This window comes from Sparus aurata, chromosome 21 (assembly GCF_900880675.1).
Source record: "Sparus aurata chromosome 21, fSpaAur1.1, whole genome shotgun sequence".
In the NCBI taxonomy this organism is placed as follows: domain Eukaryota; kingdom Metazoa; phylum Chordata; class Actinopteri; order Spariformes; family Sparidae; genus Sparus; species Sparus aurata.
This window is the reverse complement of record NC_044207.1, coordinates 34,331,262-34,403,350: the sequence shown is the minus strand read 5'-3', so window position 1 is coordinate 34,403,350 and position 72,089 is coordinate 34,331,262. Positions and strand designations below refer to the sequence as shown.

Sequence of the window (72,089 nt, the reverse complement as noted above, 5' to 3'; positions counted from 1 at the left end):
GGTTTCTGCTCGCCTTTTCTCACCATCAAATCTCATCAGTTCGTCTCATTGATCACTTTGATCAGCAGTCACAAATGTCAATGTTCATGTTTTGTGGTTTGTTGTAAAATGTATCTTTTGATGCACAGGTTAGATTCAGTCATCCTACATATATAAATACATATATACACATATATATCTGCAGTGACTGAGTATAAATTCTGTGCTATAGTGTTATTTTCATCCTCTAGTTTATTTCCACTTTGAATTGTGACTTGTATAATAATAGAACATGAAGCTGAATCATTAGCTGTCTGCTAGATATTTGATTGTTTTGGTATTTTTCTCTTCTTGTCTTTCTTTTTCATACATTATGCAGAGTGTGGAAGCTTTGTTCAATTCTTTCAGTGTAACATTCTCAATAAAGTGTAAAATCATAGTATGTGTTTTAGAAACAGTCTTGTTTTTATGGATTTCAGTTTGTCTTCAGAGCAAATCATCAGAAACAGAATCAACTTCATGGACCATGTATGTTGACGCCTACAAGTCATTTGACTCTGGTTGTAATTAGCTGTCAATATACTTTCACACAGCAGCAAGAACAAATGTAGAGGAAGATGTGAATATTAGCATACAGCTAAACAAGGACAACAAAGCTAAAGAAAGAGACGCAAACAGAAACATATAGCTATTATATACAAGTCAGTAGGTGTGGCTGTGCCACCAGGTTCAGTGCTGAGCCCCTTTTATAATTGTGTCAGTGTGGATGTCAAACTCTACGCTGATGACACTGTTGTTTACACACATGAACAAACAGCAGAGCGAGCTGCTTTCAAGCTACAACTGCTATAAAATGATCACACAGCAGCTTCATCAGTCGCCTTCCAACTTGGTGTCAGGCTGCAGAAACTGTCAGTAAACTGTCACCTTTACAGAATCAATCAAACAGTATCAACACATCTTTTATTTCAGCTTCTCAGCTCCCAGGTTTGTCTCCCAGGTGAATAAGACAGATGGAAGCTGAGACAGTGAGTACTGAGCGCTGTAACTGTTGTAACTGTCATTGTGTTGTTCATGTGAAAAAGTGCAGCTAACGTTGAGGAGGCTGCAGAGCAGAAACCCACACAGCCCGTCTGCTGCAGGAAAGGAAGTGCTGGTTGGCTCTCAACAGTTTTTTATGAGTCCTAATAACCACTGAGAACAGATTCATATCTGCTGCTGTACACACTCATCAACTCCTCTCCCTCTCTGGACTGCTTTGTCTTTTCTCTTGTTGTCTGGAAGCCTTTTTTCCACTGAGCCCTCCACCCACACAAAGTTGAACTGAGCCCAGAGACCAACAGTGACCCCCCACCTGGAGCTCACATCCATGAATATAATGAAGTACTACCTGTATTAGTATTTATTTTCCTTTAGCTCTATTCATTCAGAATATCAGACAAACAGCTGCGTCTTTATCTAATGTTTTCTGTAAATGTTTTTTCAGATGAAGCTCCAGTGAAAGTTCAGTGAAGCTCATCGTAGATCAACAAAAAAAAGTTCATAGTTCAGTGTTATTTTTATCAGTTAAACTCATTTTTTTTCCATGTCAGACTTTATGTTTCATCTCCTCACAGATTACACCATCTTTGTTTAATTGTGTCCATTTCATTCCTGCTCAGTCAGTCAGCATTCTTTGGGGGAAACTTTGGGCTGTTTTTAATTTATTTGGTGGATTTTTCTTGCTGCTGTTCAGACGCCCCTCCATCACAAAATCTCCCTGTAGAGTCAAAGTGACAAAGACTTTGTGAGCAGACTCACTGATCACATATCATCTGCTGTCATAAACATGATCTTTACTTCATTCACTCGTCTCTCCTGATTGAAATCTGCTTTAAATGGAATAACAGCCTCAAACCAAAGCAGACAAATGTCAGTGTGTTCCTTTAAGAAGCTGAAGGAACAGTTATGATACATTTCATATTATCTGAAGGGATGTTTGTTCTGTTCTGTGTGTTCTAACTCTGAACACTTGGATCATTTTCACCATGAAACACTGTTGGAAGAATGACAACATGTTGCAGCTGTCTCAGCAGACAACACATGTGTGACATTACATGTGTCTTTACGCTGTTAGATCGCTGTCACACCAATAAATCAGCTCTTCCACCACGGCTGTGTGACACATTTCAAACTAAAGCTGATCACATGCAGGATTTCTGTGTTTGCTGCTGGTGCTGACATTAAACATCACAGAGAAACACCACCACCCTGTGGTCAGTCACGGGAAGTGCAGGGACATCCACGTGATGCTGATGACGGTCGCCATGACGACACCATGACGCTCCGCCCTCTTATTTTACTGGCGACAAACCCACAGTGACATCTAGTGGATAAAAAACACACAGCAGTAAATGAGGAGTATTACTGGCAGTATTGTTGGTACTACTTCTAAAAATACTTCAAACACTTTTTCCACTGCAACTATATTATGAACTATATTATTACTATATTATTCTGCTGCTGCCTGTTACAGTAGATGGTGTCATATTACTCTGACATGTACTATACTAACTATAACTATAGAAGTCTAACTAATCACAGCACTGTGTCACTTCACTTGAGACAGTACTGCAGTATTAGTTGAAGTACATCTCTGCTGGTGGGTACTGTGTGTATTTGTACTGCTTGCCTTGTAAGTTGGAGTTGAATTGCTCTTCTATAGTTTCTATTTTGATTTGTCTTCTTATTGGACACTTTTGACAGACAGAGACAAATGATGTGGTCCTGCTGATAGTTTCATCACATCAGAAAACACTTCTATGTGTCGTTTTAAAGCTCACTTACAAACCACACATTGTCTCTTTTCATTGGGACCACTTTTTGGACCCGACCTCTGCCTGAATACCACCTGTTTCACATCCCAGGAGGGTTTTTACAGGCAGAAGCACAGCTGTGGTGGCTTCACCAGTGTCTCCCATTGTGGCTGACCTCTACATGGAGGAAGTAGAGAGCAGAGCCCTGAGCTCCTTCCAGGGAACAGAACCAGAACCACTGCTTCACATATGAGGAGCACAGCTGGATTTCAACTCTTCTGAAGCCTCCGCTGGCTTCGTCTTTACAAACTGACCCTCTGAACTTTATCTGACGTTCTGCTGGAGATCCCAAAGTTTACAACAATACCAAATGTGTCAGGCTGGATTTTGGGGAAATGTGTGTAAAATGATGCAGCAGACATGTTGAAATGTTCCATTTGATGGAGTCTTGGCTTTGAATCTTTCCCTCAGTGAAACATCCTGTAGCTTTAATGAAGAGACTGAACAACAGGAGACACAATAAAGATGTGACACTGTGTGTGGAAAAGGTTTGATGTGTCATAGAAATGAAATGATTCAGTGAAATGACAGAAATGTAAGGGGACGTTTAAGGCTTCAAATCACAGTGGAGGAGTTTTGTGGATTTGTCCTTTTGTCTTTTCATCACAGCTGTTCAACTACAGATAACAGTCTGTGCTACTAAATTCACCACCAACCTGAATGTGTTGCTGCTCACATGAATGTGGGTTTCTATTTCTATCACACGGCAGCTTCAGCCGAGCCGTCGATCGGCAGCGGCGGCCTTATCTGTGAGCCGCAGGGGCTGATGGGAGCTCTGAGGACCTGTTAGAAACCACGTGGCCCTCGTCTGATCTGGCAGCTCGTCCTGGTTTGGCCTCAGCTGCGTCAGAGCGCCACTTCTCCCCAGGTTCACCAGAGGAAACACCACTGCACAAAATGCTTTTCCTCCCAGCTGCTGCTCTGTGCTGTCTGTGTTCAGGTGAGTGTTTCCAGCCAATCAGGAGCCAACAAAGTCCACCTGGAACAAACACTGTCACACTGACCTTCATCTATCTGTCTGCTTCTCTACAGCGCTGGTTGCCATGGCAGCAGAGCTGATTCAGGAGGATTTAACATTGACCAGGAAAGTTGATGGAGACGTCTCCTTCAGCTGTCGAGGAACTGAACAGTGTGACAGCAGCAGTGTATTCTGGTACCAGAAGAAAGACACAGAAACATTCAGAGTGATTTTAGATATTAACAGGCGTAATGGTAAAATAGATAAGTCGTACAGTACTCATCCTCAGAAAAATGATTTCTCAGCTGTGATTAATCAAAACAGCTGGGAGTTGAAGATCCAGAGAGTTAAACTCCTTCATTCAGCCACCTACTACTGCTCCTGTTGGAAGAGAGATCCCCACAGTGAGAAATGATGCGAGCAGCCTGAACAAAAACCAACAGATGAACAGACGTCAAACAGTGTTTGTGACAGGAAGAGAGCAGTAAACCACAGCCCAGGTTCACATGTTTCACCTCCATCTCAGCCACAGTCACAAACACACTGAACTGAGGGATTTATTTCATATTCTATTTATTATTAGTTATAATATATAATAATAATTGGTGATATACCCTCAGCACTGACTGACCACTTTGGTACGGAGACCATAAAGACACATGGGGAACAAACTTAACTTAAACTTTTCTCATGCGCACAAGAAACTTTCTGGTGTGTTCGATCACACTGACTGTTTCATGTGCCCAAATTATGCATAACAGTCAGTTGAATCCCTCAACCTGGGATATCATTAGAAAATGGAAGTTTGACAGGTGAACACTATTTATTAATTGAAGTGTAGTTACAGTGAACTCGGCCTGCATCATGATCAGGACTCACAATGAGGATATGTGGTGAAACGATTCTGTGAGAGCTGTCACTGACTTTATTTACAGGCTTTCATAAATCATACAATCCATATTCACAGGTGGTGATGATGATCCAGATGAGCTGACTGGAGAAGACAGAGTGTGTGTGCAGAGACTGAACTGTCTCCAGTGCTCGGTGTGTGTCTGACAGCACAGTCGTGTCCACTGCAAAGCTCCTACAATCAGTCAACGAGTCATTTCCTGTTTTTAGGTTTCTGATTTAGAAGCGACATATGGGAAACAAGTCGTTTTCCACTTTTCGACATCAAAATGGAAATCGAATGTCCACAAAATACATAAACCAGGCTGTTAACAAAAGATCTGATACTAAAATGTGTTTTGTGTTTAGATTTGATCAGCATCACATGTTCCACTAGCTCGCTAACAGCTTTAGCAAAACATCATCTGCCCTGTGGAAGACTCCGGTCCAGGGGCGCATCTAGGATTATGGGAGATCCGAGGCTTAGCTCAGAGGGTGGAAAGATGTATGCGCAAAGTTCTGGCTTTTTTTATTGCTGATGCAGAAAATACATACCAACTTTATCTAGACAAAGGTGTTGTCCTGAAGGATCCACAAACAGGTGTATTGCATCTGCTAAAAAAAGAAAATATAAAACAAAAAAGGTGTTAAAACTGATCATACAAATTTTATTCAAATAAAAGTTATCTTGCAGTGCATGTAATCCTGATTGACATCTCATACAATTCAGAACTGAAAAACAAACAAACAAGAAGCTCATTGTATTCTCTTCCATTTGATGCTGGCTGCCACCTCTGCTGTCTTTACTGCTCTGTTCTTCACTCCTCTCTTCTAAACTCCTTTTCATCTCTTGTGTTCAGAAGTCATTTTTGCTTCAGTGTCCACTCCTTTCCTTTCCAGCATTAGTTTGATATCTTCAGTACAAGGCTCTGCTCTAAACTCAGTTTCATCTCTTGAAGAGAAACTGAGAACACATAACACAAGAGATGAAACTGAGTTTAGATCAGAGCCTTGTACTGAAGATTCAAACTAATGCTGGAAAGGAAAGGAGTGGACACTGAAGCAAAAATGACTTCTGAAACTTGTGTTCAGAAGTCATTTTGCTTCACTGTCCACTCCTTTCCTTTCCAGCATTAGTTTGATTTGATTCACACATGTCACACTACAGTGAAAGGGATTAAATTCAGCTAACATCTAACTCACCAACTCACCACTAATTTCTTGAAATGGTTTTTACTTTTCATAGAGAGCAGGACTAGTCTAGAACCATTCACTTTAAAAATAATTAAATAAATAGAAGTACATTATTCATTATACAAACCTGAAACAGCATCTGGAGGACTGGCTGATGCAGTCAGTGACTCATGTGGTTATATTTTATCAATTTTACCTTCACTTTAGATTTTTATCATGTAGCGTCAATGTTGTTGTTATTCACTTTCGTTGCGTATTCTAACTGTTATTACAACTGACGCTAATGAAAACCATCTAGCAAAAACTATAACTTTATCAGTCAGTAACTTGTCACACACCGATTGTTAATCTAAAAATTCACAGACCTGAAACGTCTGTTTCAGCGTTGGCGTTGCTGGTGGGTCGTGGTGCTTATGTCCATCATCGTCTATGTGTCGCCACGTCCATCTGACAGATCTCGATTTGAACTCGCGGAATCAACACAGGAAACAGAATCAGAGAGGAGGACACACTTCTTCTCGGCAGGGCAGGGTATGAACGCAGGTTACTTTCCCGCTGCTGCTGCCTCTCTTTTGGACTCCGGTACTGCAGGAAGGCTACACTTCAGACTCTGGTGCGGTCGGGTGAGGAAGACTGACATAGACCGCGTTAAGCTTTTTTCCCCCTTCTGTAAACATTCAGGGCTTGAGCCCAAGTAGCCATCCCCTAACCCCGCCGCTGCTCCGGTCATAGGCAGTGATGCAGAGTGCAAAGGTCAGAGTGTGAGCAGACAGACAGGTACGTATGTAGACAGACAGGTAGCCTGTCCAGTCATTTCATACGGGTCAAATAAAACCATTGGACGGCTTATTAGAGGCCTGCAGCAGCCACAGATACTGGATTTATTTTCTGTTATTTGTCAGAGTGTTTGATTTATTGATTGCTGTCGGGATGTTCACAGATTTTCTATATATAAAACAAAACATGCTTCTAGAATAACTGACCGACCCGAGTTTGAACAGAAAGCATTCAGAATCCTGTCAGACTGACAGAATGGCAGGATTCAGAGGAACAATGGTCCAGAGAGAGTCAGAGAAAACTTCTTTATCAAAGCTCCAGAAGATCATTTGTAACCTGCGTTATAGCAACAATATTTACACATTTGTATTTTGTGTGATTTGCCAACACAACTGTGTAAATACAAATTCCAGGTTACTGTAACAATTTGTCAGATGTAATGAAACGTTACATTTTAACTACAAATTAAACTCTCAGGCATGTTTTTGTCATGTGTCTCTGTGCTCCTATAAATATAGAGTCAGATTGCAGCGCTAAGTCAGTTTCTATCGGTTTCTATTTCTACCACACGGCAGCTTCAGCCGAGCCGTCGATCGGCAGCGGCGGCCTTATCTGTGAGCGGCAGGGGCTGATGGGAGCTCTGAGGACCTGTTAGAAACCACGTGGCCCTCGTCTGATCTGGCAGCTCGTCCTGGTTTGGCCTCAGCTGCGTCAGAGCGCCACTTCTCCCCAGGTTCACCAGAGGAAACACCACTGCACAAAATGCTTTTCCTCCCAGCTGCTGCTCTGTGCTGTCTGTGTTCAGGTGAGTGTTTCCAGCCAATCAGGAGCCAACAAAGTCCACCTGGAACAAACACTGTCACACTGACCTTCATCTATCTGTCTGCTTCTCTACAGCGCTGGTTGCCATGGCAGCACAGCTGATTCAGGACGATTTAACATTGACCAGGAGAGTTGGTGGAGACGTCTCCTTCAGCTGTCGAGGAACTGACCAGTGTGACAATGATAATGTATGGTGGATCCAGAAGAAAGACACAGAAACATTCAGAGCTATTCTGGTTATGGACAAGACCAGTTGTAACATAGTTCACAGGTACAATCATACTCAGATAAATGATTTCTCAGTTGTGAATAATCAGAACGGCTGTGAGTTGAAGATCCAGAACGTTACACTCCTTCATTCAGCCACCTACTACTGCTGCTGTGCGAAGGTTGATCCCCACAGTGAGAAATGATGCGAGCAGCCTGAACAAAAACCAACAGATGAACAGACGTCAAACAGTGTTTGTGACAGGAAGAGAGCAGTAAACCACAGCCCAGGTTCACATGTTTCACCTCCATCTCAGCCACAGTCACAAACACACTGAACTGAGGGATTTATTTCATATTCTATTTATTTATATTTTTGTGGCGACATGAGGGTTATTACTACGTTATACACCAGATACCAACAACGCCACCCTGGGTTAGGGCCCGTACTAAAGGTCAGTTATTACCTTCAGAACGCAAAGGACACTCAGGTTCGTTTACTCAGGGAGGGAGAGAGACGGAGTTCGATGATCATACACAATACTTTATTATTAAAAGCAAATACAAGGTTGGCACAACAGAAGAGAAGGAAGCCCAACTAAAAAGGGGGAAACTAGTCTGAGGCTTACTGGCTGGAAGAGGGGTTTGGTAGATGAATTGACATCCAAAAGAAAGAGAACACCCCACACACACAGCAAAAAGTGATGTGCAAACAAAGAATATCTTGAAAAAGGGATCACACAGCACACAGCGGACCACCACCACCACTGTCGGCCTTCAGCACTAAGGGGAGAGGAAAAACGCGATTAAAAGAAGCTCAAAATTAAGGAACAAGCAATCTTTTATAATGTGTACAAATAAATGTAAATGATCAATTAATAAACTCAAGTGTTAAATTAGGTTGATAAATCAAACAAAAGAAACAAATGAGTCTCTGGCCAGAGATATCAACTCAACAATTTACCAGTTTTAACAGTTTTAACTCAAATTGATCAAATTAACAACAGAAATTCAACCAGTAAACAGAGTAAATAGGTAAACAATTAAACCAAACCTTGCCAGATTGCACTTAAAAACAGTCACACACAAACACACGTATGGAATTAGCAGTTTATGTGAGTGGCTGAGAATTCTGGTAAACTCGTTGCATCCAGTACGAGTGACAGCCACACACATACACACACGAAGCAGCAGGAAACAGGCTGACGACATGCGGCCCAGCGGACCAGAACCAGGCCGTCGGAGCAGCAGCAGCAAAGCAGCAGCAAAGCAGCAGCAGAGCAGCAGCAGAGCAGCGGCGAAGCAGCGGTAGCCAGGTAGCAGCAGCCAAGTAACGTTAGCCATGATTGATCAGCTGTGCTCGCACTTAGTGTCAGCGTTAGCCTTAGCTTTAGCTTTAGCTTTAGCGTTAGCGTTACAGTTCCGGTTATAAGTCAGAGTACATTGGCATCCCTTCCAAAGAGGGAGAGGGGTGAAGAAACCAAACGTAGCAGGGAAGACAGCCACCATGCAGCACACAACCAGCAGACAACGCTCTGGTTGCAGCAATAAACAGCCCCTGACCGATTGGCTCTACCGCGGTGGAGACGCCAAATCTGTGCTCGGACGCTAGCGGCACATACGACCCGGAACTGGGCGAGCCGAAAAGGCAGGAAGCGAGAGGTCAGGAGGAGGGACACGGCCTACTTTATCCCCTTGGGAAGAGCAGTGATTGGCTAATAAGCCAGAGGAGCCGTGGTGCAGCCAAACTAAGTCTAATAAGGCAGTGGTGCCTCATACCACTACATTTTAATTAGATATTCCAGCAGGTTTATTGTTGTTTCACACAGAGAGGAAAAAGGAGACAAACACAAACACAATGAGAAAATAAAGAGGAAAATAATTCAATGACACACTCAAACATAATCCAGATGAATCAGTAAAACAACAAACATACTTCAGAATATTTCAATAAAATGATATCAAACATCATCAAATATTTACAGCCCAACGTCCTGCTGCTGAATAAAGTCCATCCGTCCCTCACAACACTAATGTGCTCTGAATGAAAACACTTCCAGCAGCACTTGTTGTTTAACACCTTTCAGCACATTTCACCACATCGTTTCACTTTAGGACATTTTAAAAGACAAATATTGGACACATGTTGGTCTGTGTACTTTGTGGCCATTTAATTTCTATTTCGAAGTCGAAAACAAAAAATGAAAAGATACTGGATTTATTTTCTGTTATTTGTCAGAGTGATTTATTGATTGCTGTCAGGATGTTCACAGATTTTCAATAAATATAACAAAATCTGCTTCTAGAATAACTGACTGACCCGAGTTTAAACAGAAAGCATTCAGAATCCTGTCAGACTGACAGAATGGCAGGATTCAGAGGAACAATGGTCCAGAGAGAGTCAGAGAAAACTTCTTCATCAAAGCTCCAGAAGATCATTTGTAACCTGCGTTATAGCAACAATATTTACACATTTGTATTTTGTGTGATTTGCCAACACAACTGTGTAAATACAAATTCCAGGTTTCTGTAACAATTTGTCAGATGTAATGAAATGTTACATTTTAACTACAAATTAAACTCTCAGGCATGTTTCGTCGTGTGGCTCTGTGCTTCTATAAATACAGAGTCAGATTGCAGCGCTAAGTCAGTTTCTATCAGTCGGTCGGTCGGTTTCTATTTCTATCACACAGCAGCTTCAGCCGAGCCGTCGATCGGCAGCGGCGGCCTTATCTGTGAGCCGCAGGGGCTGATGGGAGCTCTGAGGACCTGTTAGAAACCACGTGGCCCTCGTCTGATCTGGCAGCTCGTCCTGGTTTGGCCTCAGCTGCGTCAGAGCGCCACTTCTCCCCAGGTTCACCAGAGGAAACACCACTGCACAAAATGCTTTTCCTCCCAGCTGCTGCTCTGTGCTGTCTGTGTTCAGGTGAGTGTTTCCAGCCAATCAGGAGCCAACAAAGTCCACCTGGAACAAACACTGTCACACTGACCTTCATCTATCTGTCTGCTTCTCTACAGCGCTGGTTGCCATGGCAGCACAGCTGATTCAGGACGATTTAACATTGACCAGGAGAGTTGATGGAGACGCCTCCTTCAGCTGTCGATATGACCAGTGTGAACACAGTGAACTATATTGGTACCAGAAGAAAGATACAGAAACATTTGTTAGGATTCTGTATCTTAACAGGTGGAGTTGTAACATACAGAAGAGGTACGATCATCCTCAGAAAAATGATTTCTCAGTTGTGAATAATCGTTGTGAGTTGAAGATCCAGAAAGTTAAACTCCTTCATTCAGCCACCTACTACTGCTCCTGTTGGAAGAGTGTAGCCCACAGTGAGAAATGATGCGAGCAGCCTGAACAAAAACCAACAGATGAACAGACGTCAAACAGTGTTTGTGACAGGAAGAGAGCAGTAAACCACAGCCCAGGTTCACATGTTTCACCTCCATCTCAGCCACAGTCACAAACACACTGAACTGAGGGATTTATTTCATATTCTATTTATTTATATTTTGATCAGATATTCCAGCAGGTTTATTGTTGTTTCACACAGAGAGGAAAAAGGAGACAAACACAAACACAATGAGAAAATAAAGAGGAAAATAATTCAATGACAAACTCAAACATAATCCAGATGAATCAGTAAAACAACAAACATACTTCAGAATATTTCAATAAAATGATATCAAACATCATCAAATATTTACAGCCCAACGTCCTGCTGCTGAATAAAGTCCATCCGTCCCTCACAACACTAATGTGCTCTGAATGAAAACACTTCCAGCAGCACTTGTTGTTTAACACCTTTCAGCACATTTCACCACATCATTTCACTTTAGGACATTTTAAAAGACAAATATTGGACACATAGTAAGTAACTTTTTATTTATAAAGCACTTTTTTTAAAACGAAGGAGTAGTGTCTTCAAGACTATTCTGTGTTTTACTGGGAGCCGATGACTGGATGCAAGAATTGTTGTGATGTGGGAGTTGTGATTGGTTTTGGTTAGAAGTCTGGCTGCAGCGTTTTGTACGAGCTGCAGGTGAGACAGGGCTGCACGGTTGAGACAGGTGAAGAGAGCATTACAGGAGTCAAGGTGAGAGAAAATCAGGGTGTGGATTAGAAGTTCAAGATGGCTGGTTGTTAGCATCTCTTTGATTTTTGAGACGTTCCGGAGTTGGAAAAAGGATTATTGTGCAAGTTTGTTTATGTGTGACACACACACACACACACACACACACACCTGCACACTTTTACTACTGGCAATAAGGAGACATGGCAAGGCACTGAGGAAACACCACCTTTGGGGCCGTCCACACTAGGAGGAGTCACAGGCTGTGCCACGGGGGGCAGCAGTGCCCAGGCCCCCCGACCCTGACAGACAACAGCTGGCCGGGCCGAAGGGACCCAAGGACAGCACCCCAGCGGCAACCCAGACACAGCTCCCAGTGTGGAGGACCCCCCTGGGAAAAACTCTGGAGTTAAACCTTAAAAACTAAAGACATAAGATAAGATAAAAACCCTGACAAAAGATAAGTAAATGGAGTGAAGAGTTAAAAGGATAAAAATACATAAGATAATAAAATTTAAAAAATAGTACCGAAGATAAATAAAAATAACATCATTTAAGATTAAAATCGTTTTTTTAAAAACAAGATAGAAGCAACAACATAAAATACGATAGAACCACATAAGAATTGAATAAGAATTTAAAATATCAGTTAAAAGCCTGATTAAAAAGGTGTGTCTTTAACCTTACCTTTAAAATATCAACAGTCTCTGCAGACCTGAGGTTCTCCGGCAGGCTGTTCCACAAGCGGGGGCCATAGTGGCTAAATGCCGCCTCACCGTGGGTTTTAGTTCTTGGTTTTGGTATGGATAAAAGGCCAGAGCCGGAGGACCTCAGGGTCCGTGAGGGTTGATATGGTAAAAGCAGGTCAGATAAGTAGGAGGGCGCAAGGCCGTTAAGACATTTAAAAACCAGTAAAAGAATCTTAAAATCGATCCTGAAGCGCACGGGGAGCCAATGTAGTGACTCTAAAACTGGTGTAATGTGTTCCCGCCCTCTGGTCCTCGTCAGCATGTATGTGGCTGAGTTTTGTAATAATTGGAGAGTACTCTTTTTGGGAAGACCAGAGAGCAGGGCATTACAATAGTCTAAGCGACAGGAGATAAAAGCATGCATCAGCACCTCCGTACTGGCCTGGGAGAGAAACGAGCTGACTCTGGCTATGTACGTAAAATACATAATAAACCTACGATAAAAACCTGTTTTCGTCATATTTCTGATATGTGGAATAAAATTCAGCTCAGAATCAAAAATCACGCCCAGATTTTCACTGATTGTGTTGGTTTAAGATCTTGTAGTTTTGGTAAAAGTTTCTCTCTCTGGCCTTCAGGACCTATAACTAAAACCTCAGTTTTGTCCTGGTTGAGCTGTAGGAAATTCACTGCCATCCATGACTTGATGTCTACAATGCAGTTAAGAAGGGCATCAATTTGATCTGTGTCATCAGGAGACACAGCAATGTACAGTTGTGTATCATCAGGGTAACTATGGAAGCTGATGCCGTGTCTCCTGATGACATCCCCAAGAGGAAGCATGTAAAGATTAAAAAGAAGTGGACCTAAAATTGACCCTCAAAGAATCCGTAAAATGATTTTAAGAGTGATGTGGGAATTGGGTCTAAAGGGCAGGTTGTTGGGTTTACTTGGGAGAATACTCGACGAAGTGTCCTTGCATCAATCAGGGCAAAACTCTCCAGTGTTTCCCCAGGCAAGGACAACAGTTCAGATGCGATAACAGATAAAAGTTGATGGGATAAGAGGCAGGATCTGATGTCCTTGATTTTGGTTCTGAAGTGGTCTGCAAAGTTCACGCAAAGATCGTCTGTGGGTGTCTTAAAAACTTTATTAGAGTTAGAACCTGTTAAAATGTCGAAAGTGGAGAAGAGGAATCGGGTTATTTTTATGGTTGGTGATGAGTAGTGAGAAATGGGAAATTTGTGCCTTTCTGACTGCATTTTTGTAGGTTATGAGTTGTTGACGTAAAATCTTGTAATGAACTGTGAATTTACTTTTTCTTCCTCTTCTCCCAGCACTCCTGCATTTTCTTTTCAGTTTATTGATTTCATTGTTTTTTCTCCATGTGGATGTTTTTATGTGATAGTTACAGTAACGCGATCACGCGAGACTAGAGAGGCATATATAAGACACGTTCAAGTGTGTGAGAGGCTGCTGTTGTGTACCGTTCAATAAAGGAGCAGTGTATACACCTCATACCAGCATGTGGTCACTACATCTGGCGACAAGGATGTACCTGACGATTAAATGGTGAACCCGACGGAAAAGCCATCTGCTGTATTGTGATTCGGAAAATCTGAAGCTTCGGCAAAAAGACGACCACGCAGCGATGTTGAGGCTGAACACGCCCGCACTACCGGAGCATGTGAAAAGTTGATGGACTTGCAGCACAGATGACATTCGTGCAGGGAAGTGAAATTTTTTTTGTGTGACATGCAAGAACGCTACACTGAATCAAGCGAGTATATGTCAGGATAACAGCCGTTCACAAAAACCTGCATAATCTTCTCAATTCCACACTGATACCATCTGCTTGAAAACAAAAGGAAAATTGCAGCAGTTGCTCTAGGTGGCCTCGCACACCCCAAAGCTTTAGACACAGTTGGTGAGCCTGAAACTCTGCACCAAAGATGGGAAAATTGGAAAGCAGAATTAGACATATACATAACCGCCTCAGGTGTAACAAATGTGCCACAAAAGAGAGCTGTGCTATTACTGACGGGTGGAGAGGGACTGCGTGAAATATGGAAACATTTCACTGATGAACAAAAAGCCCCAGTGCCAGCCGATGACAACCAGCCTGCAAGAGATGTATTTCAAGTAGCAAATCACGTCTCAGGAGAGATGAAGCCAAATTCAAAGCCCAAACCAATGTCACAGTTAGCCTGCTACAAATGTGGCGCACTAGGTCACATGGGCCGGGAATGCATGCGATCTAAAAACCACAAATGCAAACATTGCGGTAAAACTGGACATTTTTATGATTTGTGTTTTCATAAAGACAAACCAAAGCCTCCCAGAGATACCCAGACACCAGGGACGTGGTAGAGCTCTTGCCCATGGTCAGGACAGCCATGGTGCTAATAGAGGCAGAAGCAAGAAAACTCAGCGTAGAGTTGAAGAAAGGGAGAGCAGTGGTTCTGATAATCCTGATGAAAATCTCTACCTATTTAACCTGTTTCGTGTAGAGGATACAATAGAGCTACCCTTGGATGGTTTCACTCTGCCCCTAGTGATTGACTCTGGTGCTCACCACAACACTCTATCGGCTAATGACTTCAAAAAGCTACAGAAAGCAAGACCCGAAATTAGTCTTCAACCTGCATCCACAAGACTCTACTCCTATGCAGGTAAACAACCCCTCTCACTTTTAGGCGAATTCACACTAAAAGTTCAAGTCCCCAACACAGCGCGATGTGGCACTGCTTCATTCTTTGTGGTGCCACAAGCACAGGCGTCACTCCTGAGTAGCAGAACCAGCAAAGAACTGGGACTTCTGAGGGTTGGCATTAACGCAGACATTTTGAGCTGTTCTGGAGGCGACATATGGTCAAGTCTACGCGCAAAACATCCACAAGTCTTTAGTGGGCTGGGAAAACTCAAAAATTACCAGCAGAAGCTAAAGATAGATCCAAATGTCACCCCTGTTATTCAACCAGTACACAGAATTCCATTCAATCGGAGACAGCGCGTCATTGAGAAGCTTCAAGAGCTAGTGGACTTAGACGTCATCGAGCGAGTAACAGAGCCTGCTCATTGGGTGAATCCGTTAGTAACAGTGGAGAAAAGACCAGAAAATGACAACAAACAAGGAGATGTCAGAATCTGCACTGACATGTGCAGAGCCAACATAGCAATTGTTCGAGAGCGCCACCCAGTGCCAACGATTGAGGAGACAGTCCGGGAGATGGCTGGAGGAAAATATTTCTAAAAAATTGACCTCAACATGGCGTATCACCAAGTAGAGCTCCATCCAGACTCTAGGGAAATCACCACATTTGCTGCACCTGGAGGCCTCTACAGATACACGCGACTTGTTTTTGGTGTAAACATGGCATCAGAAAAATTCCAACAGATTATCAGCAAAGTGATAAAGGACTGCCCTGGGGCATACAACATGTCTGATGATATAGTGGTAGTTGGAAGCACAGAAGCCGAACATGACTCTAGATTAGCTACAGTGATACAACGGTCAGCTGAAAGAGGACTGACCGTGAATGAGAAGAAATGTCAGATCAAATTGACATCCATCAAGTACATGGGTCATGTGCTGTCTCAAGAAGGCCTCAGAGTGTCTGACGACAAAGTCCAAGCCATTGTGCATGCCCTTCCACCAGCTGACGCATCAGAGCTGCGTAGTTTCCTTGGATTGGCTCAGTTCTGTGCAAAGTGCGTCTCTCGATTCGCCACAATAACTGTGCCATTCTGGGAGCTCACAAAGCAAGACGTCGAATGGACATGGGAAAAAGAGGAACAACATGCATTTGACCAGCTTAAGAAATCACTGATAGCAGCTCCAGTCATGGAGTACTACACTGTTGGAAGACCTGCCAGAATCACATGTGATGCTTCTCCTATTGGCTTAGGAGCAATTCTGGAACAACAACAGACAGACGGAGTCTGGAAGCCAGTCTACTACGCCAGTAGGAAGCTCACACCTACTGAGACACAATACTCTCAGTTCGAAAGAGAAGCTCTAGTAGTATTCTGGGCCTGTCATAAGTTTAGCCTGTATCTCATCGGATGTGAATTCAAGATCCTTACAGATCGTAAAGAATTGGTAAAGGTACTGTCACCAAACACAATCCCCCCATCTGCGAGAGTAGAAAGATGGCTGTTGTATCTACAGCAGTTCACGTACCAGATAATCCACATTCCCGGCAAAACCAACAAGGCAGACCCCCTGAGCCGTCAACCTGTTGGCGACTACGACAAAGCTGAGGAAAAGGAAACTAAGCGTGTCATCGGGACGTTTACACTGGCCGACTCCAAAAGGAGCCCAGCTGTATTATTAGGACCCACTCACCCTGGACATTAACTGTTCTCCCCCCTCTTCTCTTAGAAGACATATAGATCTATCAGATCTAAAACAAACAGACTGGTGAACAGTTTCTTTCCACAGGCAGTGAAATGCACATTTCCAACACTGCATTTATATCTCCTCAACAGGCCCAGTGCCACTGTCCTTTGTTAGCTCTGTTGATGATCACTGTGTAATGTTCATCCAAACTGTACAGAGAGTTCACTGCAACATGACAATATCAGCTGCCTTCATTTACCTGAGTCACCTTAGACATCATCACAACAGTTGCCCCCCTGAGAGATTTGGCAGGAGCTGCCACTGGAGCTGGTGGAGCTGTCAGAGTCAGGAAAACAAGAGGTTACAGAACCACAGCCACAGGAGACTGATTCAGCACAGGAACTGGAGACAGCTGCAGCTCAGCTCAGACAGGTTGCTGCAGAACAGGAACAGAGGACTGCTGCAAGGCAGAGCAGGAGGCCGGCAGCTGGAGGTCTGGACGGGGATCAGGAAAGACCGCCGGTCCGGCTCTGGAGCCAGTCTGCTGACCCGCAGACAAGGAAGCAGGAACAGGTGTCGACTGGGCCGCAGACTGAGGACCAGGAACTGGTGGACCTGCTGGTGGAGCTAGATAACAAGTCAGAATCAACAAAGTCAATGAATGAAGTTCATCCTCTGGGGACCAAGAATGTCTGTAGAAAATGTCATGTCAGTCCATCCATCCATCCTTTGGTCCAGGTCCAATCCATGTGGACTAAAGTAGTGGAGCGACAGACATTAGCATCCACAGCGCAACACTGCTAGTGTGTCTAAAAAGACAATAAAAGAAGAGACAGTCATGTTGATATGAACATTAGAGAAACACATCATGGAGCTGAAACATGATCCTGCTTCATCATTTGGACTCGTTCACCTCAGCCGACACGTTCAACAGCACACAGGTTTTTGTATTACTCTTTCTCACTGTGGGAGGAGGACTGCACCTGATCTTTGGCTCTGGAACTAAACTGGTTGTAACAAGTAAGAATAAAGCTTCATTTTCCTTCAGTTGTTTTATTGAAAAAGTGTAAAATGTGTTTTTAATGAGTTTCTGCTGCTTCAGGCTTTACATGTTAGTTTGTTCATAATTAGTAGAGAATTATTGCAGCCATGCAGCTATTGTTCCATAAAAAGATTCATAACTCCTGAAAAGATGTTTAAATCTCACTGCACAGCTGAAGTTCTCCTTTACTTCTGCAGGAGATCAAACTGATTCATAGAAAAAAAGTTTGATGTTGACAATGTTACAAATATACAGTATTTGATCCTCTCAGTAATTCAGCACCATCACTTGTTTTTATAAAACAACATCATATATGATATTAAACATCATTTAATATATATCATACATGTTAGATAAAAAATTAAATTTCTGATTTTAAATGGTCAGACTGTATCAGGACATTGTATTTTACATAATGGTACAAATGTCTTCAAGTATATGTATACATGAAAACAAACAGACACTGAATATGACATCACAATCAATATAAAATATAGAAATTATACTAAAATATGAAAACATATTTTTAAAAAATGATACAGTATGATTTGCAATGGCACAATGTATTTTCTGTGTTAAATGACTTTTAAATAAATTATATGATAAATATATTCATTAATACTTTCAAGTATAATTGGGTTTAAAAAAGAAAAATGCCAAACATAATTTAAAATACTTAAAAGTAAATTAATTAGCAGCGCGTGATGGTAACTACTGTGTACAAAATACTGTTTTCAAAAAGACGTATCATATTGAAATGTATTATTTTATATTATATTATATTATATTATATTATATCATATTATATTATATTATATTATGTAATATTATCATACTATGTTATATTTCTGTAAAGGATCAATACATTCTCAACTTTCTTCATATTATATTAGAAAGCAGTTGTTATTCATGTTTAACATGAAATTCAAGATGAATCTTGTTTAAATATTTATAATACGTGGTGGATGATGTCAACATTAAAATGTCAGCGCGTATTAAACTTGAGGGTAAATATGTCCTTTATTATAATCTGTCTTTTATCATGATACAGATGAAGATTTTCCATTGTATGAAAATATGATGTTATATTATTATTAGTAAGAGTCATAATAATGATGAATGTGCACATTGAAAGAAAGAAGTGCTGAACACATAATGTTGTTTGTCCCCATATAACACATGATGACATGACATGATGAGTGTGTTTGATGTGCAGGTGAATCCAGTCTATGTGTTGAACTTTGTGCTGTATTGATGAGTAGTTTAGTGATCAGAGTACATGTAGTTTCCAGGATCACACTGAATGCAGTGCAGTGCTGGAAGCTGCTGTTGACTGTGTCAATGTGTGTCTGTGCTGCTTGTTGCTGCTGTCAAACTTCAGCTGAGCAGGTAGTGAAGCCCGTGGTGAGCGTGTACCCAGCAGCATCCAGAGCCCACCTGGAGGGGAGGAGCTCCCTGCTGTGTGTGGCCTCAGCCATGTTTCCTCCTCTGGTCCAGTTCTCCTGGATAAGACAAAAGGAGGATCAGGTGGAGTCGCTGCCTGCTGAGGGAGAGCAGCTGGAGCTCAGTGAGTCGGGATGTACCGCCACCATCTTGCCGCTTGATCGGGACGCTCTCGACACGTATAAATACCGCTGCTCCGTCCAGCACGAGGGGGGCACAGTGCAGAACCAAACAGAACAAGGTAATGATTGTGTTGTGCTGAAGAAAGAAAGAAATAATCTTCTGACCTGGCCATGACTCTGACCTGCACTTGGGTTGTCGTGTTACGTGAGCACTGACTGTGCTGCACATTGAAAGTGGGTGATGGTTACTGATGTGGATCTCAGGTCAGAGAGAGAGTGACAGGCCTGATAATAAAGCTTTGTTAGCTGCTGAGGATGTTTATGAATCATCTGAACGTCAAACCTGTTAACTTATCTGGTCAGCTGCTGCTGTTGCTGCTGTTCAGTGTTCCTCCTCATACCTAGAATGTTTCACATTGTGCTGAAATTCACTAACTAATAATTAGACACATTGCCGGGCATGTGTAACTATTTAATTGAAGTACAACCTCTTTTACTTTCCTAATGCATAATCACAAGTAGGTAATAATGTGTCATGTTGACCTGCTGCTGTAAGTAGTAGTGTGCAGGCTGCAGCAGTTGTTTGTCCTTCTCTGTCTGCTGCAGCTACATGTTTCTGTTGTACAGTAATAATCAGGCTAATCGACTCTATAACTGTCCAGATAACCTCAGGAAAGTGTTGCAGAAGCTGCTGGAGAAGAACCTTCTAATCTGCATCTACACCTGAAGCATCAGAGAATTATAAATAATGTCTCTGATACACTGCTGTGTGATTATTATTTTTACTGTTGTTGTTTTTTATTATCACTGAATGTCACAGTTAAACCTTGTTACTAATTAAAAACAGATCTTAGTCAGATTAAATGAAGCTTATTTGTACAGTGCCTACTTTATAAGAAGTAGAATGACACAACAGACTTCATGCAGTGGTGTAACAGTCTGGATGTACTGTATGTTTGAATACAGCTGCAGTTCAAACAACAAGCAGCAGCATCACATCCAGCGCACCACCTACCTCCATCGTAACGCAGCCTGCAGCAGGTGAGTTCTGTTAAATATCTTACTGTGGGCTTTGTCTCCATTACATAAAACCAATAAAAGATTCACAGAATGTAAATAAATCTCTGTACGTAAGGGAAAATGAAGAAAACCAATATTAGAGGGCCGTGATGTTCAGGCCTCAGACGGCACGGCATTGAAAACAGATACAATTCTGTGGTGGAAATCATTATGTCTCTGATCTACTGCTATGATGTTATTATTATTATTATTATTATTGTTATTATTCTCATCATTATTATTATTATTATTATTATTTGTATTATTATTACTGAATGTCACAGTTAAACCTTGTTACTAATAAAAACAGGTCTTAGTCAGATTAAATGAAGCTTATTTGTACAGTTCCTACTTTATATGAAGTACAATGACACAACAGACTTCACGCAGTGGTGTAACAGTCTGGATGTACTGTATGTTTGAATACAGCTGCAGGTCAGACAACAAACAACAACAGAACCACATCCAGCAAGTTGCCCACCTCCACCGTAACGTGGCGTCAAACAGGTGAGTTCTTCACGTAGAAAGACAGTCACTGACCAGAGCACCATTCTGAAGAAACGCTCCACTATAAATATTCCTATATGTAGAATGAATCTAATGATTGTGTGTGCCGTGAAAGGTGACATTTACTCTGTGTGTGTGTGTGTGTGTGTGTGTGTGTGTGTGTGTGTTAGTGTCCTTCCAGTCTCAGTGCAGGGTGAAGCTGCTCTGTGTGCTCTACACAGTGCTGATAGTGAAGAGTCTGGTGTACTGCTGTGGACTCTCTCTGCTGAGGATCCTCTGAAACAAGGGACCGTCCACCAACTGCTCACATGCTGACTGACTGTTTTCTGCTCGCCTTTTCTCACCATCAAATCTCATCAGTTCGTCTCATTGATCACTTTGATCAGCACTCACAAATGTCAGTGTTCATGTTTTGTGGTTGGTTGTAAAATGTATCTTTTGATGCACAGGTTAGATTCAGTCATCCTACATATATAAATACATATATACACATATATATCTGCAGTGACTGAGTATAAATTCTGTGCTATAGTGTTATTTTCATCCTCTAGTTTATTTCCACTTTGAATTGTGACTTGTATAATAATAGAACATGAAGCTGAATCATTAGCTGTCTGCTAGATATTTGATTGTTTTAGTATTTTTCTCTTCTTGTCTTTCTTTTTAATACATTATGCAGAGTGTGGCAGCTTTGTTCAATTCTTTCAGTGTAACATTCTCAATAAAGTGAAAAATCACAGTGTGTGTTTCAGAAACAGTCTTGTTTTTATGGATTTCAGTTTGTCTTCAGAGCAAATCATGAGAAACAGAATCAACTTCATGGACCATGTATGTTGACGCCTACAAGTCGTTTGACTCTGGTTGTAATTAGCTCTCAATATACTTTCACACAGCAGCAAGAACAAATGTAGAGGAAGATGTGAATATTAGCATGCAGCTAAACAAGGACAACAAAGCTAAAGAAAGAGAAGCAAACAGAAACATATAGCTATTATATACAAGTCAGTAGGTGTGGCTGTGCCACCAGGTTCAGTGCTGAGCCCCTTTTATAATTGTGTCAGTGTGGATGTCAAACTCTACGCTGACGACACTGTTGTTTACACACATGAACAAACAGCAGAGCGAGCTGATTTCAAGCTACAACTACTATAAAATGATCACACAGCAGCTTCATCAGTCGCCTTCAGTTTGAATGATGGCTGTGTTTATTTCTTATCAGCCAATACAATATCATTTAACTCTCACAGCTTTTACACCAGAATCATTCAGTGTGTTTTCACAGCAGTTACACACCTTCACATGAGTGTTTTTGAGTTTGTAAGTCAGAGAAAAACAACCGTGAAACTTAAAAACAGGCTTTATGCCACAATCACATGTCACATTTGGAGCTGTGTGAGCGAAGCACAGACAGCTGCACTGATACAAACTGAAGCTAGAAGCTGACTGACAGGAGATCAGTGGCTCAGTGGGGTTAACCAGGTGAACTGTTGGAAACTGACCACTGATTGAGACGGACACACAACTCTGACGGCTCTGACAGCAGCTCTCTGATCAGCTGGAACCTCATTATGAGACCTGAGGTGAACCAACATGGACGCTCCACTTCAGCTTCACTAAACAACAAGACGACTTGTTTGTCTCTGTGGTTTGTGTTTCTGTCTGAGTGGTTTATGTTCTGTCGCTCTGATCGATGAGAACAGATGAACCACATGTTCCTGTAAATGTTACAGTCGAGGAGTCGCTGCTGCAAATCCTCTCGTTGTCATTTAAACACTTTGAGGGGAGAAACGTTTGAATTTTTCTAAAATTATATTTTTCACAGGAGAAATTTATGAGAGTACGGAAGATTTCAGAAACTAACAATTAACAGTTGTTCATTTCTTTCACTGCAAAAACTCTGGTGTGACAAAATCTCTTATTATTAATCATGATGTACAAATATTATCATGATAAAAATAAAATAATTTACTACACATTATTATATACATATATATCCACAGTTTTATTAAATTCTGTTTTAGTGGTTATGTACACTGGATGTTTCTTTAGTTTTGAATGTATATCACAAGTTTTTATGTGTCAGCTGAGACAGTGAGTACTGAGCGCTGTAACTGTTGTAACTGTCATTGTGTTGTTCATGTGAAAAAGTGCAGCTAACGGTGAGGAGGCTGCAGAGCAGAAACCCACACAGCCCGTCTGCTGCAGGAAAGGAAGTGCTGGTTGGCTCTCAACAGTTTTTTATGAGTCCTAATAACCACTGAGAACAGATTCATATCTGCTGCTGTACACACTCATCAACTCCTCTCCCTCTCTGGACTGCTTTGTCTTTTCTCTTGTTGTCTGGAAGCATTTTTTCCACTGAGCCCTCCACCCACACAAAGTTGAACTGAGCCCAGAGACCAACAGTGACCCCCCCACCTGGAGCTCACGTCCATGAATATAATGAAGTTCTACCTGTATCAGTATTTATGTTCCTTTAGCTCTAATTATTCAGCATATCAGACAAACAGCTGCGTCTTTATTTAATGTTTTCTGTTAATGTTTTTTTCAGATGAAGCTCCACTGAAAGTGGAAAGTGAAACTCATCGCAGACCAACAACAAAATATATTTGTTCCTGTCTCCGTTCATAGTTGACTCTTATCTTATCAGTTAAGCAAAATGTTTTCCTTTATGTTTCATCTCCTCACAGATTAAACCATCTTTGTTTCATTGTGTCCATTTCATTCCTGCTCAGTCAGTCAGCATTCTTTGGGGGAAACTTTGGGCAGTTTTTTATTTATTTGGTGGATTTTTCTTGCTGCTGTTCAGACGCCCCTCCATCACAAAATCTCCCTGTAGAGTCAAAGTGACAAAGACTTTGTGAGCAGACTCACTGATCACATATCATCTGCTGTCATAAACATGATCTTTACTTCATTCACTCGTCTCTCCTGATTGAAATCTGCTTTAAATGGAATAACAGCGTCGAACCAAAGCAGACAAATGTCAGTGTGTTCCTTTAAGAAGCTGAAGGAACAGTTATGATACATTTCATATCATCATTTGTTCTGTTCTGTGTGTTCTAACTCTGAACACTTGGATCATTTTCACCATGAAACACTGTTGGAAGAATGACAACATGTTGCAGCTGTCTCAGCAGACAACACATGTGTGACATTACATGTGTCTTTACGCTGTTAGATCGCTGTCACACCAATAAATCAGCTCTTCCACCACGGCTGTGTGACACATTTCAAACTAAAGCTGATCACATGCTGGATTTCTGTGTTTGCTGCTGGTGCTGACATTAAACATCACAGAGAAACACCACCACCCTGTGGTCAGTCACGGGAAGTGCAGGGACATCCTGCTAATACTTTCATCACATCAGAAAACACTTCTATGTGTCGTTTTAAAGCTCACTTACAAACCATACATTGTCTCTTTTCATTGGGACCACTTTTTGGACCCAACCTCTGCCTTGTAGTTTCTGTGTTGTCTTCATCAAAGGTGTCGGTGTATACTTTGATGATGAAAGAATTCTGCGGAGGCAAGGCTGGGTGAAATGATAGAGTAATCTTTATTGAAACAGATCTCAAGCCTGCGTCCAAACGAGTGCGGCCGCATTCTAGTATTCTCAAATCTATGGCAATGTCATGCCCAATGCTTTGCCCTGTGCTCTATCAGAAATTCTCTTGAGCCTTCGATCTTAGGAAATCCACAAATTACCACCTCATAACTTTCTCTGCCTGTGCGTCCATTCGCCCACACCTACCTACTTCTTCTAATTGGTCACTTTGTTGGAGTAAGGGTCCATCTCTCCGATGGGAGGGAAGAAGGGTTGATCTACCTCACAGTCCCTATAAAATAACTCATCTTCTGTGTGTTGCTGAACTCTACTGATGTCACCTAAAGTGGACCGGATGGTGTTTCTATACTTAGATGAAAATGTATACATTAAGTCAGCTCCAAACCTCTGGCATGAGAGCTGACCTCAGTTCAGACCTGGTTGTGGGACTCTTCCTGTATCTAATCTCTAATCTCACCACAGAGCTGATTAATGGCTTGCGGGGCTCCTGGACATGTGAACCTGTATATTTTCACATTCCCACACTTGCCTAAAGGGAAGCATCCTGTCCTGTCACAATTGAATCATAGCTCAGGATGTGTAAGCAAGAGACAGACACTACAGCCTGAATACCACCTGTTTCACAGGAAACGGGACGGTTATTACAGGCAGCAGACATGTTGAAATGTTCAATTTGATGGAGTCTTGGCTTTGAATCTTTCCCTCAGTGAAACATCCTGTAGCTTTAATGAAGAGACTGAACAACAGGAGACACAATAAAGATGTGACACTGTGTGTGGAAAAGGTTTGATGTGTCATAGAAATGAAATGATTCAGTGAAATGACAGAAATGTAAGGGGACGTTTCAGGCTTCAAATCACAGTGGAGGAGTTTTGTTGATTTGTCCTTTTGTCTTTTCATCACAGCTGTTCAACAACAGATAACAGTCTGTGCTACTAAATTCACCACCAACCTGAATGTGTTGCTGCTCACATGAATGTGGGTTTCTATTTCTATCACACGGCAGCTTCAGCCGAGCCGTCGATCGGCAGCGGCGGCCTTATCTGTGAGCCGCAGGGGCTGATGGGAGCTCTGAGGACCTGTTAGAAACCACGTGGCCCTTGTCTGATCTGGCAGCTCGTCCTGGTTTGGCCTCAGCTGCGTCAGAGCGCCACTTCTCCCCAGGTTCACCAGAGGAAACACCACTGCACAAAATGCTTTTCCTCCCAGCTGCTGCTGTGTGCTGTCTGTGTTCAGGTGAGTGTTTCCAGCCAATCAGGAGCCAACACAGTCCACCTGGAACAAACACTGTCACACTGACCTTCATCTATCTGTCTGCTTCTCTACAGCGCTGGTTGCCATGGCAGCGCAGCTGAGTCAGGACGATTTAACATTGACCAGGAGAGTTGATGGAGACGTCTCCTTCAGCTGTCGAGGAACTGACCAGTGTTCTGGCAGCTATGTATACTGGTACCAGAAGAAAGACACAGAAACATTCACAAGGATTCTTCGTATTAAAAGGAATAGTGATGAAATATATAAAGGGTACAATCATCCTCAGAAAGAGGATTTCTCAGCTGTGTATAATCATAACGGCTGTGAGTTGAAGATCAAGAAAGTTAAAGTCCTTCATTCAGCCACCTACTACTGCTCCTGTGAGAAGAGTGATCCCCACAGTGAGAAATGATGCGAGCAGCCTGAACAAAAACCAACAGATGAACAGATGTCAAACAGTGTTTGTGACAGGAAGAGAGCAGTTAACCACAGCCCAGGTTCACATGTTTCACCTCCATCTCAGCCACAGTCACAAACACACTGAACTGAGGGATTTATTTCATATTCTATTTATTTATATTTTCATCAGATATTCCAGCAGGTTTATTGTTGTTTCACACAGAGAGGAAAAAGGAGACAAACACAAACACAATGAGAAAAAAAAACAGAACAGAAAGCATTCAGAATCCTGTCAAACTGAAAGAATGGCAGGATTCAGAGGAACAATGGTCCAGAGAGAGTCAGAGAAAACTTCTTCATCAAAGCTCCAGAAGATCATTTGTAACCTGCGTTATAGCAACAATATTTACACATTTGTATTTTGTGTGATTTGCCAACACAACTGTGTTAATACAAATTCCAGGCTTCTGTAACAATTTGTTAGATCTAATGAAACGTTACGTTTTAACTACAAACTAAACTCTCAGGACGATTGGTTTCTATTTCTATCACACGGCAGCTTCAGCCGAGCCGTCGATCGGCAGCGGCGGCCTTATCTGTGAGCCGCAGGGGCTGATGGGAGCTCTGAGGACCTGTTAGAAACCACGTGGCCCTCGTCTGATCTGGCAGCTCGTCCTGGTTTGGCCTCAGCTGCGTCAGAGCGCCACTTCTCCCCAGGTTCACCAGAGGAAACACCACTGCACAAAATGCTTTTCCTCCCAGCTGCTGCTCTGTGCTGTCTGTGTTCAGGTGAGTGTTTCCAGCCAATCAGGAGCCAACAAAGTCCACCTGGAACAAACACTGTCACACTGACCTTCATCTATCTGTCTGCTTCTCTACAGCGCTGGTTGCCATGGCAGCGCAGCTGATTCAGGAGGATTTAACATTGACCAGGAGAGTTAATGGAGACGTCTCCTTCAGCTGTCGAGGAACTGACCAGTGTGATGACAACTATGTATACTGGTACCAGAAGAAAGACACAGAAACATTCTCAAGGATTCTACGTATTGACAAGAGCAGATGTAAAATAGGTAGCAGGTATGATCATCCTCAGAAAAATGATTTCTCAGCTGTTAATAATCAGAACGGCTGTGAGTTGAAGATCCAGAACGTTACACTCCTTCATTCAGCCACCTACTACTGCTCCTGTTGGAAGAGAGATCCCCACAGTGAGAAATGATGCGAGCAGCCTGAACAAAAACCAACAGATGAACAGACGTCAAACAGTGTTTGTGACAGGAAGAGAGCAGTAAACCACAGCCCAGGTTCACATGTTTCACCTCCATCTCAGCCACAGTCACAAACACACTGAACTGAGCGATTTATTTCACATTCTATTTATTTATATTTTCATCAGATATTCCAGCAGGTTTATTGTTGTTTCACACAGAGAGGAAAAAGGAGACAAACACAATGAGAAAATTAAAACTGCGAGCAGTGATGAATGGGCCCTCGCAGTCCGCGCGCACGTCGGGGCGTGCTGCCGTCCAAACGCGCCGCGGCTGAAGCCCCGTTTCTTGGTCGTTGTTCACGGAGGCGGCAACCGCCTGCGTTTGGGACGGTTCACCCCGGGGGTGAATATCAGCCTCTTCTCCCAACGTGTGTTTGTAACGCGGTGGGTTGCCCCTGCCAGTATTAAGCGCATTCAGGTGAAGTCAGAACAACTTCCTGCAATCCACAGACATCCAAATGGACTACAGGTGAATGATTTCTAAAACATTTAGTAATCGGGTACGTTTTGACAACCGATTCTGCACCGTTATGTTGTGTGAAGTGTTACGGCCTTCTCTTTGCCTTTGTCTGGAATTCAGGCATGGACACCTGTGTTTTTGCAGGGAATAGATTGGAAGTGGGACAGAGAAGGGGGGGCTGTGGCTTGCAGTAAACCTCCTCCGCCCTAAATTTGAACCCGGGTCCACTGCATATGTGGCATGCACTCCAACCACTCGACAACCGGCGCAGCTAAGACACTGCCTTCTGTTGTCACTGTGAAGGCAGGAAGGCAGCGCATCATAGGGGAGGATGGAAGTGGAATGCCACATATTTAGATAGGTAGTGGAGTGCAGCCAGATGTGATTCTCCCTTTCGTAATGGGACAGCGGTCAAGGGACCAGGTTTGACCAGCGTCCTGCAGTAGCGGTGTTTAACCAAAGAACTCACTCAGTTGTTTCAAATCGCAGGGGAAGCCACTTCGTTCATCGCGGAAAAGTTGGGCAAAATCACAACTACGCACATCTTGTCTGGAATTCAGGCATGGACACCTGTGTTTTTGCAGGGAATAGATTGGAAGTGGGACAGAGAAGGGGGGGTTGTGGCTTGCAGTAAACTTCCTCCGCCCTAAATTCGAACCCGGCTCCACTGCGTATGTGGCATGCACTCCAACCACTCGACCGCCGGCACAGCTAAGACACTGACTTCTGTTGTCACCGTGAAGGCAGGAAGGCAGCGCATCATAGGGGAGGATGGAAGTGGAATGCCACAGATTTAGATAGGTAGTGGAGTGCAGCCAGATGTGATTCTTCCTTTTGTAAAGGGACAGCGGTCAAGTGACCAGGTTTGACCAGCGTCCTGCACAGCGGCGCCCCCAGAACATTTTCATTGGGGGGGCCAGATGGGGCCAGTGAAAATCTTAGGCACACCAAAATGGTCCTTCTTGTGGCAACTCAGATTCAGCTCCAGTCTGTGGCTGCGTATTGCATTCCCCTGGACTCTTTCATTAAAGACAATATGCATCCAACACATTTACCTCAAGTTTGAGAAACACACAAACATTTCAGAAAAATACAAAAATCTTGTTGTTTCTTCTTCTGCTTCTTGCGCTGACTTCCCGTCAGACAGCACACCTTTCAGCACATTAGCAACCCTGCAGATGGAGATTTAAATTACAGTTCCCTATTGAGCCAGCACCTTAGTCAGTCAGGGAAATTGGTGGGAGCACTGGGGGGGCCAGTGGTCCCGCAGTAGCTGTGTTTAACCAAAGAACTCACTCAGTTGTTTCAAATCGCAGGGAAAGCCACTTCGTTCATTGCGAAAAAGTTGGGCAAAATCACAACTACACACATCTTGTCGTGTGCCACATTGACAGGGCAGACCCAACACACAAATGGCATTCTTATCAAACTGGCTTATTTAAAAATTGTGTGCTGTGGCTTACTACCGCTGACTTATCAATTATGTGGCTCTAAACATTACCCCCCTGTTATGCCATATTGTTATGTGCAGTTAAGACAAAACTTCCTGCAAATGCCATGTACATCTGACTATGTTTGTCATCACTGCACATAAATGAGTGTAGAATAATGCTTCACTTGCCTTCTTTCAAAAATGTATTTATGGCTGTCTATCAGTGTCAAGCTTTTGATCTAAGTTCTGCTTTGTTTGCTAGCTTTTATTCCAAGAAGTGCGTGCTGCCACCTTTTGAAGTTTCAATAAAATCTGATGAATATGCGGCTGCCTTACTGGAATTGAATGGAATCATTCAGAGGTTATCTAGATAGGATACATGTGCCTTGAAAGACAACAGTGCCATCTAGTGGCGACTTGTATCACGTACACCATAAATTCATGTGCTTCTAAGCAAAATAGACAACTTCCTGTTGGACTGAGAGTGTGGGTGTAAATGAGTCATTTGTGCGTCTTGTCATGGCACACATGCGTGCCAAATTTCATTCATGTACATGCATGTAGGGCGTCAAAATTTACCGCGATAAAACTTACTTCATGTTTCCAGTGGGTTTCCAGTGGGTGGCGCTATGGATATGACACAGTATTGATGCACAGATCTATTCAGGGCGACTCCCTCTACATTCCCTCTAGATTTGGCCGAGCTAGGAAATAGTATGAAGGAGTTATCAGGACTTGATGCTTCATGGCGAAGGATTGTTGTGGTGGGCTCCGCAACTGCCAGCAGGTATGACGTAGGATAAAGATTTCCATAACTTTTCATCTTCAAGGTCAGAGGATGCTACTGAGTGACTGAGACAGCCTCTACAGTTACGAGCAGTTTGGTGTGGATAGGAAATTGTCTGTTGAAGTTATAAAGCCTTGATGCTTGACGGCGTGAGGACAAAATGGTTTCTGACGAACGACCAACATAACCATGGCGCATTTGAATGATTTCGATAACTTTTGTTCTTCGAGGCATGAAGAAAATTACTGAGTTATTTTGAAGACTGTGGTGTTTAAGCTCTAGGACAAGATAATTTTCAAAGTAGGCATGATTTGGACAAAACCGCCGCCACACATCTACATGGCTGCCTTCCTGTTGGACTGACACTAGGGGTCCAAATGGGTTTTTTGTGCATCCGGTCATGAGGAATATGCGTACTAATTTTCGTCCTTCTATGTTACAAGTAGGAGGTGGGGCATCACAATAGGTGGCGCTACAGAGCCCACGCGTCACGGCCCCGCCCCATGACTACACAGATCTCATCAGGGCGACTCCCTCTGCATTCCTGAGAGACTTGGCCGAGATAGGACATTGTATGAAGAAGTTATGAGGACACGATGCTTTTCGGCGAAGGATTTGAATTGACCGCTCCACTGTGGCCAGCAGGAATGATGTAGGATAAAGATTTTAATAACTTTTCATCTTCAAGGTCAGAGGATGCTACTGAGTCACTTTGAAGTCGGTGGCGTTACATCTGTAGGAGGAGATAATTTAAGTACGAAGATTGGCAGTATTTCAAAATGGTGGCCAAAAGCAAAATGGCCGACTTAGTGTTGATGCTGAGATTTATTTGGGGAGACAGCCTCTACACTTATGAGAAGTTTGGTGTGGATAGGAAATTGTATGTTAAAGTTATAAAGCCTTGATGTTTGACCGCAAGGGGAAAAAATGGTTTCCACCGCCCCGCCCACTAAAGTATGTCGCAGCTGAAAGATTTTGATAACTTTTGTTCTCCAAGGCATGAAGAAAATTACTGAGTTAATGTGTAGACTGTGGTGTTTAAGCTCTAGGACAAGGTAGTTTTTAAAGTAGGCATGAATTGGCCGCCACACATCTAAATGGCTGACTTCCTGTTGGAGTGACGGTATCGCTCCAAGAGGATTTTTTGTGCGTCTGGTCATGAGAAACCTGCGTATTGATTTTTGTTCTTCTAGGCACTTGTGGGAGGCGGGGCTGAACTTTAGGGGGCGCTACAGAGTCCGCAGGTCACGACCTCGCCCAACGACATTAAATTATCAAATTTTTCGCCAGATGTGACGTATATTCCAAATTTGGTGAGTTTTTGGGTATGTTCAGGCTTCCAAAACTGCAGTCAAAGCGGTATAGGGCGTAATAATAATAATGAAGAATAATTTTTCCAATTACAATAGGGACCTCACAGGTCGATGACCTGCTCGGGCCCTAATAAAGAGGAGAATAATGCAATGACAAACTCAAACATAATCCAGATGTATCAGTAAAACAACAAACATACTTCAGAATATTTCAATAAAATGATATCAAACATCATCAAATATTTACAGCCCAACGTCCTGCTGCTGAATAAAGTCCATCCGTCCCTCACAACACTAATGTGCTCTGAATGAAAACACTTCCAGCAGCACTTGTTGTTTAACACCTTTCAGCACATTTCACCACATCATTTCACTTTAGGACATTTTAAAAGACAAATCTTGGACACATGTTGGTCCATGTACTTGTGGCCATTTCATTTCTATTTTGAAGTCGAAAATGAAAAACGAAAAGATACTAGATCTGTTTTCTGTTATTTGTCAGAGTGTTTGATTTATTGATTGCTGTCGCGATGTTCACAGATTTTGTATAAATATAACAAAAAATGCTTCTAGAATAACTGACCGACCCGAGTTTGAACAGAAAGCATTCAGAATCCTGTCAAACTGACAGAATGGCAGGATTCAGAGGAACAATGGTCCAGAGAGAGTCAGAGAAAACTTCTTCATCAAAGCTCCAGAAGATCATTTGTAACCTGCGTTATAGCAACAATATTTACACATTTGTATTTTGTGTGATTTGCCCACACAAGTGTGTAAATACAAATTCCAGGTTCCTGTAACAATTTGTCAGATGTAATGAAACGGTACATTTTATCTACAAACTAAACTCTCAGGACTTTTTTGTTGTGTGGCTCACAAAGTTTGAACAAGTGCTTCAAACAACACAACTCTGTGTCTGTCTGCAATATTTTATTTAGTTAAGCTGTCTCTGATGTCTTTCGTCTTTTGTCTCTTGTCTCTCCCTCGCTCTCTGTCTCTGTCTCTCTTAATTTCCTGTCAGCGTCCTCTTCTGTCTCTTCACCTTTGTCATGATGTCCATGGAGGCTGCTGAGCCCGTTCAGTTTCCCGTTCTGGCCTCTGACCTAAACCCCTCCTCCTCCTGGCGGTCTGAAGCTGCTGTGACAGCGGTGTAAACACCAACTCTCCCCGGCGGTGCTCCGAGCAGAGTCAGCTAGCAGAGCTAAGTCGTAGTCAGTGTTGGGCAAGCTACTCGGCAAGTGTAGTGAGCTGAACTACAAGTTACTCTACATTAAATTAAGCTTCACTACACCGAAGCCACTCCCCAGAGAAATGTAACAAGCTAAGCTACAGCAAAATGGCAAAAGCAACTTAACTATATCGAAGCAATTTTTTTTTTTTCATATTGGAACAACTTCATTCCAAGTCAAAGCTATTGTAGTGTAAAATGACCATAGTAAGTAGATAGTGGTCAGTATAAAGTACCCACAGTTAGTAAATAGTGACTAATTGTAACTGATAATGTTATAATGATAAAAGTAAGAAACAAAGGGTAACAAGTGTGAAAGAGTTGCTGAAACATACTACTGGTCACCAGCTGACTGAAAAGTGCATCTACTGTTTAAAGCTGCTATAGTCAGATGATATCAAGTGTGAAAATGTAACCACAAATCTAAGAATTACATCATATAACCAAATATGTAACACTTTCATTATATTTAAAAATGCAGTGCCAAGAGTGGTCAAATATAATGGGAAATATCAAGGAGGGGAGTGAATTATCAAAAACGTGAAGGCCTCAAGGCCAGAGTTTCTAAGAGCCGGTGATAGCGGCACAGAGAAAGCCCCAATGTAAAAAAAACAAAGCGAGGCGAGGTGCAACTGGTCGAAATGCAGCTCTGCACGTACGCCAATCTTCGCGCAAGCGCAGAAGGTAATACAGGGTTTTTCCACTAGAGGTACGGGGATTTTCCATTAGAAGTATGGTATTTTTCCATCAAGAAATAACAGTGTCAGCAGAAATTAAGCAGAACAATGATTGGTTTAGGCCATGTTGTCCGAACAGACACACCCACTTTTCTGTGTTTAAAAGAGGATGTTCGGGGCTTTGAGTCTCGGGTCAGTTTGTTTTTTTCACAGATTTTGTCTGTGTCTGATCCCGCTCTTTTTTGCCGGCAAATAAAGTTCTATTGCACTCAGCCTTGAAGACTCCTGGTGACTTTTTGATCTTTGAAATCTTTTGGACTGACCAAGAAAACAGAAGTCTTTTTACGACACTATATCAGTGATCAATAAAACTATCAATCAGACAGATAAGCAATATTTTACAAAAACCATGGCAAACTTATTAACTAAGCCTATAAAAGGGGTCAAAAAAAGATAACTAAACTCAATATTACAACAAAGAACTGAGATGCTAACTCAACAGAACAGACCTCACGAAACTATATAAGGGAGCACATATATAGTGGCTTTGCCAAACCAAACAATACACAAGAAGAAAACAAACTGGACGCCAACTACAACTAAATACAAAGCAAGCTAACTATACCCAAATCTTGGCCCAAGATTTAAGAATGCTCCACCCTTAGCTCCGCCTTTTGTTCCACCAGGAAGAGATCTCCCTCAACCACGGTAACTCAATACAAAGAAAGACATGATTAATACAACAGAAAATTATTGCTTAAATGTGTACATTCTGACAGTGCAAGGCCCAAAGTAAAGAAACAGCTTCTAAATCAAACAAAATGTGCACTACCAAATTGTTTAATGTTAATTGCTTGGTGTGGCTGAGTGGGGAGAGTGGGGAGAGTGGAGAGTGAGTGGGTTAGATTTTACCCTGTGATGACTGTGGTCATCACACACGCCCCCCTTTCAGGACCCTCGCTGGAACAGGGGGAGAGGTGATCAACTATTAGTTTTTCCCTACCTGGGATTTTTATTTTATTTTATTTTGTTTTATTATTTTATTTTATATACTATTTTTATCCCAAATTGGGTAATTCTTTTTTTTTGGTTGGATGCTGAGGGGGAACGGCTGCACAGCCAGGTACCACCATGTGTTCTTCCCATTGGTATCCTTCATCCTTTCCATCCACTGAAGTGCTCTATGATTAGTCTCCAGGCTTAATTCTCTACTCAATAGGTAGCATCGGAAGGAGTCTAGGGCCCACTTGATGGCCAGTGCTTCCTTCTCCACTGTTGAATAACGGACCTCCCTGGGGAACAGTTTCCTGCTGATGCAGGCAACCGAATGGTGTACCTGGTGGTCCTTGGAGGAACACAGCCCCTAGACCCCTGTAAGAAGCATCTGTTTTGGTCTGTATAGAACAGGTTTCTTACTCAATGACTGCCAAATGTCGTGGAAAGCTGCCATTGCCTCCTCTGTCCACTGGTTGTTAGGTCTGTGAGTCAAGCTGCCCTGGCAGGGAAATGTACTATGATGCAGTGATAGAAACCTGCCATGCCCAGGAAGGAACGAAGTTGCTTCTTTATCTGTGGCCAAGGACATGACTCAATGGCCTGGATCTTACTGACCTGTGGCTGTATCACCCCTTTACCAATTATGTAGCCCAGGTACTCTTTCTTTGCAGCCACAAAGACAAACTTTGATGGGTTTACAGTCAGCACAGCAGAGTAGAGACGATCCAAGGCCACCCGCAGATGTTTCAGGCGGTACTGTAAATAACAATATCTTCCAGATATGCTGCAGCAAAGCCAGAGAAATCACAAAGTACCTGGTCCATGAGCCTCTGGAAAGTCGCTGAAGCACTGTGCAACCCAAATGGCAGGACTGTAAACTGGACGAGACCCCAGGGTGTCCTGAAGGACGTCAGTTCTCTGGACCACTGAGTGAACGGCACCTGCCAGGAACCCTTGCGCAAATCTATTGTGGTCAAGCATTTAGCCCTACCCAGCTGTTCAAGCAGGTCATCAATTCTGGGTGTTGGGTTAGAATCAAACTGAGAAATGGAATTCAGGTACTTGAAGTCAATGCAGAACACCTCATGCTGCCATCCTTCTTTGGCACCAGGACTGCCGGGTTACATCACTCGTTTTTTGAGGTCTTAATGATCCTCAGGGACAGCATCAGGTCAATCTCGTTTTTCAGTGAGGTCAGCAGGCGTTCAGGAATCCTGTAACTCAGTCTTCTCACGAAGCACCTTCTCTCACAATAATGTCATGTTCAACAATATCTGTCCTCCCAGGATTCTCCTGAAATACTTCAGAAGTACAGATTGATCACACCTCATGCTGCTTGCTGGCTGAGGTCAAGGTCCACCTGTGAACCAATAGGAGGCAGGTATTGCTCATCCACTTCCATCTCCTCCAGCACACTTCTGATGAGCATCACTTGTGCCCTAACTACAAAGTAAGCTTTAAGAACGTTCCACCCTTAGCTCTGCTGTTTGTTTCACCAGGAAGAGATCTCTCCCAACCATGGTAACTCAATACAAAGAAAGACATGATTAAATACAACAGAAAATTATACAGAACCCTACATTGCTTACATGTGTACATTCTTACAATACAAGGCCCAAATTAAATAAACAACTTCCAAATCAAACAAAATATGTAATTGTTTGGTGCTCAGTGCTCAGTCGTCATAGTTATCAGGATGAATTGACAATCAATCAGAAACACCAGAGCAAGTTTACCATCAGGAAGTTTCTACTGAGGGAGGGAAGTCGTATCACCTTGGGTCTTTGCAGTAACATGGTCAGTGTTCTCCTCTTATAGCTGATATTTTCGGATTAATATTGCTGCATCAATGTGAATGTGCCATTTTACTGCAGGTTGAGCTCCTTTCAACTACTTTATGCACTGTTGGCTAGTTAAATCTACAGCAATGCATCATATTCTATAAGAGTTTATTCAGCTGAAGGAGGAGGAGAATTTAGTCAACATATAAAGGAACACTTCATCCTTCAGTTTATCACAAACATTAAACATCAGCACATCTGGAGATTCATGGTGTTCACTGGACAGGAAGGTGATGAAAAACTGTAATATGAAAATGTGGCAAGCATCGGATTGCCTGTATTCAGGAGGGTAGTAGAGCTGACCTGATTCCACTCGTAGCCGACTGACTGCAACAACGCCACCTTGGGACTTTCACCAAAGATTTAATTCTGTCGGTTGATCTAAGGGCACGCAAGTAAGGTGAACTCATCAGGCATGAGACATGGTTCCCAGTTAAGTACACTTTATTATTAAATATTAAAACAATGCAGCATCCACAAAAAATATAAAAGAGACTATTCAGGGCTGAGGCTCATTGGTGGGGGAAAACTAGTGAGGTGTAGGAACACAAGCCTTTGTCTCTGCATCTTAAAGTGGTCTCATTTCGGCCATGATTACCTTTAACCCAAATCGACTCCTTTTTCCAGCATACGGGACTGAAAGCCCCCATATCCTGGCCTGGCAAAATCCTCTCCTCTCCACGAGTGGGAAGATGTTGTTCATCTTGCAATAAACAGATCACCAGAGACCTTCTTTTAGTAATTTACAGCGAATTAGCACATCTGGTCTGTTCCCCTTCCTCCAAAGAAGATGAACCCCTTTTCCTCAGGTCAAAACCATGTCAAGCCCGACAGAGTTTTCTTTGGTCACACCAAAAGGCAGGAGGACTGGTTTCTAACATAGATGTGGTGATTTAAGATGTCTTACTAATCTACGTGTCTCTGCCTCTGGAACATTCTCCAGTGGGGGAAGGCTTAATGGGAAACCTAATCTGTGTGTTCTTCTCCTCACATGTCCAACTATCATTTACGACCGTTGTTGTTCCTGGGTCTGACATACCAATCCCCCTTGCAGTCTATCCTCACCCAAATTCAAGTATGCCCTAAATAACAAATAAACTACAATTCCAACTTCTTAATTTTAGCAGATTCCAAAATAGCGTAAGGTAATACAATAGATCTTTCCCATGCTATTGTCAAGCCCAAAAGAAGCTTATTACTCAATGAGTTTGAGGTCAACAGAAACCACCCCTCCCCTTTGTCAATAGAGGAGAGACTTGGAGATCATCATTCCTTATGTAATACTTGTATCATTTACCAGTTGTCTGATATGTTTTGTTAAAGATAGAACTACAAGGAATGTGTATAAGTCCTTGGTTCTACTGTGTATTGTATACTGTATTGTTATATGTTGTATACTTTGGTGCTGCATGTCTTAATCAGGTTATAATTCTTTTGAATGACAAATGATCATTATCATGTTGCATTTTTTCACAAAGGCAAAACTTCGACTTTTAAGATGGTGAAGTTTTGGGAAGGTTAAAACATGCATTAAATCCAATAGTATAGTTAGATTAACTTTTTGGGAGCCTCAACTCAGATCACAGGAGGTGTGACACTGTCAAGCTCTACGACAAGCAAACTGAATCCCTACTTTAAGTATTTTCCTTTTATTCAATTTTTAATAGAACAAATTATTTTCTTTTTGATTTTATACTGTTAAAGTATCACCGCCTGATTCAGAAGAAGTTGAATTAGTTTCAGAATCAGAACTTAAGTACCACTACTTGAAACCACCAAGAAAAGACTTTTTCGAGACTGTGATCATCTGATGAAGAACGTTGCAAGCCTTGCAAGGATCCTCCAACAAAAAGAGACTTTGTGTGCTCCCAGCCGAGACCGACTCTGCCCCCAATGCTCCCAAGGCGGGAACCCCGCTGGGCCTTCGGACCAAGAGTTCCTCAACAGAGTACCGGCCTTCCCTCTGGCTACTGGACCAACACGCTGTGCCGTAGTCCAACCCGGAACTCTCAAGAACACCAAACTTCAGTGCCTCCTGACTCCCAGACAAAACCGACTGAGCGTCTTCATGCAGCTGGATCCGCACACATGAGAATGAGTGGTGTCTAAAGTTCTGACTTCTGTCAAAGTTCTGACTTCTGTCTAAGTTCTTACTCCTATCTTATGAATTTAAGAGAATTAAGATTAAGGTCTCATAGTATTAAAAATTACTTCCATAATATTTAATATATATAACCCGACCCTTTAACTTTACCATTCACAAGACGCATCCATCATCACTGGTGTTAATTTGGGCAAGAGGCAAGATGGCGCCGTTGTGTGTGGCTGGCCGTCTACCTCTGCTACCTTTTCTGTGTATTGTGCTGTTTTTATCACTTTTATCTGACAAAGTGTCATCACTACTTGTGTATGATCGCCTGAGTCTCTTAAAAATCGGCTATTTTGTTGACAAACCACCGATCCAGGACTTTAACTATCAGTCAAAGCCACCGCTAACTGTTCTGGTGTCTGTACCCTCTTACCTATGGAGTCTACCTGGTCGGCTACCACGCAACAGCCGCAGCAGAAGACGAGGAAAGAGAGGTGGAGTAATATGCCGGCTGAAAGCTCACCTGGCCTCGTCCTCCACGTACGCTCGTCTACCGCTGTTTGGTCTCTCTAGGGACTGCGTCGGCTCTGGCATCCGAGGCTCCGCGGATTACTCCTACCGATGGCTGCTGCCGGCCGTACCGGAGGCCGGGTACCCACTTCCCTGCCGCCGACCCCTGAGAATCCGCAAACGGGGCTGCGTGCTTGAGAAACTTCTTCCGGTTAACCGGGCCTCCCAACGGATGGATCGGCGTTTGGTCCGCATGGCTCTCATCAACGCCAGATACGTTGTGAATAACACTTTTATCTTAAATGACTTTTTTACTTCGCATTCCTTGGATTTCCTCATGTTGACTGAAACCTGGCTGAAACCAGGTGAAAACAGCGCATTCTCTGAGCTCCTCCCACCCAGCTGTTCTTTCTTCAGCTCCCCACGAGTGTCGGGGCGAGGGGGGGGACTTGTTGCTGTGTTCCATGACAGTTTTAAATATCGGCTTCTTCCCACAGGTGCATACTCCTCTTTTGAACTACAATTGTTTGTGGTGGAGTTTGCAAGCCCTGTGTTGTGTGCAGTTGTCTATCGCCCTCCGAAATATAATAAGGGCTTTATCCATGAGTTCTCTGAGTTTGTGGCTGACATCCTCCCAAAATATGACAAGCTCCTGATCTGTGGGGATTTTAATGTTCACGTTTGTTGCCCATCTGACCAATTCGCCACTGACTTCAAAAGCCTGTTGGCAACTTTTAATTTAATTCAATCAGTGGATAAACCAACGCACCATCTTGGGCACACATTGGACCTTATTATTTCATTCGGGCTCTCAGCTTCCCTCAAGGAGATTTCTGAGACTGCAATCTCAGATCATCTCCCTATTGTTTTTGAACTGATAGCGCCCCAATCAGTCAGCAAACCTCTTGCTCCATCCCGTCAGCGGCGTATCATCACTCCCTCCACTGCCGATGAATTTACTGCTGCTTTCAATGACTCACAGTTTCTTGCCTTGAACGGCTTGGCTTCCCCTCTCTGTCCTGATCATTTTCTCTCCTCCTTCCACTCCACCTGTGCTGGGTTCCTGGACACCATTGCCCCTTTTAGGCAAAAATCTGCCAAACCAAGAATGGACCCTTGGTTGAACGACACCACCCGTGTCATCAGGCATCGTTGCAGGCAGGCAGAACGCAGATGGAAGAAAGACAAACTGCATGTGTCTCTGGAAATGTTAAGGGACTGCCTCACTGATTATCAGAGAGCTGTACGTGAAGCAAAATCTCAGTACCTCTCTAATATTATTTCTTGCAGCAGTCATTGTCCCAAGGTGTTATTTGATACAATTAATACTGTTGTTAACCCATGCACTTCTGCCGTGACGGATGTTTCAATAGCCACTTGTGAGAACTTTCTTCATCATTTTGTTGACAAAGTGGATTCTGTCAGAAAAGACACCAGTAAGAGTGTCATTACGAACACTAATAAGGATCTGCTTGCTGCCCGAGCTCATTCTGCTGTGTTTGACCAGTTTGAGTTGGTCTCCCTCAATTGTCTCGGTGACGTAGTGAAATCTCTGAAACCTACAAATTGCCCATTGGATATCGTCCCTGCTAAGGTGCTGAAAATGGTTTTTAATACTGTGGGGCCCAGTCTCCTGGTTTTTATTAAATCCTGCCTCAGATTAGGAACTGTCCCAGCTGCCTTTAAACATGCTGTGGTCAGGCCCCTTCTTAAAAAGCCTAATCTTGACCCCTCAGTGTTATCAAATTTTAGACCTGTTTCCAGTCTGCCCTTTCTTTCTAAAGTTTTAGAAAAGGTTGTTTTTATACAATTACAGTCCTTTCTTGAAGACAACTCTGTTCTTGAAAAATTCCAATCTGGGTTAAGGTCTCGTCACAGCACCGAGTCTGCACTGTTAAAGGTTCACAACGATATTACTCTGTCTGTTGATGCCAAGTGCCCCGTTGTCTTAGTGCTGCTTGATCTCACAGCAGCCTTTGACACGGTGGACCATTCAGTCCTCCTGTCACGCCTAAATAATTATGTTGGCATCCATGGCACTGCATTGAAGTGGTTTACATCCTACTTGTCCAGTAGAACCTTCTCCGTCATGGTTGGTGATCTGTCCTCGTCCAGTGCTCCTCTCTCCTGTGGAGTCCCACAAGGATCTATTCTTGGCCCTATCCTCTTCTCATTATACATGTTACCACTTGGGTCAATTATAGCCAGGCACAACCTCTCTTTTCACTGTTATGCAGATGACCTACAAATCTATCTGCCAGTGAAGCCAAATAGTAACAGTGCACAGTGTTCTTTGCTTGATTGTATTTCTGATGTTAAGCTGTGGTTGGCCCAAAATTTTCTTAATTTAAATGGTGATAAAACTGAATGTATTGTGTTTGGGGATACTGTGACGGCTGGCTTTGGCACCTTGTCTTCAAAACTCAGTTCAACCATCAGAAATCTGGGAGTGACCTTCGACAGTCATCTGAGGTTTGACAAACAAATCGGCAGTGTTGTCAGGACTGGTTTCTTCCAGTTACGTCTTCTGGCCAAAGTTAAAATGTTTTTAAGCCTTCACGACCTTAAGAAAGCCATACATGCTCTAATAAGTTCAAGGATAGACTACTGCAATGCACTTTATGTTGGCGTCTCCCAGTTTTCTCTTAGTCGCCTTCAACTTGTGCAAAACGCTGCTGCCCGTCTTTTAACCAACACTAACAGACGTGTGCACATCACTCCTGTTCTTAACTCCCTTCATTGGCTTCCTGTCCTTTATAGAATTGATTTTAAACTTTTAATGTTTGTTTTTAAAGCTCTTAACGGCCTCGCCCCATCGTATTTATCTGAGCTTTTAACTGTCCGTAATCCTGGTAGAGCTCTGAGGTCAACTAACCAACCATTGCTGGAAGTGCCTAGGTCAAAATATAAACACTGGGGTGACCGAGCATTTTCTGTTGCAGCTCCCAGGCTCTGGAATAAGCCCCCCGCAGAGATGCGTGTTATTTATGACCTGGGCCTCTTCAAATCCAAGCTAAAAACCTATTTATTTAGGATGGCTTTTAATACCCAGTAGCGTGATGACATTTTTTAAATCTTATTTTATCTTATTTTATTTTGTTGTATTTTATTGCTTTCACTGTTTTTATTGTTTTAAATTGTTGTTTTTTATTTATTCTTTTTACTTATTACCTGCTGTAAAGCACTTTGGTACACCGAAAGGATTGTTGTAAAGGGCTGTATAAATAAAGTACATTTACATTTACATTTACATCTACCGATGGTCACATGACTTTTTTACTTTTCTTATTACAGTCTTTACCTTCTCTGTTATCTGTTGTTTGTCTAAAATTGTCATGTCATTTATTTTACCACAAATTATTTAGTCAATAAACATATATATAATCGTTTGTCTTTGTCTGGAACTTAATTTTAATGTGGAGAACCGATGGATACGTGCAAAGAAGTCACTACTTCAGAATATTGAGACTGAATGAATTGATTTTGAATGGACTCTAACCGTCCAAGCCAACTGGTACAGTTAGGTGTTTGGAATAATATCCTCTGGATTGTTCCAAGAACCAAACACGGAGTAGTGTGTGAGCAGTGTCTCCTACATATTATATATTTATGGTGCTGCCCATGTCAGGACCCCATATACTATCCTACAGAGGGAAGGTGTCCAAACAAAATATCATAATTCACCCAGGCACGTGACAATCAGACACACTCAGACACACTTTGTGAACAACCAAAATCCCAGGGGAGCACAGCACACAGGGAGGGAAGGGACACATCTGGAAAAAAAAGGAATAAAAGAATAGTCAGAAGAGAAAAAAAATAGTATAACATGGGCAAATTATGGTCAAACCAAACAAAATATCTGTTGCCCAGATTAACCCAACTATAAAGAAACGAAAGCAAATTATATGGAGAAATTGAACTCATGAATGTCGACCCATCTGTTGATGATAACTGTGTAATGTTCATCCAAACTGTACAAATAGTTCACTGCAACATTACCATATCAGCTGCCTTCATTTACCTGAGTCACCTTAGACATCATCACAACAGTTGCCCCCCTGAGAGATTTGGCAGGAGCTGCCACTGGAGCTGGTGGAGCTGTCAGAGTCAGGAAAACAAGAGGTTACAGAACCACTGCCACAGGAGACTGATTCAGCACAGGAACTGGAGACAGCTGCAGCTCAGCTCAGACAGGTTGCTGCAGAACAGGAACAGAGGACTGCTGCAAGGCAGAGCAGGAGGCCGGCAGCTGGAGGTCTGGACGGGGATCAGGAAAGACCGCCGGTCCGGCTCTGGAGCCAGTCTGCTGACCTGCAGACCAGGAAGCAGGAACAGGTGTCGACTGGGCCGCCGACTGAGGACCAGGAACTGGTGGACCTGCTGGTGGAGCTAGATAACAAGTCAGAATCAACAAAGTCAATGAATGAAGTTCATCCTCTGGGGACCAAGAATGCGTGTAGAAAATGTCATGTCAGTCTATCCATCCATCCTTTGGTCCAGGTCCAATCCATGTGGACTAAAGTAGTGGAGCGACAGACATTAGCATCCACAGAGCAACACTGCTAGTGTGTCTAAAAAGACAATAAAAGAAGAGACAGTCATGTTGATATGAACATTAGAGAAACACATCATGGAGCTGAAACATGATCCTGCTGCATCATTTGGACTCGTTCATCTCAGCCGACACGTTCAACAGCACACAGGTTTTTGTATTACTCTTTCTCACTGTGGGAAGAAATGATTACCTCGCCTTTCTCTCTGGAACTAAACTGTTTGTAACAGGTAAGAATTTTCCTTCAGTTGTTTTATTGAACAAGTTGAAAATGTGTTTTTAATGAGTTTCTGCTGCTTCAGGCTTTACATGTTAGTTTGTTCATAATTAGTAGAGAATTCTTGCAGCCGTGCAGCTATTGTTCCATAAAAAGGTTCATAACTCCTGAAAAGATATTTAAATCTCACTGCACAGCTGAAGTTCTTCTTTATTTCTGCTGGAGATCAAACTGATTCATAGAGAAAAAGTTTGATATTGGCAATGTTACAAATATACAGTATTTGATCCTCTCAGTAATTCAGCACAATGGGCGCCGTTTAGCTCAGTTGGTAGAGCGCGTGTCCCATGTGCCGAGGCTCTGCAGCGGCCCGGGTCCCTTTTGCTGCGTGTCGCTCTCCCTCTCTCTTCCCCTGTTTCCTGTCATGTCTTCAGCTGTACTATCAATAAAGCCATAAAAGGCCAAAAAAAAGTAATTCAGCACCATCTCTTGTTTTTATAAAACAACATCATATATGATATTAAACATAATTTAATAAATGTCAGTAAGTGTCTTTGAAAAAATATGACTTTAAATATGTTGTTTAAGATCCTGAATAAATCATTATGAAATGGTGAAATGTATTTTATATGATGGTACATATGTCTGTTAGTGTGAAATATATTTATACATGAAGACAAACACATATTGAATATGATTTTACAAGAAATATAAAATATACTGATCATAATTAGATATAAAAATATTATATATTTTTAAAAAATTATACTGTGTGATTTGCAGTGTCACATGAAATTATGTATTTTCTATGTTGATTGACTTTTAAATAATTTATACATGATGATAAATATATTCATTAATAATTTAATGCATAATAACATGTAACAAAAGAAAAATGTCAAACCAAATTTCAAATACAAAGTAAATGTATTAGCAGCGGATGGTCGTAAAAATTGTGTATGACATATTTTAAATTATGTTACATTATATCATATTATATTATATTAAAACATTTAATTTAATCATACATGAAGTTCCTGTAAAGGATCAATAAATTCTCACCTTTCTTCATGTTATATTACAAAGCAGTTATTATTCATATTCAACATATCTGAACATTTCATTATAATTGTGTCTGAATGTTAAAATACTGAAAAATAATAATTATGATATTATTGATGAACTGATTTGTTTTTCTTTAGCAGCTGAACTAAAGTACACACTGGAAAATCTTTAACATGTTAGACATGTTGCAACAAATTTAAAAAGTATTTAATTTGAATGTAAATATATATTTTATTGTAAAATATATATTAACAAAATATTTAAAGCATCTTTTAAATTTTGCAAAGGAGCATTTTCGTGATTAAATCATATTTTATATCATTAAACCAATAAAGTTTTACCTTCTTTTATATAAAATAACATCTTTTTTCACATTACATATATGAAAACAGGTATTTGTAATTGTGTATTAAATCATGAAATTCAAGATGCATTTTTAAAAAATATTTATAATATGTTGTGGATAATGTCAACATGAAAATGTTAGCGCGTATTAAACTTGAGGGTAACTATGTCCTTTATTATAATCTGTCTTTTATCATGATACAGATGAAGATTTTCCATTGTATGAAAATATGATGTTATATTATTATTAGTAAGAGTCATAATAATGATGAATGTGCACATTGAAAGAAAGAAGTGCTGAACACATAATGTTGTTTGTCCCCATATAACATATGATGACATGACATGATGAGTGTGTTTGATGTGCAGGTGAATCCAGTCTATGTGTTGAACTTTGTGCTGTATTGATGAGTAGTTTAGTGATCAGAGTCCATGTAGTTTCCAGGATCACACTGAATGCAGTGCAGTGCTGGAAGCTGCTGTTGACTGTGTCAATGTGTGTCTGTGCTGCTTGTTGCTGCTGTCAAGCTTCAGATGAGAAGGTAGTGAAGCCCGTGGTGAGCGTGTACCCAGCAGCATCCAGAGCCCACCTGGAGGGGAGGAGCTCCCTGCTGTGTGTGGCCTCAGCCATGTTTCCTCCTCTGGTCCGCTTCTCCTGGATAAGACAAAAGGAGGATCAGGTGGAGTCGCTCCCTGCTGAGGGAGAGCAGCTGGAGCTCAGCGAGTCGGGATGTACCGCCACCATCTTGCCGCTGGATCAGGACGCTCTCGACACGTATAAATACCGCTGCTCCGTCCAGCACGAGGGGGGCACAGTGGAGGCCCAAACAGAACAAGGTAATGAGTGTGATGTGCTGAAGACAGAAACAAAGAAAGAATCTTCTGACCTGGCCATGACTCCGACCTGCACTTGGGTTGCCGTGTCACGTGAGCACTGACTGTGCTGCACATTGAAAGTGGGGGACGGGTTACTGATGTGGATCTCAGGTCAGAGAGAGAGTGACAGGCCTGATAATAAAGCTTTGTTAGCTGCTGAGGATGTTTATGAATCATCTGAATGTCAAACCTGTTAACTTATCTGGTCAGCTGCTGCTGTTGCTGCTGTTCAGTGTTCCTCTTCATACCTAGAATGTTTCACATTGTGCTGAAATTCACTGACTAATAATTAGACATATTGCCGGGCATGTGTAACTATTTAAATGAAGTACAACCTCTTTCACTTTCCTAATGCATAATCACAAGTAGGTAATAATGTGTCATGTTGACCTGCTGCTGTAAGTAGTAGTGTGCAGGCTGCAGCAGTTGTTTGTCCTTCTCTGTCTGCTGCAGCTACATGTTTCTGTTGTACAGTAATAATCAGGCTAATTGACTCTATAACTGTTCAGATGACCTCAGGAAAGTGTTGCAGAAGCTGCTGGAGAAGAACCTTCTAATCTGCATCTACACCTGAAGCATCAGACAATTATAATAAATGTGGTCTCTGATTTACTGCTGTGTTATTTCTATTTTTATTGTTGTTGTTTTTATTGCTAATTAATATCACAGTTAAACCTTGTTACTAATTAAAAACAGGTCAGATTAAATGAAGCTTATTTGTACAGTGCCTACTTTATATGAAGTAGAATGACACAACAGACTTCATGCAGTGGTGTAACAGTCTGGATGTACTGTATGTTTGAATACAGCTGCAGTTCAAACAACAGGCAGAAGCATCACCACCACATCCAGCGCACCACCTACCTCCATCGTAACGCAGCCTGCAGCAGGTGAGTTCTTTACATACAAAGACAATCACTGACCATAGCACCATTCTGAAGAAATTTAGACTGTCTGTCTTTCTGTCTGTGTGTGTGTGTGTGTGTGTGTGTCAGTGTCCTTCCAGTCTCAGTGCAGGGTGAAGCTGCTCTGTGTGCTCTACACAGTGCTGATAGTGAAGAGTCTGGTGTACTGCTGTGGACTCTCTCTGCTGAGGATCCTCTGAAACAAGGGACCGTCCACCAACTGCTCACATGCTGACTGACTGTTTTCTGCTCGCCTTTTCTCACCATCAAATCTCATCAGTTCGTCTCATTGATCACTTTGATCAGCACTCACAAAATCCATATATACAATATTTCCACTTTGAATTGTGACTTGTATAATAATAGAACATGAAGCTGAATCATTAGCTGTCTGCTAGATATTTGATTGTTTTAGTATTTTTCTCCTCTTGTCTTTCTTTTTAATACATTATGCAGAGTGTGGCAGCTTTGTTAAATTCTTTCAGTGTAACATTCTCAATAAAGTGTAAAATCACAGTGTGTGTTTCAGAAACAGTCTTGTTTTTATGGATTTCAGTTTGTCTTCAGAGCAAATCATCAGAAACAGAATCAACTTCATGGACCATGTATGTTGACGCCTACAAGTCATTTGACTCTGGTTGTAATTAGCTCTCAATATACTTTCACACAGCAGCAAGAACAAATGTAGAGGAAGACGTGAATATTAGCATACAGCTAAACAAGGACAACAAAGCTAAAGAAAGAGAAGCAAACAGAAACATATAGCTATTATATACAAGTCAGTAGGTGTGGCTGTGCCACCAGGTTCAGTGCTGAGCCCCTTTTATAATTGTGTCAGTGTGGATGTCAAACTCTACGCTGATGACACTGTTGTTTACACACATGAACAAACAGCAGAGCGAGCTGCTTTCAAGCTACAACTGCTATAAAATGATCACACAGCAGCTTCATCAGTCGCCTTCAGTTTGAATGTTGGCTAAATGATGGTTGTGTTTATTTCTTATCAGCCAATAAAATGTTATTTAACTCTCTCAGCTTTTACACCAGAATCGTTCAGTGTGTGTTGACAGCAGTTTCACACCTTCACATGAGTGTTTTTTGAGTTTGTAAGTCAGACAAAAACAGCCGTGAAACTTAAAAACAGGCTTCATGCCACAGTAACATGTCACATTTGGAGCTGTGTGAGTGAAGCACAGACAGCTGCACTGATACAAACTGAAGCTAGAAGCTGACTGACAGGAGATCAGTGGCTCAGTGGGGTTAACCAGGTGAACTGTTGGAAACTGACCACTGATTGAGACGGACACACGACTCTGACGGCTCTGACAGCAGCTCTCTGATCAGCTGGAACCTCATTATGAGACCTGAGGTGAACCAACATGGACGCTCCACTTCAGCTTCACTAAACAACAAGACGACTTGTTTGTCTCTGTGGTTTGTGTTTCTGTCTGAGTGGTTTGTGTTCTGTCGCTCTGATCGATGAGAACAGATGAACCACATGTTCCTGTAAATGTTACAGTCGAGGAGTCGCTGCTGCAAATCCTCTCGAGGTCATTTAAACACTTTGAGGGAGAAAAGTTTGAATTTGTCAGAATTTTTTTTTTTTGCAGGGAAAATTCACGAGTATGGAAGATTTCAGAAACACCAACAATTAACAGTTGTTTATTTCTTTCGCTGCAAAAACCCTTTAACATGACAAAATAACTTATTATTAGTCATCATATGCAAATCATGTATTATCATAATAAAGATATGTGTTTTAGTGGTTATTTAAGCCCCTGTACAGACTTTTCATTTAGTGTTGATTTTGGCGGCCCCGGTGGACGAAAGCGGTGGTGTTTTGCCGGAATGAAGACTGCATTTCCCATGAGCCCTAGCGCCCACTGTCGTGAAGACGTTTGTCTGGCCGGCGCGTGTAGATTTGTTTTGGAAACGTCGGAAAGAAGACGGGACTTGCTTTGAAACTTTTTTTAAATTATTTTTTTAGCAGCTATCTACAGCGTGTATATGGATGAGGTAATGTATCTATTTGCCAACATAATATCTTACGTTTTAAGCTAACTGTATTACCGTCATGTCTGTGACATAGGCTAAACATGCAAAGACTGCACTGTTGTCAGTGTTGCACCACAATTTCCCAGCTATATATATTACCCACGGTGCTACAGAGCTAGCGTTACAGCAAAGTCACAGTGATTGTGATGGATGTTTTGTTCTAAGTAAGAAACTGAATCATTTATAATGACAGAGGATATTACCGATGCATCGTTGCAGGTCGGCTGGGCTGATACACACAGCTGAAATGGATGCGTGATCGAAGACGTTTGTTGTCGTTTTTACGAGTTTAGTATCTAGAGCTAATCTAGTGGTAACGTTAGCCAGCTTTGTTGTAACAACATAAATTCCTGTATTGCTGTAAACTACGTCCCGCAATACATTTCTTAAATGACATACAATTTACAAACCTGTCTAGGAGGAATCGGGCAAATTCTGGATCCGACTTGAATCCCTTCAAGCCCCGCAACTCTCTCCATCTCTGGAAGGAATCGCCAATGTTTATCCGTGTTTTAGCCCTAGCTCGATCGGATTCACTCTCGGCCTTTCGTTGGTCTTCGGTTCGAATTATTTTTCTTTTCTTTGTCTCATTATCAGCCATGACAAAAGTTTTAGCTCGGTTAGCACTGGCTAGCGTAGCAACACAACAGATATGCTGAGTGTCGTCAGTTCTGGTCTGACTGCCGTAAATCGATTTGTCAGTGGTCCGACCCGACCAAGGCCTTTCAGAGGTATAGAATTAGACTACTTAGAAATAGCGTATCTTCTCACTGATGGGCTCATTTGCTGTTGTAGGTAACAGAGACACATCAGCAGAAACCAGAGACTTTTCTATATCCAATTAAAAACTCTGTACAGGGGCTTTGAATAAATAATCGAGTGAAATATGAGAAAATTAATCCTTATACACACTGAATAATATACAGTATATGATTTATACTTATTTATGATTTTTTTTCTTCTGGCTGAAAATTAAACATTTCTTTGTCCCGTTCCTCAAAATAAACTGAAGTATATTTCATGTACACTGGATGTTTCTGTAGTTTTGTATGTATATCACATGTTTTTATGTGTCAGCTGTAACATTCACTAAATATTTAAAAACATTGCATCATGTTTAATCTATGATCAGTATTATTTATATGATGGTGAATAAGACAGATGAAGCTGAGACAGTGAGTACTGAGCGCTGTAACTGTTGTAACTGTCATTGTGTTGTTCATGTGAAAAAGTGCAGCTAACGGTGAGGAGGCTGCAGAGCAGAAACCCACACAGCCCGTCTGCTGCAGGAAAGGAAGTGCTGGTTGGCTCTCAACAGTTTTTTATGAGTCCTAATAACCACTGAGAACAGATTCATATCTGCTGCTGTACACACTCATCAACTCCTCTCCCTCTCTGGACTGCTTTGTCTTTTCTCTTGTTGTCTGGAAGCCTTTTTTCCACTGAGCCCTCCACCCACACAAAGTTGAACTGAGCCCAGAGACCAACAGTGACCCCCCACCTGGAGCTCACCTCCATGAATATAATGAAGTACTACCTGTATTAGTGTTTATGTTCCTTTAGCTCTATTCGTTCAGAATATCAGACAAACAGCTGCGTCTTTATTTAATGTTTTTTTTTTTCAGATGAAGCTCCGGTGAAAGTTCAGTGAAGCTCATCATAGACTAACAAAAAAAATATATTTGTTCCTGTCTCCGTTCATAGTTCAGTGTCATTTTATCAGTTAAGTTATTTTTTTTCCATGTCAGACTTTATGTTTCATCTCCTCACAGATTAAACCATCTTTGATTAATTATGTCCGTTTCATTCCTGCTCAGTCAGTCAGCATTCTTTGGGGGAAACTTTGGGCTGTTTTTTATTTATTTGGTGGATTTTTCTTGCTGATGTTCAGACGCCCCTCCATCACAAAATCTCCCTGTAGAGTCAAAGTGACAAAGACTTTGTGAGCAGACTCACTGATCACATATCATCTGCTGTCATAAACATGATCTTTACTTCATTCACTCGTCTCTCCTGATTGAAATCTGCTTTAAATGGAATAACAGCGTCAAACCAAAGCAGACAAATGTCAGTGTGTTCCTTTAAGAAGCTGAAGGAACAGTTATGATACATTTCATATCATCTGAAGGGATGTTTGTTCTGTTCTGTGTGTTCTAACTCTGAACACTTGGATCATTTTCACCATGAAACACTGTTGGAAGAATGACAGCATGTTGCAGCTGTCTCAGCAGACAACACATGTGTGACATTACATGTGTCTTTACGCTGTTAGATAGCTGTCACACCAATAAATCAGCTCTTCCACCACGACTGTGTGACACATTTCAAACTAAAGCTGATCACATGCTGGATTTCTGTGTTTGCTGCTGGTGCTGACATTAAACATCACAGAGAAACACCACCACCCTGTGGTCAGTCACGGGAAGTGCAGGGACATCCACGTGATGCTGATGACGGTCGCCATGACGACACCATGAAGCTCCGCCCTCTTATTTTACTGGCGACAAACCCACAGTGACATCTAGTGGATAAAAAACACACAGCAGTAAATGAGGAGTATTACTAGCATTATTGTTGGTACTACTTCTAAAAATACTTCAAATACTTTTTCTACTGCAACTATATTATGAACTATATTATTACTATATTATTCTGCTGCTGCCTGTTACAGTAGATGGTGTCATATTACTCTGACATGTACTATACTAACTATAACTATAGAAGTCTAACTAATCACAGCACTGTGTCACTTCACTTGAGACAGTACTGCAGTATTAGTTGAAGTACATCTCTGCTGGTGGGTACTGTGTGTATTTGTACTGCTTGCCTTGTAAGTTGGAGTTGAATTGCTCTTCTATAGTTTCTATTTTGATTTGTCTTCTTATTGGACACTTTTGACAGACAGAGACAAATGATGTGGTCCTGCTGATAGTTTCATCACATCAGAAAACACTTCTATGTGTCGTTTTAAAGCTCACTTACAAACCACACATTGTCTCTTTTCATTGGGACCACTTTTTGGACCCGACCTCTGCCTGAATACCACCTGTTTCACATCCCAGGAGGGTTTTTACAGGCAGAAGCACAGCTGTGGTGGCTTCACCAGTGTCTCCCATTGTGGCTGACCTCTACATGGAGGAAGTAGAGAGCAGAGCCCTGAGCTCCTTCCAGGGAACAGAACCAGAACCACTGCTTCACATATGAGGAGCACAGCTGGATTTCAACTCTTCTGAAGCCTCCGCTGGCTTCGTCTTTACAAACTGACCCTCTGAACTTTATCTGACGTTCTGCTGGAGATCCCAAAGTTTACAACAATACCAAATGTGTCAGGCTGGATTTTGGGGAAATGTGTGTAAAATGATGCAGCAGACATGTTGAAATGTTCCATTTGATGGAGTCTTGGCTTTGAATCTTTCCCTCAGTGAAACATCCTGTAGCTTTAATGAAGAGACTGAACAACAGGAGACACAATAAAGATGTGACACTGTGTGTGGAAAAGGTTTGATGTGTCATAGAAATGAAATGATTCAGTGAAATGACAGAAATGTAAGGGGACGTTTAAGGCTTCAAATCACAGTGGAGGAGTTTTGTGGATTTGTCCTTTTGTCTTTTCATCACAGCTGTTCAACAACAGATAACAGTCTGTGCTACTAAATTCACCACCAACCTGAATGTGTTGCTGCTCACATGAATGTGGGTTTCTATTTCTATCACACGGCAGCTTCAGCCGAGCCGTCGATCGGCAGCGGCGGCCTTATCTGTGAGCCGCAGGGGCTGATGGGAGCTCTGAGGACCTGTTAGAAACCACGTGGCCCTCGTCTGATCTGGCAGCTCGTCCTGGTTTGGCCTCAGCTGCGTCAGAGCGCCACTTCTCCCCAGGTTCACCAGAGGAAACACCACTGCACAAAATGCTTTTCCTCCCAGCTGCTGCTCTGTGCTGTCTGTGTTCAGGTGAGTGTTTCCAGCCAATCAGGAGCCAACAAAGTCCACCTGGAACAAACACTGTCACACTGACCTTCATCTATCTGTCTGCTTCTCTACAGCGCTGGTTGCCATGGCAGCACAGCTGATTCAGGAGGATTTAACATTGACCAGGAGAGTTGATGGAGACGTCTCCTTCAGCTGTCGAGGAACTGAACAGTGTTACAGCAGCTGGCCAAATGTAGTCTGGTACCAGAAGAAAGACACAGAAACATTCACAAGAATTCTGTATCATGACAGAACCAGTTGTAACATAGGTTACAGGTTCGATCATCCTCAGAAAAATGATTTCTCAGCTGTGAATAATCAGAACGGCTGCGAGTTGAAGATCCAGAAAGTTAAACTCCTTCATTCAGCCACCTACTACTGCTACTGTTATAAATATGATGCCCACAGTGAGAAATGATGCGAGCAGCCTGAACAAAAACCAACAGATGAACAGACGTCAAACAGTGTTTGTGACAGGAAGAGAGCAGTAAACCACAGCCCAGGTTCACATGTTTCACCTCCATCTCAGCCACAGTCACAAACACACTGAACTGAGGGATTTATTTCATATTCTATTTATTTATATTTTTGTTAGCGACATGAGGGTTATTACTACGTTATACACCAGATACCAACAACGCCACCTTGGGTTAGGGCCCGTACTAAAGGTCAGTTATTACCTTCAGAACGAATAGGACACTCAGGTTCGTTTACTCAGGGAGGGAGAGAGACGGAGTTCGATGATCATACACAATACTTGATTATTAAAAGCAAACACAAGGTTGGCACAACAGAAGAGAAGGGAGCCCAACTAAAAAGGGGGAAACTAGTCTGAGGCTTACCGGCTGGAGGAGGGGTTTGGTAGGGGAATTGACATCCAAAAGAAAGAGAACACCCCACACACACAGCAAAAAGTGATGTGCAAGCAAAGAATATCTTGAAAAAGGGATCACACAGCACACAGGGGACCACCACCACCACTGTCGGCCTTCAGCACTAAGGGGAGAGGAAAAACGCAATTAAAAGAAGCTCAAAATTAAGGAACAAGCAATCTTTTATAATGTGTACAAAGAAATGTAAATGATCAATTAATAAACTTAAGTGTTAAATTAGGTTGATAAATCAAACAAAAGAAACAAAAGAGTCTCTGGCCAGAGATATCAACTCAACAATTAACCAGTTTTAACAGTTTTAACTCAAATTGATCAAATTAACAACAGAAATTCAACCAGTAAACAGAGTAAATAGGTAAACAATTAAACCAAACCTTGCCAGATTGCACTTAAAAACAGTCACACACAAACACACGTATGGAATTAGCAGTTTATGTGAGTGGCTGACAATTCCGGTAAACTCGTCGCATCCAGTACAAGTGACAGCCACACACATACACACACGAAGCAGCAGGAAACAGGCTGACGACATGCGGCCGACCGGACCAGAACCAGGCCGTCGGAGCAGCAGCAGCAAAGCAGCAGCAGAGCAGCGGCGAAGCGGCGGTAGCCAGGTAGCAGCAGCCAAGTAACGTTAGCCATGATTGATCAGCTGTGCTCGCACTTAGTGTCAGCGTTAGCCTTAGCTTTAGCTTTAGCGTTAGCGTTACAGTTCCGGTTATAAGTCAGAGTGCATTGGCATCCCTTCCAAAGAGGGAGAGGGGTGAAGAAACCAAACGTAGCAGGGAAGACAGCCACCATGCAGCACACAACCAGCAGACAACGCTCTGGTTGCAGCAATAAACAGCCCCTGACCGATTGGCTCTACCGCGGTGGAGACGCCAAATCTGTGCTCGGACGCTAGCGGCACATACGACCCGGAACTGGGCGAGCCGAAAAGGCAGGAAGCGAGAGGTCAGGAGGAGGGACACGGCCTACTTTATCCCCTTGGGAAGAGCAGTGATTGGCTAATAAGCCAGAGGGGCCGTGCTGCAGCCAAACTAAGTCTAATAAGGCAGTGGTGCCTCATACCACTACATTTTAATTAGATATTCCAGCAGGTTTATTGTTGTTTCACATAGAGAGGAAAAAGGAGACAAACACAAACACAATGAGAAAATAAAGAGGAAAATAATTCAATGACAAACTCAAACATAATCCAGATGAATCAGTAAAACAACAAACATACTTCAGAATATTTCAATAAAATGATATCAAACATCATCAAATATTTACAGCCCAACATCCTGCTGCTGAAAAAAGTCCATCCGTCCCTCACAACACTAATGTGCTCTGAATGAAAACACTTCCAGCAGCACTTGTTGTTTAACACCTTTCAGCACATTTCACCACATCATTTCACTTTAGGACATTTTAAAAGACAAATCTTAGCACGTACAGCAGTACAATGTTTGAGAGGAAAAGTTATCACACTATTGGCAAAAAATAATAATATTTTAATAAGTTTTGAGAGAAAGTATTTTTTCATAGAACATTAAGAAATATACATTTGAATTTTTTTAAATCATTTCTTAGAAAAAAAAATCTCTCTCAAAATACTTTTTTTAAACTCTCAATATATATTTTAGCTATCAGTGTGTAAACATTTTCTCTCAAAAAAAAGTGTTTCTATCAAACGTTTTTCTTCTCTCTCCAAACCTAAGTCTTTGCTTTCGATGCAGTTTCTTGCTCTCATGTCAAGATTTTGCTCTCGCTGTGAAAATGACGTCATGGGCGGGGCCGCGTTCCTATTGGCCAGTCGGGTGAGAATCATCTTGGGAGGTGTGGTTTGAGAATCCCGTCTGGAGAGGGGTCCTCCACCGTGTCCGCTAACCAGGAAAAACATTCCGATCACCCTGCTCATCGATCCAAGTCATGTATATGTATGTTCATTTTGACGTGGCTTGAACTCTACTATTCCACACGGAGATGCCGGGCTGCGACCTGCAAACCAATGTTAGATGAGCGCTGCAGAGCACAGTGACAGTGTAGGTGAACGTGCCGATGCCTGTCCGAAAAAACGCAGCTGTCAATATATCGTCCAGAAGTGCATGTTGACGGTCTCATATCTTTGTCATGAATGTCTGTACTCACAAACAACTCATGGGTGAAGCAGTCTGAGGCATTTGTCCACACCGAGCGGCCCAGAAGCAGCGTGGAGACGCTGTTAGCTGTGGCGCTGAGTGCGCAGCGTCCAGGTTACCTTAGCCTCTTTCACACTGCCGTTTGCATGCGGGGATCCTGCGCCAATTCTCTGCACCCTCCCCTGTGTGAAAGGTTCAGATGATGAGAGGGGGGAAATTTGGCTCCGGCGCTGATCCGCCTCTGGAGGTAGTATCAGGGCCGCATTATTGGTGAGCCGTCCCAGTGTGAACGGATAATCCGGAGGCGCGGAGCGAGGGCGTGTCTGTCTGACGGTCTGATAACTGCACAGGTCCTTCACTCAACTAGATACAGAGAAATGTCCAACAAAGCAACGTTACAGGACCAAACAAAAGAAACGTAGTAACTGTAACTGTGTTTGGCAACTTATATGAGGAAAACAAATACAACAGCTGTACATGCAGAAGCGTCTGTCCTCCTGTCTGTCCTCTTGTCTGTCCTCCCGACTCTTCCTCACATTTCTGCTCAAAAAACAGCTTTTGTCACCGGCAAAAAACTTTAACCCACCGAGTGTTTGTGACAAAAATAAATCACCGCGACCGTCAGCCCTCCGGACCGAGACTTCAGGGAACTTTCCCCCAGAAAACAGCCTCCATCCCCGCGAGTGACAGAGTCAGACAGCGTCCTGTTTACTGATGGTGATTATTTATAATTATGTAATTTAGCGTGAAAAACTTAACTCCGTCACTTTCCAGGATGTCAATCACTACACATTATAACAGCATCCATATGATTATAAACTGTCCGCTGTTAGATTAACAGGGGAACACCTGGGAAACACCGACATCATCAACATGACGTGTACCGTCACGCCTCTTTAGGAGCCGCAGCGCCGGCTTTCTGTGTGAATTACACACCTGAAGGTGGAGATGCTTCGCTCTGTGTGAATCACCATCGGTGGAGAATTGGCGAACCACGGCTCCGGAGATAATGTGGAGACGCTATTTAAAAAGGGCTACCTTGTGACACTTGTTATTGAGTATTTCTTTTATTCCGCACTGCATTTAAATAGTTACTGAATGAAAGCCATCGTTCCCACACTGCATGAAAAGTAGGGTTTTCGTCAGTAAGCGGCACTGTAGATTGTCGTGGAAGTCCAGGTTTACGGCTGCACGCAGCAATTTGCAGGCAACACCGAAAACTGCCGTGAATTGTCGGAAATTGACGTGGGCCTTGCTTGGCAGTTGTCACCCCATGACCCCCCTCCCAATGATTCTTTAACATATAAATGTAAATGCTGTGAGTTATTATAAATGCAAATCAGAGTAGCAGGGGGAGTTTTACCCCAGGTGACCTTTTTCTAAAAGGTATTAACTTCATTTTAAGATAATCAGGCTCAGTATAGCCTAATTATAGACTAAATTTTAGCTTGAATTGATTTATCTGATGAAAGTGTGCTAGATTAATTACTGTGTATGTCATTAGCAATGGCCAATGTTGTGTTAAGAGGATACACACATTAAGTTTTTTCTTGGACTTTCTTAAGTTAAAGATAAAACGCCAGTTGTTAAGAACTTCAAATTTGCATGAAATATTTTGAGATAAATAAGATATCAAAATGTATAAATAATTTCTGTTTTAAATGTGTGACATGGGTGTGACAAATTTCATGGGTTCCAAATGTTTAAAATAAGTTAAAGTAATTCTTAATACGTGTGAGAGTTCATGACCTTTAAGAGTTTTACACTTCCGGGTTGACCGGAGCGTCATTGACGAGGAAGAAGGAGCGGAGAGTTAATGGCATCAAGCAGCTAACAGTGGACTGTGTGTGTCGTCAGTGTCGTGTTTTATCACTAACGGACTGTGAACTGTTGTCGGACGACGGGCTGTGAGTGTGTGAGTTGGACTCTCCATCGCAGTCGAAGTGTTTTATTGGACACGAAGCAAGTTCGGCCAAGCTAGCTAGCAGGAACTAGCAGGAGCTAAGCTAGCGGCACAGTCATTGTTGAGAGGACGTCTGCGCTGACGGGAGGAGCTTTGCCGTGTCGCCACGGAGAGCGCTTCACTGCCGCAGAGGGACACGGGGGTTTATCGCTGCGAGCATTTTGTTTTCACAGACTAACCTCGCCTCATAACTAGGCCGTGACCTCCTATTTGATCGGAGCCACATCTGCAAGTCCAGATAATGACGCCATTGTGTGTAAGTACGTTAATTTTTACTGTTTTCTCCTTCCTTGTTTCATTTTACTGTGACTTACATTTTTTTATTCATACCACTCTCATTTAATTGTTTTCCAGCTGCCTGTAAGAGATTACCAGACAGTACACAGGAGCTTCAGGTACAAACTACCAGATCTTCCATCGCAGGCGGAAGCTGAAGAGTTCAGCTCGGAGTCGATCGAGAACAAAGAGGGTAAGATTTATTAGATTAGATCTGTTTTTGGTCAATGTGACTATTATTCAGGTGCATTAATAGATATGATGTGTCCATACGCGGTGCATCGTCTAGTACTGATCTGTCTTTACTGATTGTCTTTACCGATTGTTTTTACAGCAGCTGGAAGCGACACAGACTGCTAGCTGAATATGAGGTGGACCTTTGGAAGTGCACCACCATGGACCTGATGTCTGAGGAGGAAGATGATGGGTGTCTGGATGGAGCCAGGAGCTCACCGAGCTCTGTGCCACGCTGCAGTCGAGATTAGAGGCGGGTCCGACGTACAGAGCGACGCACCACAGACGTCTGCACAATGGATCATATTCAGACAGAAGGCCGGCAGTTACCTAATGTTACAGCTCTGAGGAGGCAGACAGACACTTCACGGTGCTGCAGGATTTTTGGCTTCTCGTGAGCTTCCTGTTTGTTGTGTGGGCAGATTATGTTTTGTACATAGTTGTGGTGTGTTTGTGTTTGTGTTAATAAAGCTCTTTCTTTGAATAAACAGCACCTTCCTGGCACTTTCCTTTCCTCAATAAATTCATTCATGTCTATATATATATATATATATATATACAGTGTATATATATATACCGTGTATATATATATATATATATATATATATATATATATATATATATATATATATATATACTATATATATATATATATATATTTATGTATATATACCGTCGACCGTGGTTCTTAGAAAGCCCAGACATGCATCTCACTCTTCTCAAGGTTTAACGTTTTAGAATTTTGGCTGTGTTCCCCACTTGTCATCATTTACAGCCACCAAATCAACCCATGGGCAACACACCAGCCGTGTGTTACAGCAGAAAACAAATCCAACACGTGTCAACATGGTGGACAATATTACATTCAAGATGCAATGCAAGCCCCGGCTGCTCCGTGTGCAATAGTAGAGTTCAAACTAGAGGACTGCATTGGGATTCTGTACCGCGGGAGCGGGCGGTTTGAACTTTGCTGCGGACGGGAACGGGCGGCTAAAACAAGCACTGTCAAAATCAAACTGTCAAAATGAACATACATATACATGACTTGGATCGATGAGCAGGGTGACCGGAATGTTTTTCCTGGTTAGCGGACATGGCCGAGGACCCCTCTCCAGACGGGATTCTCAAACCACACCTCCCAAGATGATTCTCACCCGACTGGCCAATAGGAACGCGGCCATGACATTATTTTCAAAGCGAGAGCAGCATCAAATGGAAATATTCCAGTAACAGGTGGACAGAGGATGCTGTCAGCACAGCTCTTACACACCTGGATCAGCCCAACATGTATGTAAGAACACTGTTTGTGGACTTCAGCTCAGCATTCAACACGGTCATCCCCCTCAAACTGAGCAACCTGGGCTTAGACAGTTCACTGTGCACACGGATACTGGACTTTCTTAGTAACAGACCACAAAACCTCAGGATGGGAGATCACATCATCAACTGTCATCCTGAACACTGGCACACCACAGGGATGTGTCCTCATCCTCCTCCTCTACTCCCTCTTCACCCATGACTGCTCCCCCATCCACCCCACCAACACCATCGTCAGATTTGCTGATGACACGACCATCGTAGGACTGATAACAAATAACAATGAGTCAGTCTACAGGGAGGAGATTCAGCATCTAACAGAGTGGTGCTCAGACAATAACCTGGGTTTAAACACCCCAAAATCCAAGGAACTGATTGTGGATTTCTGTTAATCCAAACACACAGAGCTCTCTGCCCTCTACATACATGGGGAGGAGGTAGAGAGCTTTATGTTCCTTGGGGTTCACATCTCGGCCGACCTCACCTGGAGAACTCACATCTCTCATCAGGTGGGGAAGTCCCAACAGAAACTTTACTTCCTCTGGAAGGTAAAGCACGCTCACCTCCCTCAACACCTGCTGACCAACTTCTATCAGTCAGTGATAGAAAGCCTCCTGACCTGCTGCTGCACAGTGTTTCTCCAGCTACACAACACGGGACAGGAAGGACCTGCAGCGGGTCGTGAGGGCAGCGGAGCATGTCATTGGGATGTCATCGGGACAACACCACCCCCTCTCAGAGACATTTACACTGGCCGAACTCAAAAGAGGCCCAGCTGTATTGTTAAGGACCCACTCACCCTGGACATTACCTGTTCTTCACCCTGCCCTCTGGGAAGACATTTAGATCTAACAGATCTGAAACAAACAGACTGAAGAACAGTTTTTTTTCCCACAGGCAGTAGCCCCATTCAGACTGCCGTTTGGTAGCAGGGATCTGCGCTAATTCTCTGCCTCTGCCTCTGTGTGAATGTCTCGGAAGCAGTGAGGGGTGAAATTTTGCTCCGGTGGTATCAGAGGTGCAGTATTGGCAAACAGAACAAGTGTGAATGGATGTGCTGGCTGGGCGTATAGAGGGTGTCAATCGGACAGTCTGATAACTACACAGGTCCTTCACTCAACTAAATACAGAGAAATGTCCCACAAATCAACATTACCAAACAAAGGTAACGGTCTTTGGCAACTTTTTATATCGCTTTTCCAGTCTGACGACAGCTCAAAGCGCTGTGCAATACATGCCACATTCACCCATTCACACACTGATGGAGGAGGCTGCCATGCAAGGCGCCATCTGCTCATCAGGAGCAATTTGGGGTTCAGTATCTTGCTCAAGGACACTTCGACATGCAGCTAGGGGGAGCCGAGATTCGAACCAGTGACCTTCCGATCACTAGACGACCCGCTCCACCCACTGATCCACTGCCACCTGTGTGAAGAATATATGAGGAAAAAAATACCGCAGATATACGAGGAGAAGCGTCTGTCCTCCCACCTGTTCTACCGAGTCTTCGTCACATTTCCATCCGAAATCAGCATTCACTGATGGAGGTTATGTAATTATATAATTTAGAGTGAAAAACGTAACTTTGTCACTTTCCAGGATGTTTGGTGGGTCAGAATCTCAATCACTGCACATTATAACAGCATCCATATGATTATAAACTATCCGCGAGATTACATTGACAGGGGGACACCTGGGAAACGCCTTGAAAAATATCTATTCTTCTAGAGTGAGTCAACTGAATTTAAACTGAATATTCCCAACACAATAGTTTTATTAATTGCACATTAGCAGGCCCAGTGCCACTGTCCTTTATTAGCTCCAACATGAGCTGGAGCTGGTGGAGCTGTCAGAGTAAGGAAAACAAGAGGTTACAGAACCACAGCCACAGGAGACTGATTCAGCACAGGAACTGGAGACAGCTGCAGCTCAGCTCAGACAGGTTGCTGCAGAACAGGAACAGAGGACTGCTGCAAGGCAGAGCAGGAGGCCGGCAGCTGGAGGTCTGGACGGGGATCAGGAAAGACCGCCGGTCCGGTTCTGGAGCGAGTCTGCTGACCCGCAGACAAGGAAGCAGGAACAGGTGTCGACTGGGCCGCCGACTGAGGACCAGGAACTGGTGGACCTGCTGGTGGAGCTAGATAACAAGTCAGAATCAACAAAGTCAATGAATGAAGTTCATCCGCTGGGGACCAAGAATGTCTGTAGAAAATGTCATGTCAGTCCATCCATCCATCCTTTGGTCCAGGTCCAATCCATGTGGACTAAAGTAGTGGAGCGACAGACATTAGCATCCACAGAGCAACACTGCTAGTGTGTCTAAAAAGACAATAAAAGAAGAGACAGTCATGTTGATATGAACATTAGAGAAACACATCATGGAGCTGAAACATGATCCTGCTTCATCATTTGGACTCGTTCACCTCAGCTGACACGTTCAACAGCACACAGGTTTTTGTATTACTCTGTCTCACTGTGGGAGGAACATATGGATACTACATCTTTGGCTCTGGAACTAAACTGGTTGTAACAAGTAAGAATAAAGCTTCATTTTCCTTCAGTTGTTTAGTGAACAAGTGTAAAATGTGTTTTTAACGAGTTTCTGCTGCTTCAGGCTTTACATGTTAGTTTGTTCATAATTAGTAGAGAATTCTTGCAGCCGTGCAGCTATTGTTCCATAAAAAGGTTCATAACTCCTGAAAAGATGTTTAAATCTCACTGCACAGCTGAAGTTCTTCTTTATTTCTGCAGGAGATCAAACTGATTAATAGAGAAAAAGTTTGATATTGACAATGTTACAAATATACAGTATTTGATCCTCTCAGTAATTCAGCACCATCTCTTGTTTTTATAAAACAACATCATATATGATATTAAACATCATTTAATATATGTCAGTAAGTGTATTTGATGAACATATAACTTTAAATATGTTGTATACTATAATTAATAATTCATTATCAAATAGTCAAGCTGACCTTATGACAGTTGTATTTGATACAATGGTACAAATGTCTTTATGTTTAAAATATATTAATACATGAAAACAAACAGATACTCAATATATGACAATAAATATAGAATATACAAATTACACTAAAATATAAAAATCATCATTTATTTGAAAAATAATATAGTATGATATACAATGGCGCATGATAATGTGTACTTTTTATGTTGATTGACTTTTAAATAAGTAATATGTAATAAACATATATTCATCATTAATTTCACATATAATTTAAACAAAAAAAAATAATTCCAAACCGAATGTAAAATAATTAAAATTCAATGCTTTAGCATGTGATGGTAAATACTGTGTGTGACATACTGTTTTTATTATGACATATTATGTTATATTATATTATATTATATTATATTATATTATCAAATTTAATTAAATAAAATCTGAAGTTCTTGTAAAGGATCAATAAATTATCACCTTTCTTCAGATTACATTACGAAGCACTTACTATAGATATTTAACATATCCGAACATTTCATTGTAATTGTCTATAAATGTAAAAATACTAAGAAAAAATTATGATATCATTGATGAATGATTTGCTTTTCTTTATCAGCTGGACTAAAGTACACGCTGGTACATCTGTAATGTATTGGACATGTAATAACTCTGAAAAGTACTTCATATGAACTTAAATATATATTTTATTGTAAAATATACATGAACAAATATTTAAAGCAACTTTTACATTTTGTAAACGAACATTGTCATCATGATAACATATTTCATATCGTGAAAACAACAAAGTTTTACATTCTTTTATATTGAATGACATGTTGTTTACATTAGTCACATGAAAACGTGTATTTGTAATAATGTAGTAGGAGTAAATATTTATGAAAATCATGACATCCCAGATGTATTTTTAAAAGTATTCATAATACGTGGTGGATAATGTAAACATTCAAATGTCAGCGCGTATTAAACTTGAGGGTAAATATGTCCTTTATTATAATCTGTCTTTTATCATGATACAGATGAAGATTTTCCATTGTATGAAAATATGATGTTATATTATTATTAGTAAGAGTCATAATAATGATGAATGTGCACATTGAAAGAAAGAAGTGCTGAACACATAATGTTGTTTGTCCCCATATAACATATGATGACATGACATGATGAGTGTGTTTGATGTGCAGGTGAATCCAGTCTATGTGTTGAACTTTGTGCTGTATTGATGAGTAGTTTAGTGATCAGAGTCCATGTAGTTTCCAGGATCACACTGAATGCAGTGCAGTGCTGGAAGCTGCTGTTGACTGTGTCAATGTGTGTCTGTGCTGCTTGTTGCTGCTGTCAAGCTTCAGATGAGCAGGTAGTGAAGCCCGTGGTGAGCGTGTACCCAGCAGCATCCAGAGCCCACCTGGAGGGGAGGAGCTCCCTGCTGTGTGTGGCCTCAGCCATGTTTCCTCCTCTGGTCCAGTTATCCTGGAAAAGACAGGAGGAGGATCAGGAGAAGTGGAGCCATGTTAAGGAAGAGCAGCTGGAGCTCAGAGAGTCAGGACGCACCGCCGCCATCTTGCTGGTTGACGGGAACGCTAACTTCCCGTATAAATACCGCTGCTCCGTCCAGCATGAGGGGGGCACAGTGGAGGCCCAAACAGAACAAGGTAATGAAGGCTTGGTGACTGTGTTCAGCAGTGATCCAGCTTCATGTGGAGACGCTGTCAAAGAGAGCAGAGGAGCAGAGGACTGACATTTCTTTTGGCCTCTTTTCTGTTTCAGAGGTTCCAGCAGCTGCAGCAGCCTCCTGTCCTCCAGAGAGAGAGCCAGCAGACCTGCCAGCTCTGCAGCAAGCTGACTGTAAGATCACCTGCTGCCTCTCTGCATGGACAGCTCCAATGTTCTGCTGCAGTTAGGGCTGCAGATCAGTCTGTTCACTTTCTGCTCATCATTGAAGGATTTAAACAGACACTCCCTGATTCTGTTAGAGTGTCCAACAGCACAACTAATCCCAATGAGAGAGCTTTCACTCCACACTCTGACAAATAACACGTTTTAGGGACACTATACTACATTTTGAACTTTGAGGCTGCTATAAAAACTTTGGGGATTTTACCTTAAAGCTCCACTATAAATATTTCTGTATGAAGAATGAATCTAATGACTGTGTGTGCAGTGAAAGGTGAAACTAACACAGTCTGTCTGTCTGTGTGTCTTTCTGTGTGTGTGTGTGTGTGTGTGTGTGTCTGTGTGTGTGTGTGTGTGTGTGTGTGTGTGTGTGTGTGTGTGTGTGTGTGTGTGTCAGTGTCCTTCCAGTCTCAGTGCAGGGTGAAGCTGCTCTGTGTGCTCTACACAGTGCTGATAGTGAAGAGTCTGGTGTACTGCTGTGGACTCTCTCTGCTGAGGATCCTCTGAAACAAGGGACCGTCCACCAACTGCTCACATGCTGACTGACTGTTTTCTGCTCGCCTTTTCTCACCATCAAATCTCATCAGTTCGTCTCATTGATCACTTTGATCAGCACTCACAAATCATCCTACAGTCATCCTACATATATAAATACATATATACACATATATATCTGCAGTGACTGAGTATAAATTCTGTGCTATAGTGTTATTTTCATCCTCTAGTTTATTTCCACTTTGAATTGTGACTTGTATAATAATAGAACATGAAGCTGAATCATTAGCTGTCTGCTAGATATTTGATTGTTTTAGTATTTTTCTCTTCTTGTCTTTCTTTTTAATACATTACTCAGAGTGTGGCAGCTTTGTTCAATTCTTTCAGTGTAACATTCTCAATAAAGTGAAAAATCACAGTGTGTGTTTTAGAAACAGTCTTGTTTTTATGGATTTCAGTTTGTCTTCAGAGCAAATCATCAGAAACAGAATCAACTTCATGGACCATGTATGTTGACGCCTACAAGTCATTTGACTCTGGTTGTAATTAGCTCTCAATATACTTTCACACAGCAGCAAGAACAAATGTAGAGGAAGATGTGAATATTAGCATACAGCTAAACAAGGACAACAAAGCTAAAGAAAGAGAAGCAAACAGAAACATATAGCTGTTATATACAAGTCAGTAGGTGTGGCTGTGCCACCAGGTTCAGTGCTGAGCCCCTTTTATAATTGTGTCAGTGTGGATGTCAAACTCTACGCTGATGACACTGTTGTTTACACACATGAACAAACAGCAGAGCGAGCTGCTTTCAAGCTACAACTGCTATAAAATGATCACACAGCAGCTTCATCAGTCGCCTTCCAAGTTGGTGTCAGGCTGCAGAAACTGTCAGTAAACTGTCACCTTTACAGAATCAATCAAACAGTATCAACACATCTTTTATTTCAGCTTCTCAGCTCCCAGGTTTGTCTCCCAGGTGAATAAGACAGATGGAAGCTGAGACAGTGAGTACTGAGCGCTGTAACTGTTGTAACTGTCATTGTGTTGTTCATGTGAAAAAGTGCAGCTAACGGTGAGGAGGCTGCAGAGCAGAAACCCACACAGCCCGTCTGCTGCAGGAAAGGAAGTGCTGGTTGGCTCTCAACAGTTTTTTATGAGTCCTAATAACCACTGAGAACAGATTCATATCTGCTGCTGTACACACTCATCAACTCCTCTCCCTCTCTGGACTGCTTTGTCTTTTCTCTTGTTGTCTGGAAGCCTTTTTTCCACTGAGCCCTCCACCCACACAAAGTGGAACTGAGCCCAGAGAGCAACAGTGACCTCCCACCTGGAGCTCACGTCCATGAATATAATGAAGTACTACCTGTATTAGTATTTATTTTCCTTCAGCTCTATTCATTCAGAATATCAGACAAACAGCTGCGTCTTTATTCGATAATTTCTGTACATTTTTGAGATGAAGCTTCAGTGAAAGTTCAGTGAAGTTTATCGCAGACCAACAAAAAATATATTTGTTCCTGTCTCCGTTTATAGTTCACTGTTATTTTATCAGTTAAGCTACTTTTTTTTCCCATGTCAGGCTTCATGATTCATCTCCTCACAGATTAAACCATCTTTGTTTAATTGTGTCCATTTCATTCCTGCTCAGTCAGTCAGCATTCTTTGGGGGAAACTTTGGGCTGTTTTTTATTTATTTGGTGGATTTTTCTTTCTGCTGTTCAGACGCCCCTCCATCACAAAATCTCCCTGTAGAGTCAAAGTGACAAAGACTTTGTGAGCAGACTCACTGATCACATATCATCTGCTGTCATAAACATGATCTTTACTTCATTCACTCGTCTGTCCTGATTGAAATCTGCTTCAAATGGAATAACAGCGTCAAACCAAAGCAGACAAATGTCAGTGTGTTCCTTTAAGAAGCTGAAGGAACAGTTATGATACATTTCATATTATCTGAAGGGATGTTTGTTCTGTTCTGTGTGTTCTAACTCTGAACACTTGGAACATTTTCACCATGAAACACTGTTGGAAGAATGACAACATGTTGCAGCTGTCTCAGCAGACAACACATGTGTGACATTACATGTGTCTTTACTCTGTTAGATCGCTGTCACACCAATAAATCAGCTCTTCCACCACGGCTGTGTGACACATTTCAAACTAAAGCTGATCACATGCTGGATTTCTGTGTTTGCTGCTGGTGCTGACATTAAACATCACAGAGAAACACCACCACCCTGTGGTCAGTCACGGGAAGTGCAGGGACATCCACGTGATGCTGATGATGGTCGCCATGACGACACCATGACGCTCCGCCCTCTTATTTTACTGGCGATAAACCCACAGTGACATCTAGTGGATAAAAAACACACAGCAGTAAATGAGGAGTATTACTGGCATTATTGTTGCTACTACTTCTAAAAATACTTCAAATACTTTTTCTACTGCAACTATATTATGAACTATATTATTACTATATTCTTCATAGAAATGAAATGATTCAGTGAAATGACAGAAATGTAAGGGGACGTTTAAGGCTTCAAATCACAGTGGAGGAGTTTTGTGGATTTGTCCTTTTGTCTTTTCATCACAGCTGTTCAACAACAGATAACAGTCTGTGCTACTAAATTCACCACCAACCTGAATGTGTTGCTGCTCACATGAATGTGGGTTTCTATTTCTACCACACGGCAGCTTCAGCCGAGCCGTCGATCGGCAGCGGCGGCCTTATCTGTGAGCCGCAGGGGCTGATGGGAGCTCTGAGGACCTGTTAGAAACCACGTGGCCCTCGTCTGATCTGGCAGCTCGTCCTGGTTTGGCCTCAGCTGCGTCAGAGCGCCACTTCTCCCCAGGTTCACCAGAGGAAACACCACTGCACAAAATGCTTTTCCTCCCAGCTGCTGCTCTGTGCTGTCTGTGTTCAGGTGAGTTTTTCCAGCCAATCAGGAGCCAACAAAGTCCACCTGGAACAAACACTGTCACACTGACCTTCATCTATCTGTCTGCTTCTCTACAGCGCTGGTTGCCATGGCAGCACAGCTGATTCAGGACGATTTAACATTGACCAGGAGAGTTGATGGAGACGTCTCCTTCAGCTGTCGAGGAACTGACCAGTGTGACAGCAGCAGTGTATACTGGTACCAGAAGAAAGACACAGAAACATTCACAAGGATTCTTCGTATGAACAAGAACACTTGTAACATAGCTCAGAGGTTCAATCATACTCAGATAGATGATTTCTCAGCTGTGTATACTGAGAACAGCTGTGAGTTGAAGATCCAGAACATTACACTCCTTCATTCAGCCACCTACTACTGCGCCTGTATGAAGTTTGTTCGCCCACAGTGAGAAATGATGCGAGCAGCCTGAACAAAAACCAACAGATGAACAGACGTCAAACAGTGTTTGTGACAGGAAGAGAGCAGTAAACCACAGCCCAGGTTCACATGTTTCACCTCCATCTCAGCCACAGTCACAAACACACTAAACTGAGGGATTTATTTCATATCACCGTAATTTCCGGGCTATAAGCTGCTACTTTTTTCACATGCTTTGAACCATGTGGCCTATACAATGATGTGGCTCATCTATAGAGTTTTACGGGCTAATGGCCTCCAGGGGACGCTCTAGCAGGAAGCGCAAGAGTGAGACAGACAGGTGGAAGAGATAATGTGCAGAGGAAGACGCTGGTTTGATTGTGCTTTGAACAGTCATTTGCGCATCATGCACACACCCTCATCATGGAAAACACACAAAGAATTGCATATGATGCAGCTTTTAAGTTAAAGGCAATCGATCTGGCTGTTGAAGAAGGAAATAGAGCTGCTGGACGTAAGCTTGGCATCAACGGTTATTTTTTTAACCAGCCATGTTACTGTCGTGTTACAGGCACAGTTCGGAAAAAAAGCATTTATTTAATACAAAATTGTAAAAATCTTTCTGTGTACCATCTTTCTGTGTAAATGTCTCATGTTAAAATGTGGACACCTGCCGCTTATAGACAAGTACAGCTTATATATGTAAAAAAAAAAAAAAAAAAGTTGTTCTTTTTAAAATTAGTTGGTGCAGCTTTTATTCAGGTGCGCTCAATAGTCCGGAAATTACGGTATATTTATTTTTATCTTGATCAGATATTCCAGCAGGTTTATTGTTGTTTCACACAGAGAGGAAAAAGGAGACAAACACAAACACAATGAGAAAATAAAGAGGAAAATAATTCAATGACAAACTCAAACATAATCCAGATGAATCAGTAAAACAACAAACATACTTCAGAATATTTCAATAAAGTCAAATCAAATCAAATCAATTTTATTCATTTGACCCAAAATCAGAATCACATTGCCTCAGTGGGCTTTACAATCTGTACAGTGAACAACATCCTCTCTCCTTAGACCCTCGATTTGAGTGAGGAAAAACTTCACATGTTGATGGAGAAAAAAAAAAGAAATTACATGTAAAGTGAGTGGATCCAGGAGACGACTGCGCGGACAAGGCATCACCAAGCGGTGTCCGAGCCACGTGACCTCTTCTCCACCCTGGTGACCTGGAAGAGGGCAGGACACACAGGATAATCAGTAATAGACAGAAAGAAACATCAAGATTTACAGAAATATAGATATGAGGAGAAAGTGAAAGAGAGCAGAGCAATGATCCAGCAGAGCCCAGGAAGTGATGATACAGATCCGTCACTATTTCGAGGCAGCAGGAGCCAAGGAGAGGTAGATGATCCCAGGGGGCCGTGGTCCATCAGAAGGGAGTCTGAATGACAGAGAGGAGGAGGAGGAAGAGGAGGAGGGGGAGGAGGAAGAAGCTATAGAGAGCTTGTGGGAACAGAAAAAAACAAACATCAGAGAAATGCGATGTTGATCAGAATAAACCAGGGATGCAACGGTACAGTTTCAATATCTTCGGTATGCATCACGGTTTTTGGGCCACAGTAACGGTACGGTTTCAATATCTTAATATAAATCTACTCAGACTAGCAAAGGCAATATTGAATTGTAAAAATAATTAAAAGCACAGATATAATCAAACTACAAACTTTTTAAAAAAACAGTGCACTATCAGATCAAATTAAACAGCAAACATAAAACCACAAAAATTAAATATTAAGTTTAGTACTAAACACTACAACTACAAATACAATTAAATGTGAACATGACAAAGCGCAGCATCCATTCAAAATACTTGAACAAACCTTTTTACAACCTGCACACTTGAAGGCAGTACTTGCCTAGGCCTCTTGTTAGGAATAATACAAAATGTAAACAACAATGTAAAGTGCAGTATCCAAAATAATTGAGCAAGAGGGCTTATTACAACCTGAAAGACGGTACTTGCCTTGACCCGTTATGAAAAATATAAAATGTTAACAACAATGTAAAGTGCAGCATCCAAAATAATTGTATAAATAGGTAATGTGTAAACAATGTAAACATTACAGAAAGTGCAACATCAAGTCAGTTAAAGATCTATGTCTTTATGTTGAGGTTCTTCTGCAAAAAGATGAGCGTATCAACATGGTCTTGATCAAGCCGTGAACGGCTGGCACTCACAATGTCACCTGCAGTGGAGAAGACTCTTTCGCTTGCCACGGAGGTGCCAGGGACACAGAGGTACCGTTGTGCAACCTTTGAAATGTAGGGGAATGTGACCTGATGTTCTTTCCACCAGCGGAAAGGATCAGCATCCACATTAAGGCCACCAGCTGCTTTGTATGAGGAAACCTCTTCCTCAATCTTTTGGGGAAATGTTTTGGTCTGCTGCTCTGTTTTGAGAAGATCCCCAAATAACTCACATGGCAGTCGTCTTTTGAGGAGGGGATACTGATGATGCCTGGTCTTGCTCGTTGCTTGGGCCTTCTTGCACTGCTTGAAACTGCAAAAGAAAAAAAAATCAAATCAGTTATGTCATTTTAATTTACATTATGAAAACAAACAATAACAATATATATTTTTTTTAAAAATCATCAAATACATCAGGTATTTGATAATTTGATATTTTTTTTATTTGTTTGCTCCATAATTTCACTTGTGAGATCCTTGTAGACTTGGTCACAGATGGCTTCATCAAGAATGGGTAAAGACTTGAACCTTGGGTCAAGGACTGTGGCCCTGTGCAAGTAGTCTAGAAGATCTGGATCAGTGTATCTCTTCTCCAAATCCCGGGTGACTGCTAACTTGGCCTCCTGGATGGTTGGACTGTCCTGAGGATCTGGTGCCATGGATTTCAGTGTCATTGTTTTGAGCGGGAGAATCACGGATGAAGTGGGAGTTGATTCACTGCTCATCAGAGTTGTCATTTTCTTGAGAGGGTTAAGCAGCTGGATGAGTTCCTCTGCCAGCTTCAGCTCACTGTCAGTCAGCATGGATATGTCTCTCACAGACTTTTTCACAGCTTTGTCAAGTATGGCAGAGTAAATGGCTGTGACATCATGGATCAATCAGTGTTGTGGTATGTTTAACATCAGCTGTCTGTCAGCCAGAACTTTGTGAGCAGTGGTACTTTTGTGGAAAAATGTCACCACTTTTCTGATCTTCCCTAGGAGGCGTGACACTGAGTTGAGGGACACAACTTTCTTCGCTGCAAGATTCAGGCTGTGTGCTAAACAGCCAATGTGTGGTCCAAAGACATCTGTATTACGGATGGCATTCATAATGTTTTGTGCATTGTCTGTGGTTACAGGAATGGGGATATTTGCTCTCTCTAGCTTCCATTCAGTAACTGCATGCACTAGTTCTTCAGCCAGGTGTTCACTTGTGTGGCTCTCATACAGTGGATGAGTCTGCAGCACAAACGCCCTCATTTCCCATGAGGATTTAGCATGTACACAAATTCTTATGTGTTTGAATATGAAGGTGAGTCTCCTATACTTGTGTCTTTGTGGTTGGGATAGCTAGAAGCTATGGTGCTAGCTAGGCTGGTTGCAACAGTAAACATTGAGCCTACTCGTGGACAATGACATACCAGGGAGGAAGAAGGCTAGTGAGGAGCTTGAGATAAACATGCAGGGATGAGTTTTCAGCGAACGGGCACGCCACGAGAGAGTGTCCCGCAAAATGATCAGGGCGATGGAGAAACAGAGAAACGTCTAGCAGCTGCTTCTCTCGAGTTTTCCTCTGCATATTTTAC

General features: G+C 42.2%; 4 protein-coding genes and 1 pseudogene across 5 annotated transcripts in view; all 5 read left to right on the top strand.

Annotated features, from left to right (window-relative positions):
- The window catches only part of LOC115572513 (uncharacterized), a 3,579-nt gene extending 3,143 nt beyond the window's left edge, over positions 1–436 (top strand). Inside the window, exon 4 of the mRNA XM_030402660.1 lies at positions 1–436. This exon is cut by the window's left edge and continues 151 nt beyond it. The gene's annotated coding sequence lies outside the window, so the exon portion shown is untranslated.
- Positions 437–17,168: 16,732 nt separating this feature from the next.
- On the top strand, positions 17,169–21,700 carry LOC115572509 (immunoglobulin lambda-1 light chain-like). Of its 2 annotated transcripts, XM_030402656.1 has the most exons (5): positions 17,171–17,807; positions 19,211–19,513; positions 20,361–20,435; positions 20,883–20,960; positions 21,131–21,700. In XM_030402656.1, exons 1-5 carry the CDS (start codon positions 17,669–17,671, stop codon positions 21,238–21,240), a joined length of 705 nt encoding a protein of 234 aa, XP_030258516.1. In that variant the 5' UTR covers positions 17,171–17,668; the 3' UTR covers positions 21,241–21,700. The 2 variants fall into 2 exon arrangements, with proteins under 2 accessions (XP_030258518.1, XP_030258516.1); XM_030402658.1 differs by lacking the exon at positions 20,883–20,960 and having other exon boundaries at positions 17,169–17,807.
- Positions 21,701–27,067: 5,367 nt separating this feature from the next.
- Positions 27,068–47,165, top strand: LOC115572504 (uncharacterized). The gene is made up of 5 exons (XM_030402646.1): positions 27,068–27,386; positions 43,519–43,570; positions 45,496–45,804; positions 46,653–46,733; positions 46,839–47,165. The coding sequence occupies exons 1-5, from the start codon at positions 27,075–27,077 to the stop codon at positions 46,946–46,948; spliced, it is 864 nt and encodes a 287-aa protein (XP_030258506.1). The 5' UTR covers positions 27,068–27,074; the 3' UTR covers positions 46,949–47,165.
- A 14,365-nt stretch (positions 47,166–61,530) lies between these two features.
- LOC115572510 (M1-specific T cell receptor beta chain-like) overlaps positions 61,531–72,089 on the top strand; it is a 20,466-nt pseudogene continuing 9,907 nt past the window's right edge.
- LOC115572506 (immunoglobulin lambda-1 light chain-like) overlaps positions 67,824–72,089 on the top strand; it is a 14,010-nt gene continuing 9,744 nt past the window's right edge. The window contains exons 1-2 of the mRNA XM_030402647.1: positions 67,824–67,879; positions 67,972–68,292. Coding sequence (XP_030258507.1) covers positions 67,837–67,879; positions 67,972–68,292 — 364 coding nt within the window. The 5' untranslated portion in view covers positions 67,824–67,836. The remainder of the gene's footprint in view (positions 67,880–67,971; positions 68,293–72,089) is intronic.

Bases quoted from the DNA above. Each gene is read 5' to 3' on its own strand.
- LOC115572504 (XM_030402646.1), top strand. From the start codon at position 27,075: ATGGCAGCGCAGCTGATTCAGGAGGATTTAACATTGACCAGGAGAGTT. The intron at 27,387-43,518 runs CACAGTGAGAAA...TTTCTCACTGTG, and splicing joins CCTGTTGGAAGAGAGATCCC to GGAAGAAATGATTACCTCGC. The intron at 45,805-46,652 runs GTAATGAGTGTG...GTTTGAATACAG, and splicing joins GGAGGCCCAAACAGAACAAG to CTGCAGTTCAAACAACAGGC.
- LOC115572509 (XM_030402656.1), top strand. From the start codon at position 17,669: ATGATCCTGCTTCATCATTTGGACTCGTTCACCTCAGCCGACACGTTC. The intron at 17,808-19,210 runs GTAAGAATAAAG...GTCAAACTTCAG, and splicing joins AACTAAACTGGTTGTAACAA to CTGAGCAGGTAGTGAAGCCC. The intron at 20,436-20,882 runs GTGAGTTCTGTT...GTTTGAATACAG, and splicing joins CGTAACGCAGCCTGCAGCAG to CTGCAGGTCAGACAACAAAC.